Source organism: Cibotium barometz, chromosome 64, assembly GCF_041138505.1.
Source record: "Cibotium barometz isolate CiBa-2024 chromosome 64, ASM4113850v1, whole genome shotgun sequence".
Lineage (NCBI taxonomy): Eukaryota > Viridiplantae > Streptophyta > Polypodiopsida > Cyatheales > Cibotiaceae > Cibotium > Cibotium barometz.
This window is the reverse complement of record NC_141109.1, coordinates 24,183,390-24,255,478: the sequence shown is the minus strand read 5'-3', so window position 1 is coordinate 24,255,478 and position 72,089 is coordinate 24,183,390.

Sequence of the window (72,089 nt, the reverse complement as noted above, 5' to 3'; positions counted from 1 at the left end):
GAGAGAGAGAGAGAGAGAGAGAGAATCTTATTGGCAGAGGTTGGTAGGAAACGTGATTAATAATAGTAATGATTGAAAGAAACAAAATGTGGGGGGAATTTCAAATATGACTATTAAAGTGGAGTAAATAAGAATGAAAGCGTAGATATCAGTGATCTTAGTAGGGGGTTTTAATAGCTAGAAAGAGAATCCTAGAGAGAATCCTAGTTCAAAAATTAGAGAGATCCCCTACTTTAGGCCCAAAAATAAGCGTCATTATGAGCTTTGTCTCCTTAACCCTCAATAAAATTAGTTTTAATTCCTTAAAATTAGGGATCCTTACAGGGCCCTTTTTATTCTCAAATGCCCCCTAATGAAAGGGAACTCCATGCATACTTTTTATTGCACATGGATGTTAAATTAACCACTAATCACTCAGATGGTTGGACCATAAAAAATGCCTAGGTTTTATTGTAACGGCCCTTTGCATGCCCTCACTATCCATCCCCTGCACTCCTTGGCTAATAACCAACCTATTGGGTGGTATACCATTATTGGTACAATTGGGCACCACAACAATGCCTTTTTTACAGCTCCAATGTGAGTAGGTGAGAAATAACCCACCGTATTTGCATGCAACCTAGCTAGCCATGTGTTAGCTTTATCTAGAATTGTCTCCATAATCGTCTCTTGCTATCTTGCTAACTTTGGGTAGAAGAATTTTTAGAAACCACATAGTTAAACGAGCACTATCAGGAAGACTACTCAGATGGGTGCCTCCTAGAAAGTTTCTTTTTGATATAGTTTTGAATTTTTTGGTTCACTCTTAGCTATCCAAAGGTGGAGAAGTGTCTCCCAAGCACTACCACATCTCATATCTTGCCCTAAGACCTGTCAAACTACCCTCATGGTGCATTCACACATGGTGCCCATTGGTGACAATCTAGCCTAAGGCTCGAAATATCTTGGTGGCACTACATGTCTTTGTATACATACATATATATATATATATATATAACTTTTTCACCCAAGCACTACCCCATCTCATATCTTGCCCTACGACCTCTCAAACTACCTACATGGTGCATTCACACACGGTGCCTATTTGGTGACAATCTAGCCTAAGGCTCGAAATGTGTCGGTGCACTACACGTTTTTTTTGGGTTGCTCTTAGCTATCAAAATATGGAGGAGTGTTGCCCAAGAACTACCCCATCTCAAATCTTGCCCTAAGAACTCTCAAACTACCCTCATGGTGTATTCACACACGGTGCCCATTGGTGACAATCTAGCCTAAGGCTTGAAATGTCTCGGTGGCATTACATGTCTTTATATACATACATACATACATACATATATATATATATATATATATATATATATATATATATATATTTCTGTGTGTGTATATATATATGTATGTGTGTGTGTGTGAATATATATATGTATAAATATATATATAATACACATATGTACATATATATATATATATATATACATACATATTGTAAGATTCCTCCCCAGCTCCTCAAGATGTCTAGCTTCTTCCCTTGTAATCAATCCCCTTTTCAGAATAATAAAAGATCTTGTTTCTCCCTGTTTTGGCCTAGAGAGAGAAAATGTTCTAGAGAGAGGTAATTCAGTTTTTAGATATCTTTGGATGAAAAAATATCCCTTCTTATTAAACTAAATTCCCCTGAAACAGAAGTTTAAAAAGAAATTCCTAAGGTGCATTAGAAATAAATTATAATGTGCACAAAAGACCTTAGCCTAAGGGTCAAGATTTTCTGAAAATTTTGGATTATGGTCCAATGAAGGTTCCTATGGACCAATAAGATTAATCCAAATTTAGGGAGGAGATAAATTGAAGAATAAAAGAAAACCCCCCCAAAAATGAGTAAATGCTCACATAAGATGAAGAGTGGACTAAGGACCAAAGAAAAGAATAAAAAAACTAAATTTTGACACCTCAGTGTGGGGATCTCCCCTCATGAAGTAGGCGCCTTTTTCTCATCATTACCCCCAATTTTTAATCAATAAAATGAGATATTTTTATCTCTCCTCTCTCCTATTTCAAAGCTAGATCCAAAAAGTAAACTGAACTAACCCAAAAATGGTCAAAAATTGACCAAACTGATCTGGAAAATTCTAGAATCAGTTTGCTTGGTTAGAGGCTCACTTTTTCCTATAAAAAGAATCATCTCTCTTTGTAAAAGCTTAATAGTGTTTATGCACTGTTACTCTACTCCTGTCGTGAGCCATCTACATTGAATTTTTTAATAATTCAATTGTTTTTGGCCTAATCCTCTCCAAAGTGAATTGGATGACTTGATTATCACAGGTGATCATGGTGCAGATGTGATGCATGTCAAGAAAGCATTGAGTGGGCAATTTGATATAAAAGACCTTGGTGAGTTGAGATACTTTCTTGAAATTGAAGTGATCAAAGACCATGCAGGTACATGGTTAGTGCAGCGCCAATATGCATTGGATATGTTGGCAAAATATGGCATGACAGTGTGTAAGCCTATGAGTACACCTTTGGAGAAAAATGTGAAGTTGCGGGCTGATTTTGGTGAGGAGTTGGATGATCCATCTATGTACAGAAAGATGGTTGGTAGTCTCATTTACATGACTATCACACGCCCGGATTTGAGTTATGCAGCGGGGCTAGTAAGTCAGTTTATGTAGAGCCCCAGAAAACCTCATTTGGATGCAGTGAGATGCATTATGCGATATGTAAAGACCACTGCACATTATGGACTACTTTATGAGAGTGGTAAAGGCTTGGACATACATGGATACACAGATGCTGATTGGGCAGGTAGCTCATATGACAGGAGGTCGACTAGTGGTTATGCTTTTACACTTGGAAGTGCCGTGGTGAGTTGGAGTAGCAAGAAGCAACCTACAGTTGCTTTATCTAGTACAGAGGTTGAATACAGAGGTGCAGCCATTGCTACTTGTGAGGCAATATGGTTAAAGAGTCTCTTGGCAGATTTGGGTGAGCCTATTGATGGCAAAGTTGTCATTCATTGTGACAACATGAGCAGTATACAATTGGCAAAGAATCCAGTATTTCACACGTCTTCTTTGCGTCCCAGCTTCTTGCAATGGTCACATTTTGGCTTATGCTTGAGTTTATATTCACTTTGATAATGTCCCATCCTTCCACAGTGGAAGAATTTATTGGTTCTTTTGTTGAAGAGTGCTTGTTCCATAGTTGTGCTTCCTTGCTTTAGCTCCTTGTCTTCTTCGAGGGAGAAGACAGAAGACACATCCTTCAAAGGTTGGTTCTGGCAAAAATTTTAGTGGTCACCAATGTAGTGTAATCTTTTCACATGATTTTTAAGTGAATGGTTAGTGGAGTTCACTTTAATCCTATGTTTAAATCCCATGAAAATTGGAAAAATGAATAAGTAAATACTCAGTGAAGGAAAATTATACCGTTTTATATTCTCTAGGATGTTGGTGCTGGCAATGGAAGTTGTCATTTAGCTTAAAATTTTTCTTTGTTTTTTTTTCTCACTTCTTTAGTCGCCTAACCTGCTTGGCAAGGCTAGGGAAGTAGTCCCCCCCCCCCTTGGGTGCATGGGCACTAAGTGGAGGGGTACCTCGACCCTGTTTAGGGCTTAAGGTGTCGGCTTTAGTGCTGGGGCAATACAAAGCCCCCCAGGGCCCTAGAGTTTCCCTCCTACCATCATACTAGCAATTTCCCCCTTGGCCCCCAGCAATGGATCAAAACAGAGAGGTGCTGATGAGGCAAGACAAGATGCTTGAAGATTTCATGGACACAAAAGCAGTTGGAGGACTCAAGAGCAAGAATAGAGGAAGTAAACCTTCTTCTGCTCCAAAAACAAATAGAAGGAAAAGACGAGCTCTCCAACCAGGTGCTCCAAAATACTCCCTCTGCTCCATCTTCAGGTAATCCTCTTGCTAATTCCCCTCAGGTTTGCTTGCCCCCAGACATGGTGCTTGCAATGGAAATGGATTACTAAGCCAGGTGCCTAGTTGGTCTCCTGTTTGGCCCTCATCCCCCTATTGGATTTTTAAGGAGCTAGGTAAGGGATAACTGGGTTAGAATCGGGATTGATGTTGAGATCATCCAAGCCCTCCCCAAAGGGTACAACATTTTCCTCTTTAAGGACTCTGAAATAGTTCTCAAGGTCATGGGTTCTGGCTAGTGGGTGTACAGGAACTTCCACTTTTGCTTTTTTAGATGGTCCAAAGAATTTAACCCCAATGGTCCTAAGCCTTCCACTTTCCCGGTTTGGGTGGAACTGCCCAATCTCCCATTTTCCCTTTACCCATGGATTAAAAAGATTGTTTAGGTAAAACCCTCGACCTTGGACCCAAGAACGACTACAATCCAGCCTAGCATCAATGAAATGGAGGCAGTGAAAGAGCTCTAGTGGGCTCCACTGCCCCTCAATTAGCAGCTAAAGGGAGAATTAAGAAGCCCAACTCCCAAAGAAAAAAGTAAATTAAGTCCTCTATCTTGAATGTCAAGGGGTTAACAGATCCTTCCAAGGCTCATATGGTTAGACAATGGCTCAAAAAACAAGGCAAGCTCGATTTTATAGCCCTCACTGAAGTTACAGTCAGTGGTTTGGAGCTGGAAAAAAGGCTACAAGCCATTTCCCAAGACCACATCTAGATATTCACTTCCCACTCTCAAGGTTCTGGGGGGGAGTGGCAGTAGGAATGCACCACGACCACCAAGAAGACCTCAAGGATGTTCAACTGGATGTATATGACCAATGGGAATCATTTAAGATTACTACCTTCTAAAACCATATTAGGGAGTTTGGGAAAATCCAAAATCCCATTTTGCAAGATAAACAATTGGGGGCATGGTGAACCCTTTTAAGATTCTGTCAAAACCCCCTCATGTGACATATCGTTTGGAAGAGCAGTTTCTAAATCCTTACTCTAACAACTTTGGAGTTTTTATGCTCAAGCTATACTAAAAAGTAGATTGAAAAGAAAATTTCCAAAGTAATGGGATTTTTCCAAATTCCCTAATATGGTCTTTTCTCCTTCATAGGCATTTATGCTGCAGGTTTGCAAGCCAGTAGGGTCAGAACTTGGAGGACCTTGAGAATGGTTCTAGATCCTATCATCCTAATGGGGGACTTTAGCTAGAGAGGACATGTTTAGAGGTGTTGGACAGGTTCTCAAAGGTGCTGAGTTGCAATCCTGGCATAGTACCTCAGATTTCTTTGAACTATATGTGACCTAGGGAGCTTGGGCGCTTGGCCAATAAGATAGATCCCTCAGTGTGTAGGAGGAGGTGTGTAGAACTAGATCTTAGATCAAAAGGGAGGAAGAGATGTCCCTACATCATGCCAATCTCTTCTATAAAGATTGGTGGGCAGGCAAAAGTGATCTCCCCACCCCTGAAATGTTCAACATGCTGAAGGTAAAACAAAGCAAGGATAAACTTCACCTCCTCAAAGACAACTATGAAATTAGCTGTGGTTCTGAGGAAGCCAATAGAAAGGTGGTCTTCCAACACTTCAACAATATATTCAATAAGGGGGGTGAGCTCACAAAGGATCACATAGCAATGATAGGTGAAGCCAGAAAACCCACATCCTAGAAGGCATCTCAAAAACTATGGAATACAATCTATCAAAGCAAGAAATTAGCAGGGCAATAGACAACCTTAATGGGTCTAGCAGGAGGCTCTGTCATATGGATCCCTCCCCCTCTCAATCAATAAAGGATGGATCAAAGTTATTCACAAGAAGGGGGAGAAAGATGACCTGGGCAATTGGAGACCCATCACTATGCTCACAAGTGCTTATAAAATCTATGCTCACAAGTGCTTATAAAATCTATGCAAAAACCCTTGCTATGAGGCTCTCCTACCACATGTAACGTTGGATTAGATAGGAACATAAGGGATTCATAAAGGGTCATTACATCCTAGATGCTACTATTGCCCTCTAGGAGGGTATGGAATTTGCTGAAGAAACCAATCAGGATTATATCTTTTTCAAAATAGATTTTTACAAAGCGTATGATAGACTAAGCTGGCACTATGTTTTGGAGTCTCTCAGACACATGGGGGCAAGCAAGCACTTTATTCAGATGGTGGGGACCCTTTTTAGTAATGCCACAGCAAGGGTCAATGTTAATGGGGTACTCTCCGAGGCCCTCCTGCTGAACAAGTCCATTAGGCAAGGCTACCCTTTGGCCCCCCCTGCTCTATGTCATTGCTACAGATGGACTGAACTGGCTAATTAAAGACAGGATAGAGAAAGGGGAGATGCAGGGAATTGCCCTACCTAGCAGCGGCAAACAACTATGTACACAAATGTTTGCAGAGGACACAAATGCAATGGTTTCCAACAATGAGCACAGTATGAGATGCTTTTGGTCATGCCTAGACATATATTGCAGAGCATTAGGATCAATGATAAACCATCATAAAACTGGGATACAAACACTAATTGACAAGCCTCTAGAGACTGAGCCTCTAGACTGGTTGATTCATGGAGGATGCAAAACATTGAAAGATGGGGTGATATTCAGATTGTTGGGTATCCCAATGGGCTTCAAAGTCACTCTGAAATAGAGGTGGCAATGGGTTCTAATCAAAGGAGATGGCAAACTCACTAGGTGGCAAAGAACACAACTCAACCTCGTAGGAAAATGATCATCAACCACTTCATCATTCCCTCTGTTATCTATTTTCTAAGCTACTGGAGACCCCCAAATGAAGACCTAAGCAAATTCAGAAGGTTGTGCAGAAACTTTCTATGGGGGGGGATCCATGCTCAAAGTCATTACCAAAGGTCAAATGGGACTCGTGCTGTCTTGAAACTAGGAAAGGGGGACTTGGTCTCTTAGATATATCCAACATGGCTGATAGAATGCTAGCTAAGTGGGTCCTGAGGAGCATCTTAAACCCTTCAGAAGACTAGGCCTGGCTAATCAATAGGAACACACATCAGTTCAAGCTCAAAAAATTCCCTAAGTGGAAGAACCTACTACCTTTGACAATATTGGTGCGCAAATATCATATGAAACCTGTGGGTAGCCCTCTAGTTATTTCTCTATGGATAGCCTAGAACTCTATCCAGGGGAACCTAATCCTTTTAGATAAACCTAGCCATACTTGGAGGCTCCATGGCAGAGACTCAATCTGGTGGCTTATGTTACCTTCCCCCAATGGACGATGCCAAGGTTGAATTTGCTCTCAGACTACACGTATTAAGCATTAGCTTCTGCTGGTGGGATGTATGGAATAATGCTTGCAACACCTACCTGTCCAGAGTAGACTTGTTAAGGATGTACAATGTATCAAATGAAGAGCTAGAGCTCATTGGTGACAGAATCAACCTATGGTGCCACTCCAACTATTGGTTACTCTCTATTAAAGACCTGCCTCTACCTAAAGCCTTCTAGTGGAGCCCCTAGCCCTACCTCATGCCCATCCCTGCTAAGAAAAGGACCCCCCTATACACTACACACTCAATAGAAGGTGGAGCCTCATGTGGGACAAAAAACACTGGTATTTCCTCTTTGGCAAGCTATGGAACAAATATGCTAAGCCAAAGAAGGCTTGTCTAGCCTGGCTAATTATGTACAGAATCATTTGGACCCAGTAGAAAACACACAGATGCAACATTGGGGATGGAAAATGCCACAGATACCAAGGGATGGAGGATGATTTGCACCTCAAGCCAAAAGATGGTTTGACTCTCTAGCCAATTGCATTAGGACATGGAGTAGCCTGTCTTGGGATGGAAAATTTTGATTTTGGGAGAAAGTATGGGCTGCTCTCTAGAGCTGTGGTGGTCTGTGATGAGGTTTGAAATGCTGTGGATACTGTGGTTAAACAGGCTGGAGTTTGTCTCTAACAGTTCTCTTACTCAGCACATTTGGCTGAAAGATCAATTGTTGATACATGTAGGAGAAAGGTTCATCCAGAGAAGACTAAGGGATTTAGATGCCAAGATTTCTCAGCTGCACAAGAAGGCAAAGAAGAGGAAGGATAACAATGTGATCAGGACAATGCAAGACCTCATGATGTTAAGAGAGATAGTTGTTACCAAGCACAGTGTTTTGGTGAAAGCTTTCTATCTTATGTAACTCTTTTCTAAGTTCTTAATATAAAAAGCCATTTCCTTAGAAAAAAAAAAGAGAGTTCTTTATACATTGAGTTACAAATATCAAGTTTAAACTTGCAAGAATTCCTCATTTGCTGCTGCAAATTGAGGCGAATGTACGTGCAAATTGCATACATGTTCTTTTTTAAAAAAATGTACGTGCACATTGCATACATGTTCTAAAAAAAAATAGCAAAGAGAAAAAAATAAATATTAACATTCAAGCTTATTTATATTGAACTTGCACAGCTTTACTTTGAAGGTTGGGGTAAACAAATAAGCGTTATTGTGCAATGAAAAATTTTATGGACATGAAACTTATTTCCTATGAAATTATTTAAAAAAATAAATAAATGTAACATGCCGATGCCACTGGCCCAATATGAGTTGGAACTTGGGAGTCCTGGTAAGTTAAGAAGTCAATCATGCTAGAGTCGGCGGGACACGGCAAGCCTTCGTTGATAGGTTGGTGGTAGAAAGTTCAAGCTTGCAGATGGAAAAAATGGAAAGGGCAAGCAGGCGGGTCAAGGGCCATGGGCAATGCATAGGCTTAATCAGGATTTAGACTTGAAAATCAGTAGAAATCTTTTAAGTGCTGGGATTTATAAATAAAATATGCAAATTTCAACCTTTCAAATTAAAGGCAGTGTTAAATTTCACCTAGGATTTAAATTTCAACCGGGAAAATTACACTACGAAGCGGGTTATGTGACCACTAGTGGGCTTGACTCTGACCAGGGGGAGTGGCCCAAGTGGGTGAAAACTCAAAAAGCCAACGAGGGGGTGTGTGGCCTCGGCAACATTAAAATTTTAATAAATTTAATGCAAGAATATTTGAAATGATCGTGCGAAGTGGGCAACGTGACTCATGGGGAGTTAAGAGTCAAGTTCACACAATGTGCTAGCACCCATGTTCCACAATGTTATTGGTTGCTTACATAGGATCCATATTCTAAATCTAGAATCCAAAATATGAATAATGATATATATCTTAATAAGTAATTGTTTAATATTATTAATATATAATCCATGATTCCATTAGAATCCATATGTATTACATAATACATAATATATAATACCCATGCCACATGGTCCCATGCATGACTCGTGGGGCCCTCCCACCTTAGTATATAGTATATACTCTTCTATATATATATATATATATATATATATATACTAATAACTATAGTATATACTCTTATCTATATATATATACTAATAACTATAGTCTATAATAACTATATGGCATATGTAACATATAGGTCAGTAGGTAGTCTAGGTACATGTTATGTTATATTAGGTATATGATATTATATATATGTAAATTAAATAAAGAACCTTGCAAATCTAACCTTTAATTTAAAGGTTATCATCACTCTCAACCTTTATTCTAAGGGATATTTTCATATGTGGCTTAAAAATAAAGGCCATCCAATAGAATTCTAGAGAGAGCGACAGGGCGGTGAGTGTTCATTCTTTCGAGTGGGGTTTTGAAGTGCACTCTTTACACGTGTAAGGTGCATGCCTCGGTACGGCGACGTACTGAAGGTTTGCATGCACGGAGGGTATGTGGACGATGGGGTTGCAAGATCAAGAAGGGGGATGGAGAGACTGGGGGGAGGAATGTATCGAGGAAATGAAGCGAGCACGTGACCAGTAGGAGGAGGAGAGGGATTAGAAGAGGGTAGTGCCTGAGTGGTTGGCTAAGAAAGTTGGTGACAGCCTCAGAGACCACATACAAGGGGTACACTACAAGAGAATGAGAACATAGCCGTGCAAACTAGGGAGAGATGGAAGTGAGAGAGGCCATGGGAAAATTTGCGATCTGGCGGGGTTTATTACGTGGCTATATGCATGGATATATGTGCGGCTATATGCGCATCTATATGCACGTCTATATGTGCGGCTATATGTGCGTCTATATGCGCGGCTATATGTGCGTATCTATACGTGCATCTATAAGCGCATCTATACTGATATAGATACACTTGTAGACGTGCATATAGATGCGAGTATAGACGCGCTTATAGACGTTTATACTCGCATATAGATGCGAGTATAAACGCGCTTATAGACGTGCATATAGATGCAAGTATAAACGCGTTCTATTAAATTTTTTTTGAATAATCCCGTGTCGAAGCCGTAACTATTTTTGCTTCCCCTCTGCTCCCTCTACTGTATATAACCCTAGGTTTTTGCAACCCTCTCTTCCTCATGATGGCTCATCTCACCCTTTGTCCTCTCCTCACAAAGTCTCCTCCCCACCCTTTGTCCTCTCCTCGACAAGGTCTCCTCTCAAGTCTCCTCCCAACACAAGGAGGATTCCTTACAAGGTAATCGAAAGTCTCCTCCCAAGGTCAATTCCTCCCAAGGTTGATTCCTCAAAAGGTAATCTCTATCCCACTTGTCTCTCCCACCTCTTCATATATTCATGGTTTTTGAATGGTATGTTTAGAATTAGGGTTTTTGATTGGTATTCTCTTCACTCTCTCTTTATCTATCTCTCATGCATAAGCTTCTTATGTTTAAATTTTTTGAATGGTATTCTCTTCTCTCTCTCTCTCTCTCTCTCTCTCTCTCTTTCTTATGCATAAGCCTCTTATGCATAAGCATAAGAGGCTTATACTTAAACCTCCTTATGCATAAAACTTAAACCTTGTAAGATTCCTCCTCAGTCCTAAAAGATGTATAAGCTCTCACATCAATCCCCTTTAATCATCCCCTATTTCAGAATGCAAGAAAATATTGTTTTCCCTTGGGCCTAGAGAGAGGAAATATTCTAGAGAGAGATAATATAAAATTGAGAGAGGAAATATTCTAGAGAGAGATAATATAAAATTGAGAGGAAATGTTCTAGAGAGAGGTTCTTAGCCTAAGAGTCCACATTTTCAAAAAAAAATTATTAAGATCCAAATAAGGTTCTAAAGGGCCAATAGGATTAATCCAAGTGTTGGGATGACAAAAATGCAAAGAATAAAAGAAAATGCCCCAAAATGAGTAAATGCTCACATAAGATGAAGAGTTGACTGAGTACTGGGTTTATTAGTTAAAAATTAAGGTTTATTACTAAAAACATGTTGACACCTCAGTAAGCAGGGAGAGGCCCCATGAAGTAGGTGCCTTTTTCTCATCATTACTTGGAATTTTTTATTCAAAAAATGAGATATTTTTATCTCTCCTCATGTAAACTGGATCATAAAGTGAGCTGAACTGGTCCACTTGTCCAAAATGAATCAAATTGAAGCTGGAAGCCTCTAGAACTCAGTTGGACTTGGTTAGTGGCCTCCCTCACCTATAAATAGACCCTAATTCCTTTGTATTTTCATCTTTGAGTAATTACATGCCAGTATTATCTTCATTTTAGTGTAACTCTATTATCCCTCTATTTTGCCTCTACTTTTAGGAGCTTTGGAGCTTCTCAATTCTCCATCCTCTCTTGGGGATCACCCTCCCCAACTTGGTGGCCAAACCTTCCTTTGAGGGCTTCACTTCTCTCCAAAAGAATCAAGCCAAAATCAAAGCTAAGCCTTAATTCAATGGTTTTTCTATCTTTCTCAAATGACTTTCTTCTTCCCAACCCCTCTAATGCTTGGAAATCTTCCAATTAAATGGTTTTTTCTTGAAATCAAGTTTTCTTAATGATTCATAATGCTTAAATGTTTAATGCTAATTTTTTTTGCTTGATTATAATGTTTTTTTAATTAATAAATCTCTCTTTTTGGAAAAATTAATCATCATTATGGTTAGATCCTTGTTAGAAGGATGGTTCTTAATGATAAAGTCATTATCTTAAACAAAACTCTAGGCTTGACAAGCTAGAGAAAAAGATTAGGTATTTTTTTAAATTTAATTTAGTTAAAAATGATGATTAAATTCTTTAAGCTTGTTTATGATTTAGAAAAATCCTATAAACTCATTTTAAAGTTGAAAGAGTGTTATGCTAACATTTTATAAGAATTCTTCTATAGAAATGATGAATGGATGTTTTAAATCAAGAGGATTATTCATAATTATGTTTATAATTATGAATCAAGAGGATTATTTATGATTATGTTTTAAATCAAGAGGATTATTTATAATTATGCTAAGTATGCATAATAAAAATTTTATTTTTTAAGAGGAGTTCCTATCACATTTCAATTATGTGTATTCATTTAAGTTAGAAAATTGAACATTCTCAGTAATTGCAGAGCGAAGCTATGGTAAAATTTTCCAAAAAAAAGAAAAATCTTATTTTTATGCATAAAATTAATAATACAAAAAGAGGAATTCCCATAATATTCTAGGCATAGATATTTTTATGCAAAAAGAATGATTTTTATCATATTTATGAAAAATATTTTTATGATATTTATGCATAAGTATTTAAATAGAGAAAAGAAAAAATTTTCATGCATAAATTTAGATGCAAAAAGAGGAATTTCCACGATATTCTAGATATAAATATTTTAAATATTAAAAAAGAATTTTTGGCATATTTCAAAATATGGATATTTTTTATTTATTTAAAAGAGGAATTTTCATCGTACTTTAAGTAGAAAAATGCATAAATTAATTTCGGTATTAGAAGAGAAGTTTTCACCATAATTTTTATTTATTTAAAAGAGGAATTTTCATCGTACTTTAAGAAAAAAAAATACATAAATTAATTTTTATATTAAAAGAGAATTTTTTACCATAATTTCATGTAGAAAATTATGGTATATTAATATTGAGGATCAAAATGAAGAAAAGAATATTTTAAGATATTTTTATGCAAATCAATCAATAAAATGATGAATTCACAATGGATTATTTGGAAAAAAGAGTTATTTTTATAAAATTTCATTATTCTCAAATAGAACTATTTATAATTCTATTGTGGCCAGGAAAGAATAAATTTTCACAATTTTGGATTTTACCCTTACGATTGGAAATCACCGTTAATTTATCAGATAAATAGAAGAAAAATCCCTAGGAACCAAATCTAGGAATAAATCCAAGAAATTCAGGATTAGACCATGACCACGTGAGAATGGTGGGCCAGTAAGATGCTTGCCTATCTCTCGAGTCAAAAATTAAGCAAAACCATGTGACCATTCCCATTTCTTCAGTACGAAGAATGGATTATCCGGCTGATTTAGAGAAGTTTTCCTTAGACACGAAATCATCGAGAAATAAGTTGGAAATGCATTGAAATTGACGGGTGGATTACCCTGATACAAGATTCGTGATTTTCATTAAGAAAGTCTGGTTTTTTATAAAAAAGGGTTTTGTGGAATCAAACTCATATGGGAAATTCTTACTTGCATAGAAACTCTGTTTATGAAAAGGACTGTCTTACGCTGGAGGAAGCGTTTGGCCTATGGTTTAAACTAAGGACAGTTTTGTGTTGCAGAGCTGGCGAGGAGTCATCAAAGGATGTTGCTCCGGCAAAGCCTACCAAGGTCTTGAGTGACCAACCTCAGTATGGTTAAAATGGTGCGCTTCCGGTATTACGATGAGCAAGGGCCGACGAAGCGGTCCTTGAGTGAAGCGCCAGGACACCTAAGGAGGATCTTAGAGAGTTTTGATGAGGAAATGCACGGGCTCGCGGTTTCTTGGACACCCATGCGTAGTCGAGGAAGATATGGATGGACTGACAAGGAATTATCTATGTGAATTAGAACTTGAATTTGGATCTCGTTGGTTGACTAGCTGGTCTTCAAACGGAGAGTCCGAATGGTATTTTGATTGTAAAACAATGGACTGGATATTTTGTAAGATTATGATTCAAAATACTATGGTTTCATTTCAAGTCTGCTTTAAAGACAACTGAATCTATAAAAGGCAATTTCATATTTGGTACGTAAGTGGCATGCCTAAATTGTATTTTGCATGAGTGCTGGCTAGGGGGCCTGGGAACTCTTTTCCCTGGTACCCACGACAAAACTCAACCAAATATTTATATAAAGGGATCCCACCAATATAGTGGTTGGGTGGTTGGCTAACCCATGGGCCAGTTGGGGTTAGGCTAGATCAGTGGATTCTTGCGATAGATACGTTCAAGTTGCGTTGGTTAGAATAAGTCCCAGGAAGATTCTTGTTTTGTGGGAAAGAATTAGTCGGCTGTGCCTCGCTTAAGAAGGGGGAAAAAAGCGATGATTTCTATGAACCAAGTGCAAGTCTCTTCCTTGATCTGGCCATGTGACCTATGTGTTTGGTCAGATTAGAAAGAATAGTTAAGGCCTTGACCCGTTAGATAAATCTTCCCTTAGATGATTTTCCTGGTGGAATCGCTCGTGCCTTCCGAGCGAGGAAAGTTTTTCCAGTCTCGGTTTTGGAGGAACCGCCGGATTAGTCTCTTGTCCGGACATTCATGGGTGAGGCCCCGAGTGGGAATCCCTGCCTTGAGCGAGAGGTTGCTGCTAGCACTTCAGAGGAGGCCGACGGAGGGGGCAGGGGTCTCACAAACCTCCTTGTATATCCATGCTATTCACACTTTTAGGGTTTTGTATTACTAATTCTTTTCTCAACTTTTTGTTTTGTTTTGTAGGTCTTCTATTTCTCTCTTTAAACTTCACCAAAAATAGGTAAATCCTTTTCTCTCTTTCCTCTCTTTTCAATTTTGTACCATGGGCGAGGCCCCGAGTGTGGATCCCTGCCCTGCATGTGAGGTTGACGCTGCTTCTGCCGCCCGCCAGCGCTCTCAGAGGGGGCACCACAGAGGGGGGGGTCTCACACTATGCATGGGGCCTTATGCATAAATCTATACATGACACCTTATGCATGAGGCCTTAAGCATAAGGCCTTATGCATAAAGCTATGCTTGAGGCTTATGCATGAAGTATGCATGAGCGTTATGCATAAAGCTTATTTGCAAACCTACAAAACAAATCCCAAGCACCCAAGGGTGCAATAATAATAGAGGAAAGATAGAAAAGCACTTACCTCTTTTTCGTGATATTGAAAGAGAGGATTAGAGGACCTACAAAACCAACAAAAGGGTGAGGAAAGAATTAGTAGTGCATACATACAAAATCTTATGCAAGCTATGCCGCTATGCAAGCCTTATGCAAACTATACTATGCAAACTATGCTGCTATGCAAGCTATGCTAAAGCTTATGCATAAATCTTTAAGCATAAAGCTATGCATGAGGCCTTATGCATAAAGCTTATTCATAAATCTTTAAGCATAAAGCTATGCATGAGGCCTTACGCATAAAGCTTATTCATAAAGCATTATGTATAAGGCTTATGCATAAAGCATGCATGAGGCCTTATGCATAGCCTAAAGCTATGCATGAGGCCTTATGCATAAAGCTTTTGCATAAAGCATTATGTATAAGGCTTATGCATAAAGCATGCATGAGGCCTTATGCATAAATCTTATACATAAAGCTATGCATGAGGCTTATGCATAAAGCAGTATATGCAAGCCACAACACTGGCCTAAACTAAACCGTACCCCGGCACTATACATTAAGCATGCATGCATAGAGCTTAATGCATGCATAGATTAAGCTCTATGCATGCATTAATCTCTGCGCATAGAGCTTAATCTATGCATAGATCTCTACGCATTATGAGAATGCATGCATAGAGCTCTATGAATAGAGCATCAAGCTCTATGAATAGAGCTTAATACATAGATTAAGCACTATGATTAGAGCTCTATTCATAGATTAAGCTCTATGAATAGAGCTCTACGCATCAAGCTCTTTGAATAGAGCTCTACGCATCAAGCTCTATGAATAGAGCTTAATACATAGATTAAGCACTATGATTAGAGCTCTATTCATAGATTAAGCTCTATGCATAGAGGACCTACAAAACAAAACACCTCTTTTTGGTAGATAAAAATAGAGCAAAGAGAGGATAAAAAGATAGGAAAGAGAGGACAGATAGGAAAGCACTTACCTCTTTTTGATGATGTTGAAAGAGAAGATTAGAAGACCTACAAAACCAAAAAAAGGGTGGAAAAAGATTAGTAATGCATACATACAAAAGCCCTAAGAACCTAATGCATACATACAAGAGACTAGCCTGGTGGTTCCTCCAAAACCGAACGTGGAAAAACTTCCCTCGCTCGGAAGACATGAGTGATTCCACCCGTTCAATTCTCATCTAACATGAGAATTGATCTAACGAGTCAAAGTATTAGCTAACTAGACTAATCCGACCGAACCCGAAAGTCACACGGGCAGATCAAGGAAAAGACTTGCACTTGGTCCATAGAATCATCGCTTTTTTCCCCTTTAGTGAGGTACAACCGGCTGATTCTCTCCTAGGACTTAATCTAATTAACGTAACTTGATCGAAACTCATTGTATCGTAGGAATACCCCGATCTAGCCAACCGCCCAACCACTGTATTGGTGGGATTTCTTTATAAAAATTTGGTTATGTTTTGCCCGGGTACTGAGGAAAAGAGTTCCCAGGCCCCCTAGCCGGTGATTCAAGAAAAATTTAAAGTAGTCATACCACTTACACACCCAATATGAAATTGCCATTTTAACAGATTCGGCTGTTAAAATTACACACCCAATATAAAATTCCCAATATGAAATTGCCATTTTAATAGATTCGGTTGTCTTTAAAACAATCTGTCTTTAACAGATTCAGCTGTCTTTAAAATAATCTTTCAATGAAATCATAGTATTACTGATCATAATCCTCCAAAATATTGAGTCCATTATTTTACAAAGATTTATCATCTGGGACTCTCGGCTGAAGCCCAGTTGGTCAACCAACGAGATCCAATATAAAAATTTACACTACAAGGGATCGGGCTCATACCCGCGCTCCTAGCCGCTAAAATTGACTTGTGGAAAAAAAGTAACGGGCCCATGTATCATCGCGGCCAGAGACATGCGTGTAAAAGCACGTGTATAGAAGCAGTCAGACGCGCTGATACGAGGATGTATACACGCGTTTTGTCAGTTTAGCTGCGCTTAGACGCGCTTATACGAGGGTGTATACACGCGTTTTGTCAGTTTATTTGCACTTATACACGTGCATTTCACAAAGTATCCGCATATATACATGCAACTTTTGCAGAGTTGACGTGTCTATACACGTGAACAGAGAGCAAAAAAAAATCTAGAGAGTGCTATTTGGTACCTGAATGCTGTTCCAGCATTCCAGCACCCAATAGCACTCTCTGGATTTTTTTTTTGGGTGCATTGCACCATCCACGAAGACAAGAACGACATGAATGCATACATTGTCAATACATGATTCAAGACAGACATGAATGCAATACTATCAATTCATGATTCAATATTACTATCAAAATTTTATGTGTACACATATATACAAGAAGGGAGTCCATATGTCGAAGTAGCCCATGGCTTCAGTTACAAAAATATATATACAACCACATCCTCAATATGGAATGTGATACTATAAGTCTGAGTACTACTTAGACCTAGATGATGACTCACTGCTCCCTCCATGATCAAATGAGCTCACATCGGTCGGAATGTCCGATGAGTAGTGCTCATGTCCAGCAGGAGCAGTGGCGACGGGTGGATCATCAGTAGTGCAGCAGCAGCTTGTGCCTGTTCAAGTAATATATAGTATATAAGTATATATATATGTAATTCAATAAACAAAAATCATTCGTTTAGAGTTTTCAAGTACCTGTTGACCTTATGGTCTCATGGCCATCTCAAACTGCGCGTCCGTTATACGTCCCTCGGCTCTGAAGAGAGCCCACGTGTCACGTCTGCTATGCCGACGAGTATACCTAGTATCGTGGGCTGTGGGCTTCCTCCCCATAACCCGTCGCTGTATCATAATCAACACAATTTGTAAGATTAAAACAATCATAGAATCAATGAATTAAGTAAACAATCAAATAAAGTGGCAAGATACTTACGAACTCTGCCTCCCATGACTCGACGCCGCCAGATCCGAAATGTGAAGATCCAATGGTCTCCATCTGGATCCGTCGTGCCTCCACATCTTCACACCACCCTCTGCTCGTTTCTTTACCTCCTTCCACTCGCGTTTGTGCGCAGTGGCAGGTTTCTTGGCAGGATAGCCACCCGCAGCTACATTTAGCCCATCATCGTACGCGAGTTTCTTAAGGTGAGATCTTTTATTACTTAAGATCTCCCTTATTCCCGTCCTTCCCCATACATCCGAGAATGTCGCATGTGGGGGATTGGGGTACCGACTATGTACAGCATCTATCACCTCCCCAACTAATCGGCTATTTTGATCTTTAAATCTAATAAAACAATTTCTATACAAGTTTGAAACTACCCCACGCATGTACTCTATTACCTCTTTCCCCCTCGCATCCATCACTACCCTGCCCCTATCCGTCACATCATAGCAGATCACTCCCTCCACCTCTCTCACCTCCTCCTCATCCTCACTGTCTCCTCTAACTCTTCTCCCTCTATCTCCTCTCTCACTGCGTGCCCTACTACCTCCCCCACCAAAGCGCCCGTCGCATCCTCCAGTCCCACTCTTCCTACTGCGGCGTTTGCTCTCCTCTGTACTGCGGGTGGAGTCATGACTGGGGGATTGTCTACGTGACTGTGGCTGTGAGGGAGTACGTGATGGTGGCTGTGAGGGAGTACATGATGGTGGCTGTGAGCCCTGACGTGACGGTGCCTGGGAGGGTGTGCGTGAGTGTGTCTAGGATGGGGTATGTCTCCTGGGTGGGCGTGGAAGAGGAGAAGCTGCATGCCATCTCGTCGGACTCGCAGGCATAGACGGCAGTGGAGTGACATGGATACTCGAGGGCGGGGTATAGATACCAGGCAATCCAGGAGGGGGATGGGCATACATGTACTCTGTAAGCTCAACTGGACCAGGATGGCACCCAAAATGATTTAGCATCTCCATCATCCAAGTGCCATACGCAAATGGATCGGATGAAGAACCTGGGTCCATGAAGAATCTGTAAAAATAAAAGTATATACATGATTACATCAAAGCACAAATGCAGGCTAGAACATATGATTTTGTGAAGGCAAGCCATATGCAGATGGGATCATCTCTCTGAAGAACCTGGATCGCAAGCATGGGTGAAACACAGTCGCGTGTATACACCCGTCCAAAAATGCGTGTATATGCACGTGAACATCTGTGCAAACAGGATACACACAGACATACACGTGTTCCTACACGCGGCCTGCGCAAATTTTTTTTTGAAAGCGACCGACCTCCGACAAATCATCCTTATAAAATAAATCCCACTGTCACAATCGTTCACAAAAGTACTACCAGAGAAGGACGGAGACAATCGCATAAAGAAAAGAGACAATAGCATAAACAAATGGAAGAAAGAGACAGGACAAAGGACAAACTGACTCACCTCTAAAAAAGTGAGTCTTCTTTTTGGCTGGTTTCCTTCACCCGTGTCTGCTCCTTGTCTGCTCCTCCTTGCACTTAGGTTTAGTGCTCTGTTGGAAGAGGCGACGACGAAGGAGAGGAAATCTTAGTTTGAAAATGTTTATTTGGAGAAGGCGGCGGGTTATTGTAGGTATAGACAGGTCGTCGCATGTAACAGCGCGTGTATTTTTGCGTGTATAATAAATCAACCGCGCGGCTGGACTATAGCAGATAGAAGGCTCGACATGTGTAAACATAAAGTGAGATTAAGTAGCCCAAAGTGGGTGGAGAAATTAAGGTATTATGCACTAGAACTTTTTGTCCAATATCTTATACATTATCAATTGTAAAACTACCAGAACACAATGTGGTAGCAAATATTTTTCCATATTTTCAAATCATTAGGTCCACGTTTTGTTTGTCATGGCATGTGTAAAGTGACAATTTGACCAATTCATAATATCAAATTATGAAGTCTATAGGTTTTGAAACCTTTCAAGGGTCATTGTACAATAAGGATCCTCACTTTGGGACTGTACCCTCTAGATGAAATGGGACAAAGCCAATGTAACTTGATTGAGTTCCAATACAATCATGCCTCAATCATGTCAAGTGGCATTTAAAGCTCAGGGCATAACTCAATCGAGTTACCAAAATGAGTCCTACAGATCGCATAGTCACGATTCACCGCAAGCTATCGATGGTTTGTTCAAGTATTTGTGACATACCATCCTCCATAACCAACAACCCTCAAATCCCTTGCTCCAAAACCATGCTGATCATGTCAATACCCCTCTGTTGACTACCAGCTGACTCTTGTCTAATTCAGTTGACTCAGTTGACTCTTGTCTAATTTAGTTGACTCAGCTGACTTCAAACCTTTCCACCACTTATGTGTCCTCTGACACTTACAAACCCTCAAACACCTTAGATCCCACAATGATTTAGCACTATAGTCCCTTGTTGACCTCTAACTAACCCTGTTTGATATCCTCCATCTCACAAAACACTCTGCTTGATTTTGACAGTCCGATTTGATCGTAACTGGATTCCTCTTAGCTTAAAAAGATCATTGGTACCCTTCTACACCTTCAGCTAACTTATCTTAACACTAACTGACACTAGTTACCCTGTCCCCATTTAACCAAATCTCAACACTAACTTAGACATCACCCATAATAGATCTTCTTAGTAATCTCAATCAAAACATCATAACCACCACAACCAAAACACCATATCACAAAACTTAACCATCCACTCACAATAGGTTCAAACCCAAGCACTTTGTTTTATTCATATTTGAAAAATCAAAACTAGTCTCAACAGCCCTGAGACTTTGGGCTCAAACAAGAAAAAAAAACATAAAAAATAGAGGAAACCTATTCAGGTAACTCCCTGCAGATCTCCAAGTCTTCCTTCATCTTCATCCATAGCTTCAAATCTTTTTGATGGATTCTACAGCTATATTTTGCAAATTTCTCTCTCTCTTTCACTCACTCTCTCTATCTTATTCTTCAAACACATTCTATAATTGAGCATGTCCTAGATAGTACCAAGTTCCAATAGAGATTCAGTCAGAGATCTTGGGCTTTCCTTCTGCAACCCTCAGCTGATCCTCTGACTCACACTCACTCTCTCTCCTCTAGCCCAACCCACACACCTACTCACACTTCTCCCCCTTCTCGTTGGGTCTTTCGTGATATCCAGCCAAAACCTCTTTTTATAAAAACAAAAGAGGACTTTTTCTGCCTTCCTCCTAAAAAGAATTTGCCACCCCCGATGCCTTTGATCTCCCATTCTCTTTCTCCTTTTTTGTAGCCTTCATTCTTCTGGATCTCCCCATATCTTCACAAATAGCTTCCCTTTTTGTAGCCTTCGTTCTTTTGGCTCTCCTCGTATCTTCACAAACAACTTCCCTTTATAGCAAGTGTATGGTCTTTACATTCGTCATTTTGGTTCATCGGGAGCTTATCTCTCTCTTTTTTGGTAGCTAATGAACTCTTTAACATTTGTGGGTTACATTGTATTTATTGAGTCTTAATTGTATATCTAGCTGTATGAAAATGATTGCTAGTCAATTCAAATCCTTAAGGCTCTCACTATGAGTTAATCCTTGATAATAAAAAAATTCTTATATACAAAGCTTAGGATCACTTAATTCCCTAGAATAATCCACTTGTGAAAGCATGATGTGGCATGGATATAGGCCATGAATATAGAAATCCGACATTGAATGACTCCTTTGAAGTGAATATATTATGTAATGGTGTTTTCTTTTATATGTATGGTGTTTTCTTGGTAATTTTAAAAATATTAGAGAAATTGCATATTTTTTTATCTCTAAGAACATTTGGAAAGCTAAAAATATAGATATAGAGTGGGAGAGAGATGTAGAGATACTTTGATTAGATTTTATGATTGAATGGAACTACAGAGATGCCTCCTCATCAAAGGAAACTATTCAACTTGCCTCGGTTTATTAGCAAAATCTACCCTCTAAGCACTCCAAGAAGCAACGGCTTTCTAGAAATGGACTCTTGTATCATGGAGCCAAGAAAGATAAAATATCAGGTGTGGTAGACTTGGATGCACCCGAATTAGAGAAAGATCTAGAGATAGAGCATCGTAGGCAAGATTGGAATGAGGCTTGGACGACCACATTTGAATGGGTATATTTTGACAACCTTGTCAATATTTTAGGTAAATATTACAAAAATGACATTTGCTCAGAAAATGAGTTTGGAAAATGAGGCTCTATCAATGTGCAACACAATGCTCTGATGGAGCATGAAAAAACTAGGGCACATGAAGATGAAAAATACGTATTTGGGGTCAAAAGAGTCTCAATAGAGGATGGGATGAATAGATCTAAGGATGTAGTTGACTAGGCCATCCTTAATCTTTTTGCCTATAGCCTACCATGTGTTGCAAAAGATGTACCTTTTTGCAAGTATTTGTCTCTTTTTTACAACTTTTTATCTCATTGCAAGTGTTCATACATGGCACATGATCTATATCACATGACGAGGCTTATGCAATGTTTGTTAATTGCATAAGTGAGGCTATATTGTAACAAATTTTGCAAAGGATAAAGTCATGTAGTTACTTTAATCTCATGATGGATGACTCGATTGGCTTCACTCTCACTCAACACCTCATTGTGTATGCCTCTTTTATAGAGGACTTTCAGCCCATGACAGTGTTTTTAGGCTTTGGTCTCACTCAACACCTCATTGTGCATGCCTTTTTTATAGAGGACTTTCAGCCTATGATAGTGTCTTTAGGCTTGCTATAAATTCAAGGTGGAACCTTAAGTCACTTATATGAATCTTTCATACTCTTCTCATCACAATTGAGTCTTGATGTGAGCAATGTGGTCTTGATGTGGACAACATGGTCTGTTTGGGTACTGATGACACTTCTTGAAACCATGATTGTACATGTAAAAAGATTAGATGGGCATATGAAACAAGGTAGTTCTTACATGACTTCCATTCATTTCATTTCTCATAGGGTTAGTCTTTGCTTGCTTGATGCAGTCAAGAGGTCAACATATGCACAAGAAATTGCTAGGGTTGTTAATAAGATTGTTGGAATCTTCTCTAGAAGTTCTTTAAAAAGTTATTCATTGAAGAATTTGGAGTTAGATCTTGGTTGTGTTGATTTGCATATGCGTCGTATCCATAAAGTGAGGTGGTTAAGGTCATTCAAATGGTACAATGGTTGAAATTAATTATCACCAATGAGTAAATATGCAAAAGATCTCATCTTGCTAGGTGAATGGAACTTGTGGAAAATCTTCTAGGTTGGGATATTTTGGGGCTTGATTGTAGGAAGATACTTGCTTACTTTATGGAGCTACATCCAAGAAAAGATTCTAGGGACTTTATTAGCATCTAATCATGGACTAGGGACTCATAATGAGGAGAACCTTTGCCTATTTAATTAGAGATGAATAACTCTTATTGCTCATATCATTATATTGTCATTATGATAAGTATAGGTGATTAATACTAATATTTTATTAATTATTTTCATTAATAATGATTAATCATGCTAATCCTTATGTTTAATTTACCATATCTTCTATTAATTGGTATCACAGCATAGGTTTAGTGTAGGTAGTGATCCTAGTTACACTTGCTACTAGGATTAGTGACTAATATTAGCATTATATTATCATTTTGATGATTAATATAATATCTGTTCACACCCCTATCTAATGGAGGATCTACAGCTAATTAATCATGCAATTAATGCCACAAGAAATCACATGGGAGCTTTTCCAACTCATAGGCATGTAGCCTAGTTGCTCCAATTCATCAAACTATCATCGAATGTACGCGGAATTGAGTCTGCATTAGGTTTCTATTTTCAGTGCATAATAAAACAAAATCCGACATATTTACTTCAAATTTAGCTGCAAGGCATTCACCTTGAGGGTTTTCAAGGACATTAAACTCAATTGTAGTGTCCATTTTGCTCAAAATTTCCTCTCTGATTCACCTTAAGATTGTGGCAACAATGCATATATTTTGGTAAATTTAGTTGGTAATTGGGTGTTTTTTCTCACCTTTGACCACTTGAGGCATTCAAATCTACTAAGGGGAAGAGGTTTATGGAGTTATAATCATTGATTTCACCCCTAACTCTTGGCATTGCATTTTTTCCAAATCTATATATTTTTACTAATCCTTAGTTAATTTAGTAATTAACATCACAAATCTCAATACTTGGTTATTTGGAGCTATGTTTCCACACTATAACTCATTGCTACTCAATCTTATAAACTCCTTATAAGCTGAACATAAGCATGCATAACCTTGAAGCTTTTGAGGCTCCATGAAGGACAACTTTTATACAAAGGGAAAGGAGGTGAAAATTAGGGTTTGTTTCAACAATGTCCTCCTCATGTGAGTCAAACAACACTAGCTATCTCAAGGCCAAGAAGAAAATTAAGAAAAAAAATCATAACAACCTCAAAAGCATATTACTATACACATGTTAAGGAGTTTGGATTATCAGATTTTCTATATCATAAATTGTATTTGTTGGTGAAGGTAATATCTAGTGAGTTAAGTCTAGGAAAATTCAATTTGTACAGGGATTAGACACTAACTTATCAAAGGTAAGACCTTCCCTCATGGCCACTCAAATAGAATTAGATAAATTTTAAGGAAATAACTTTCATACATGGTAGACAAAGATAAAATTTTCCTGAATAATGAAGAAAGGTTTATGGAACACTCAATGGAAAGGAAAGGAATCCCTCAACTAGAAATGCTGAAACTACGTGGTTAGGAAAAGATGAGAAGACACTTGTCATCATAGAATTGGAATTTAGTGACAATTATATACATCATATTAATGGGAAAGAGATCTCATTTGAAGCTTGGGAAGAGTTAGCCAAACTCTTTGGTGCTCGAGCAAAGAGCTCTAAAATTAGTCTCCTCATCAAGTTCTTCGAACTCAAAATGAACCATGGAGATTCTCTTCCTGCACATTTGAACTACATGAAAAGCTTCACCAATCAACTTGCAAGTATTAAAGTAGAGATCGAGGAATTCTTAAAAATTTCTCAAAAAATCAAGTTAAGCTCTATATTATGTGAAGATCTAATGTGCAAAGTGGAAATCTCATATGAGTTTATATATGTGTGAAAGATATTAGCATTTTATGGAACCAGTCCAAATTTGGGACAGGGTGTATACATTGACTTTGTACCTAAGAAAATGAGGACTTTTAACTATCTAATGCTTAATTAGATTATGCAACTATATTCACAACTTTTCATGTGACGTTCCAACAAAAGAACTTGAAAGAAAATTCCTTCGTTAGCTAGGAGAGATTGGCCACTAAAGGTAAACAAATGCCTATTTTTTTATTATTTACAAGGTGCCTGAGTGGACAAAATTGGGCACCCTGATCTTGCAACCACCAGACAATAGCAAATTCCACTTTTGTGAAAAACCAGGTCATCATGAGAGATTGCTACGCAAAGAAGAAAATTTCAGCCAATCTTATAGAAGAAAACGAAGAAGAAGAAGAACCCTTGAAAGATGCTGAGGTCTCTCATGAGGCCAACTTTGTTGATGTTGATTCGGCTTTTTCACTTTTTCTCACTCATTTTATGCCACAGTGTTCAACTTATATATCACTATTTTGTAAACCAAATAATCTAAAACTAGAGAGAGTACAAGGACGTGGGCATAGGTGTTGACACTGGGAGGTCAAGCTATGTAGCTTCCCTTTGACTACTACCAGAGATGAGGGTAATCAATTTGAGGGAGGGACTTTTGGACAAATTGACTTTAATGGTTTAGAGAAAAAGCCAAAGGTCATTTAGTAAAAAGGTTGAAATCAGTTCACCAATGAGCAAATATGCAAAATATCTCATTTGTAAGTGTCGTGGAGCACCTTCTAGGTTGAGATATTCTAGGGCTTGATTGTAGAGGAAGATACTTGCTTACTTTATGGAGCTAAATCTAAGGAAAGAGGGGCTTGTTAATCCAGTTCTAGGATTAACAAGAGCTACCACTATTATCTTACATCAAGGAGTCACAGTAGATACACCAAAGGGCCATACATTCAAGATATGAAGCAATACTGTCCAAAGGTACAACTTGGACGGGCGCTCGTAATGGTGTGACAGAGTATTTATGGCAATTCCTGCTTCAAGATCGTGTGGTAGCAAGATAGGATGAAGTCTTAAGTGATGTACTTCATAGATATATTACGAGAGTAGTCATTGTAACAGCATTAGGCCTCTTATGAGCCTAAAGTGCTCGGTCGGCCATAACTAAGTGAGTGTGAACACTTATGGCCATGTATAAAAGGTAATTTCTCTCATAATACAACATACTCTCCCATTGTGCAATTGAGTCTTGCTCTTGCTAACCTCTCTTCCTAATGCATGCTAGTGAGTGTGTGTGAGTGAAGTGAAGTGAGAGGAGGGACGAGGACCCGTAGTGCAACATGGCGGTGTGACAACACTCGCGGGAGATGCGATGGAATTGCTTCTCAAGGAGTTGTAGAGATTGGAGACCTCAAGGGTTATGAGCTTGTCCATTGGAAAGATCCTCACGACAGTTACGGTTCACCAGAGGTAATCTGTTTTTGGATGTGTTTCAAGGAGGGTTAGGGTGAGCCATAACATTCCCTCCTTGAAACACATCCAAAAAGAGATTACCTGGTGAACCACAATTGTCGTAAGAATCTTTCCAATGGCCGAGCTTGTAACCCTTGAGGTCTCCAAGCTCTAGAACACCTTGGGAAGCAATTCCACCGTGTCTCCCCCACCGTGAGCATTATCACATCGCTGCATTGCACTATGGGTCCTCCTCCCTGCTCTCACTTCACTTCACTCACACACACTCACTAGCATGCATTAGGTAGAGAGATTAGTAAGAGGATTAGCAAGAGCAAGACTCAATTGCACAATGGGAGAGTATGTTGTATTATGAGAGAATTTGACTTATATACACGGCCATAAGTGTTCACACTCACTTAAACTATGGCTAGCTAGGCACTTTAGGCTCATAAGAGGTCTAATGCTATTCCAATGACTACTCTCATAATATATCCATGAAGTACATCACTTAGGACTTCATCCTATCTTGCTACCACATGCTCTTGAAGCGGGAATCGCCATAAATACTCTATCGTCACACCATTATAGGCGCCCATCCAAGTTGTACCTTTGGACACTATTGCTTCATATCTTGAATGTATGACCCTTTGCTGTATCTACCGTGACTCATTGATGTAAGATAATGGCGGTAGCTCTTATTAATCCTAGAATTGGATTAACATTCCCCCCTTCCTGATGACAATCGCATCCATGTGATCGCGTTGAAGACCTTTGTGTGGGGAGAATGAACAAGCTTTGTCGATGGCTTTGATGTTGAATGACATTCAATGGTCTTTGTTCCTCCGTTCCTCCGAAAGGAATAAGAAAAGATAGTTAATAAATGAAGAGGTTAGTGGTGTTTTGGAAATTCCTAACGGGGTGGGGAGCGGAGTTTTTTGTGAATGATTTCATTTTTATATTTGTGTGAGCCTCTTTTTTTTTGGCTCAATTTGTTTTTGTCAATCATCGACAATGTTACATGTGATTTTCATTAGTGGGGACACTAAGAGATGTGAATAATGGGAGAGAAGAGAGAGAAGGATCCGGTGGAACGTAGACTTAATCATCAGAACGAGATGGTGATTCTCAATTCCTCATTTGATTCATTGAAGCGACATTCATCATTTGAAGTAATTGCCTTGTGATAATGTCCGTTTGTGTGGTACGATTCTTGTCAAATGTTGTTAAGTAGGACTTGATCCTGTCTTTTTTTGCCCATGTTCTTTTTATGTTTTTATGTATATTTAAGTGCTCTTAGAACCAAATTTTCATGAAGTACAAGAATTGAGTCATATAGACTCTTATTGAACTACTCTGTGTTGAAGTATGTACTTGTTGGTGAGGATTGAAAGAATTATGTTGACTTGTGAGGCTAATATGGATATCTTCACTAAGGATTAAAGATCATTGCTTTGTGAAGATGGTGGCATGGTTTGGAGACGTTTGTAATTTGAAGGAAAATTCTAAGCGATGGGTTGTACCATTGACCACGATTTCACCCACCATAGCCCTCCCATCCATAGATGTACCTGGAAGTTGTCGATGGTGAGGCTTTGGTACAAATGTTCTCCAGTGCATGAGTATGGATATGTACTCATGGAGCAGATGCTACATTAATTTAGCCAAAAGAATAGTAAGCAATAAGCTTAACAAATATATAGTGGCTATATTGTGTGATATGGCTTAATCCGTGATGAGGCTTAAATTATGAAAGTACAGGTGCTTAAGCCTTGAGACTGTGTTTCTTGAGAAACCGAAACTCGTGAGATTACAGAATTTTTGGCCATGAAGGGTTATTTTGTGAGATGGCCTAATTTGGTGAAGTTGCAAGTTTTGACCTTGAGTTTTTTTTTCTTTTTTCTTTTTTCTGTTTTCTTTTATGGGTCATCTAGGTCATGATTTGCAAGCAACAGCTTCTTGTGCGCTCATTTCTCACTTTTAGAGGGGTGATAAGAGCATTGTTATTTTGTTCTTGATGTGCTCCTAAGTCTTAATATTGCTTCTTAAATTTGTTTTGCTGAAATGATATCGAGGCAGTAGGAAAGACTGTTGATTGTTTGCTTGAACACTCAAGCTCTTGTGTTGTGTTGAATGCATGAGAGTGGTTGAGGGATTTGCTTGCTGTTGCTTGGGCCTCCATTCTTGTTGAAGTTGTTGGGGTTGAAGTCGGTGGTGAGGTTTTCTTCACATTGTTCAATTTTGGCAACCATACGATGGAATTACCATCATAGTATCATTGTTGTTGAAGTACATGCATAGGCACCCATCTTTGACGAACATTGTAATTTGGTGGCCGATGTGCTTGGTGTTAAGGATTTTTTCTTTGTATGTGCAAGCTTAGGACTTGGGGACCCAAGCTTTGGTATTTCTTTAGTAGTACCCTTGTGCCTGTAGTAGTGTTTTTGGTACCCACACTTGTTGCATTGGTGGAGTTCTTTGAGGAACTCGCATAGGCTTTGGTGGACTATGTTGTGGAGTACTCTTCTTCTTCCTTGGCCTCTGAGTGCTGCATTGAGGAAGAGGTTTTGACTGTCGAGGCACCCAAATTTAATTGGCACCTTCATAGTAGCCCTTGAGCTACAAGTAGCTACTTCTCCACCCACATTTTGATACTATTAAGATACCTTGATTGTGGTTGTCATGGTGGAGTTTTCTTTTGGGTTGATGTGGAAGATTTGGGACCCTCCTTTACTCTAGTTGCTGCTGAGGCTACGGGTTTGAGACTCATGGGAATTGTTGATGATGATGAGGCTAGAGTCTCTTATGGAGTGGCTGTCGATGAGACGAGATGTGGTTGTCTCCTTTGATGAGGTTTGTTGATGAAGATGCATAGGATCCGAGGCCTTTCCTTTGAGTTCCATGTTAGAGATAGATGGTTGGGCTCTGGGAACTTCTTCAGGAATAGCTCTTGATTGTGAGGTTTTGGCATCAAACTTCATAGGTGAGGATGGAGTTGAAGGAGTTGATGCTTTATCAGAGTTGGTCGTTGACACAAATGGAAAAGGTCATTGTGTAGAGGGGCTTTTGTGGAAAAGGCTTGTATCCTTTTACATTCAGTATCATAGAAACCCATTAAAGTTGGATCCTCTTTCTCACAGTATGGTATTGTCAACTTTTTGTCGTTGACCATCATGAGATGACTCTATTTGCTAGCAAAGCATAGTGGTGCTTGGGCAATAATAGTCCATTTATGCCCCAAGATTAAATATGCTTCCAACACATACTCAACCACAAAAAACTTGCAAGTGAGGGGGTTAGTTTCAATATACATTGTATGTTCAAAGTACCCCAGACATGGCATGTTCAAGTCTTGTGTAAAGGTAATCCTTTCAGGATGTGCCGTGAGTGTTGGTTGACCTAACAAATCCCATAGCTCGAGGGTCATGAGATTGTGTTCGCGTGTTGGATAAAGTTGTGCTTGAGCTGTGGTGATTTGTAATTTCCAATCCAACCAAAATCCTAGGGATCTTTTCAGTAAGATATGTTGGAAGTTCCAACTCTTGCAAGGTTTCTTCCTCCCATTAATAGCAATTGTACATTACTTGCTGCTGCAGGAGTGTTTAAGGTGACTATTTGCATGGATTCATCTAGTGAATACAACGATTCACTTTTCCAAGGTCCACCAAGGATGACATCATACTCAAGGGAATCTAGGGTAACATGGAATGTAAATTTCAAATTGCCATCGATTGTTTGAGTAGTGTATCTTAAGTAACCTAGAACTTCAATGTTTTGTTCATTGGTTCCTTTGGCAAGAGTATTGCTTGTAGGAATGAGTTTAGGTTGTCCTTCCCAATGACACCCGTGTCAATTGTCACTTGCTCGAGGGTGTGCGTTTGCCCTGAACATCATTGCCTATAGGGAAATCCAACCATACCATGATAGAATCTTCCAAAGGAGCCATGGGTGTTTTGGTTATTGTTTCAACTTTAGATCCTGTGTGTGTTTCATACTCCCATTCACTTTCATCCTCTGTTTGGGTCTCAGCTTTTTCAAGAGTACCCAATGCGTACATTGGCACATTTGGCCCTCTGATAATTCTTAATGAGGTATGTTTGGAAACTTTTGAATCCTCACACTCTTGTTTTATGGAGTTCTTTATGTCTTGGTATAAATCAGGTTGAGCCCTTAAAGATGCAAGTGTTGATGTGATGCTGGGTTTATCTTGAGAGAAGTGCCTTCCTCCAAACGAGGTTTTGAGAGATTGTTTTAGTCTTGTAAGGGAATTATCGAATTCCTCACATGCTTTCTCAAGCGTATAGTTTGTAGAGTCTGTTTTAAATGACTCTTTTGTAGAGAGTATGTCTTCCTCTTGAAAGGGAAAGCGGTACTCCTCTAGGCTTTGTATCTTGGCTGCTCTTTTAGGATTGGCATTATGAGGCTCAATCACAATCGGTGACCCTATAAGACATTCAACCAAGCTAAGCATACTCTCCTGAGCTTGTTTTTTGCATTCCACATATATCATGTGATTATTATTATTCATTTGGGGTGGTTGGGTGGGTTCTAGTTTCTTGATTGGTCTATGTGGTGCACTGAGCGAAGAGTAAGAACTTGTTTCATCCTCACTTAGTGATGTACTAGAACTTGTTTCATTCTCTGACTTTCTTTGGTTTGTCAGTTTGCTTTTTATACTTTCTCACAGCCCGTTTACAGCCTCAAGAGGCTTGGCATACTCTTCGTTGGATCAAACAGGTGTCCGTTTGCCCTAATTAGCTTAGGTGCTATACGCACGTGAACGACCTTGAAGATATTTTTTTCCAAAAAAGCATATGCTAGGAAACTTCCCAGATGGAGGAGGAGGTCCTAAAACGTATTTTCCATCACTCTCTCAAGGCAAAAAAAAATTTCTAAGAATTTTTTCCTTGTTTTGCAGCACGTTTTTTAGGGTGTTCCAAAAAGAATTTTGAAAAACTCTATATGAGGGAGTTCTAGTATTTTTGGAGTACTACAACTTTGTTTCCCTGAGTCGTCCGTCATTTTGTTGTTTAGACCCTAAAAAAGAAGCCCGAATATGGCTCGTCTTCGTTTTCGTGCTGTTTTTTACGATTTTTCGTGGTTTTTAGGCTATTTTCTGTCTCGATTTTCAGGTCGAATTTTGAGGCTGTTGATCGGAGGCCAAAATAGTTGATTTTGACTTCGGACAACCAGTCCAAAGTTGAAGAGCTCTATGTCAACGTTTTGATGAGCTCTTGAGCGCCTTCATTGGATATAGGGTTTAATAGATAGGCCTCCAAACAAGGGTGTTTTCCAGAGTTTTTTTTTTCACGGCCAGCACTTTCATGGCTGGACTGTTTCATGGCGTGAAACCATTTTCTGCAATCTGACGTCATATTTTTTCATGGCATGAAACCATTTTTTTGCAATTTCACATCAGACTTTTTCATGGCGTGAAACCATTTTTTGTTGTTTCATGTCAGACGTTTTCATGGCGTGAAACCATTTTCTACAGTTTCATGTTAGACTTTTTCACGACGTGAAATCATTTTCTACAGTTTCACATCGGACCTTTTCACGGCGTGAAACCATTTTCTACAGTTTCACGTCGGACTTTTCCATGGTGTGAAACCATTTTTTACAGTTTCACGTTAGACCTTTTCCCCCGCTGGACTGTTTCATGGCCTGCACTTTCACGGCTGGACCTTTTCATGATGAACCATTTCACGGCTTGCACTTTCACGGCCAGACCTTTTCATGGCGATCCGTTTCACGAACTTCACGAACGGACTTTTTTTCGTTCACGGTTGGATTTCCATTCCACGATCAGATTTTTTTTATTTTTTAAAGTCTAGTGGAAAATATGATTTTTTCTTTTTTTTGGGGAGGGGAATATTTTTTGAATTTAAAATGAAAGGGATATGGGCATTTTCCCAAAAAGGTAAGCGGGAATAAAAAAAGTCAACCTTTTAATAACACACCTTACACCCTTCATAAATGACCCTCAAAATGGACAAATTGACAACTCATAAGCATCTACTCATAGCCTTAATGAGTTATGTAAAAAGTGATTAAGGATTAATTCTTTCACTAATCTTTCTCTCTTTATACTAATCAAGGATTCTAATTAACCATTAATCCCTAATTAATTCACACAATTGAGCACATCATTGGATAGAGCAAGGGAATGCTAATCTTTGTGCATCAACAATTGTGTAAATTAATCAAAATTAGGAGATTAATTAGACTCTTAATTATAGTCTCCTCTTTTAAGACAAAATTAAGTAAAGAGAGTCAAATTTCTCCAATTGATCAAAAATTGATGTGATTAGGTGTTTTGGTGCATCTAGATGCTCTTAAAACACTCAAAAATCCCAATTTCGACTACTCATATGATCAATTTAGACCCCAATTAACACATTTAGACTCCAATTAACACATTTTCTAAAATCTTGGCCTCTTGAACAAGATTAATCACCCTTAATGACAAAAACCAGTCCATTAAAAGAAATTAGTCAAATTCAAGGATTTTTTTATGGTTTTAAGAAATTTTTTAAAAGATTAAGCTACTCCTAATGCTTGCTAACACTCTAATCCAAATAATTTTAACAAAAAACACACAATTAAACTAAAATTAATGATCTTAGTTCTATTTTTGAACTAAAGAGAGCTAACATTCACCCAGAATTGCATTCTATTACATTGTTTGATGCAATGGATGCAAACTAAGCCTAATACAAACTATGTGCAAGCCTTAAGAATATGAAAACCCACAAAAACAGCAAATTAATCTAAAAATTAAGCAAAAAGCATTCTTTTCAAAAATAAAAAAGAGAGCTATTCTATACCAAATCTCACACAAATCCACATCTTTTTCATGGAAAACCATTAATCAAGATAATGGGAAATGGGTTATGCGTAGATTAGAGGAGGAAACACGATGGAAAAAGCCAAGGGATGGCTCCCCGGTAGCAGCGCCAAAAATGTTATGGCTCACCCTAACCCTCCTTGAAACACATCTAAAAAGAGATTACCTAGTGAACCGTAGCTGTCGTGAGAATCTTTCCAATGGACAAGCTTGTAACCCTTGAGGTCTCCAAGCTCTACAACTCCTTGAGAAGCAATTCCACCGCGTCTCCCACGAGCGTTGTTGTCACACCGTCGCGTTGCAGTACGGGTCCTCGTCCCTCCTCTCACCTCAATTCACTCACACACACTCACTAGCATGCATTATGGAGAGAGATTAGCAAGAGGATTAGCAAGAGCAAAACTCAATTGCACAATGGGAGAGTATGTTGTATTATGAGAGAAATTCACTTACCACCGCGTCTCCCGCGAGCGTTGTTGTCACACCGTCGCGTTGCAGTACGGGTCCTCGTCCCTCCTCTCACCTCAAATCACTCACACACACTCACTAGCATGCATTATGGAGAGAGATTAGCAAGAGGATTAGCAAGAGCAAGACTCAATTGCACAATGGGAGAGTATGTTGTATTATGAGAGAAATTCACTTATATACATGGCCATAAGTGTTCACACTCACGTAAACTATGGCTGACCGAGCACTTTAGGCTCATAAGAGGCCTAATGCTATTACAATGACTACTCTCATAATATATATCCATGAAGTACATCACTTAGGACTTCATCATATCTTGCTACCACATGCTCTTGAAGTGGGAATCACCATAAATACTCCATCACACTATTACGGGCGCTCGTCCAAGTTGTACCTTTGGACACTATTACTTCATATCTTGAATGTATGACCCTTTGGTGTATCTACTGTGACTCCTTGATGTAAGATAATGGCGGTAGCTCTTGTTAATCCTAGAATTGGATTGACAGGCTTCTCATCTTGGATTGGGTGGAAGGCCATTTTTCCTTGCTCACTTTGTAAGTATTTGAACCTTTAATGTGATAGGTTTTTCAAAGAATTTAAACTTATATAAATTATTCTTTTCTAATGTGTGTTTAATGTAGGAAAATGTGATAGGTAGATATCCTTCTGGTGAGAGGAGTACAACTATGCTTGTCATAATGGGATCTGAACTATGTTGGAATGGTTGCATCGACAAGGTGTCGCTTTGAACTATGATGCTCTGCTCGCTTATAAGTTACTTGTTTGAACAAGTTTGAAAAGTTCATATTATTTTGGTTTTAGAAGATTTTAGAATTTTATCTGAATTGTATTTTGATATTACTTAATCTTATGTGATATAGGAAGATGAAGAAGAGGTAATAGGCGAGGAGGACGAGGATGAGGATGACGAGGATGATGATGATGAGGATGAGTAGAGACCAACTTACTTTATCATTATGTGTTTTACCTTTGTCTTTGTGTATTCCATGTTATGTAACTCAAGACTCGATGTAGCTTGTCTATCATGATATTTTGGCTTTAATACAAGATGTAACTTGCCTTCTATGGCATTTTGCATTTTCATACTCAATGTAACTTGCCTTCCATGGTATTTTGAATTTAATGCAAACAAGTTTTCATGTTTTAATATATTTCAAGTGTATGTTTCACTTGTTTTAATTACTTATGTGTTTGAGTTATTTTTTACATGTATTTTGATATATTTATGTATAAAAATTAGATCTATCATTTTTTTTACATATTAAATTAAAATGGAACAGATTAGGAATAATACCCCTGGGTGACCGTTTTTGCCACTTATATCACTAGCGTGTTTGATAGGATGCTGACATGATAGATCTTCGCTAGTGATTCTATAGATGACTACACCAGCTACTACTACTAGTCCACCATTGAGTTATGGCATCTTTATCTACCAGCTCACTCACTTAGCATGTTCACATTATGGACTGCATGTATATAGTACTTTAGTACTTATGTTGTATTTCCCTGATCTTTTTTGGTAGAATCCTTTTGTGGAGAAGAAGAAGAACAACAATTTTTAGCCTCTCATCTTATATGTTCTCTTCTAGGGTTTATGTGAGTGCGTGTGTGCTTGCAAGAGCTCAAGCTCTCTTCCTCCCTGCATATATTCATGGTATCAGAGCCAAGTTCATGCTAAGAAGCTAAGCAGCAAGCATGAGAAGCACAGGAAGCGATACGAGGGTAAGAGCTTCACCTACTCTTCTCCCTTTGTGTTGGCTACTACACCCTTGTCGAGAGCTCTTAGGACGCACTGACAAACGAACGCTGATTGAGGAGCTGTCTTCATCACGGGAGCTACAAGGAGACTATACTGTGCTTCGTTTTGGGCACGTATGGACCTTCGTTTTTCAGTTCGCAGGCGTTCACGGGCACTGCGAGTAAGTTTTGATTTGTTCATGTAGAATTTTATTTTTGGAATCACAGGGGAAGAGAATTTGGTTATGCAGACAGTGACACTGTGTGTACTACTATAAAGAGGTCTTAGAGGTGCTATTGGGTTAATGTATATAAGTTGAGGTCACTGGTTGTGACAATTTGGATGTAGCATAGTACCGCTACATCAAAGAATACAATAGTTTGTGCAGGTCAAACAAGAGTGCTATTTTTGGTGAGTTTGTGTTGCTGCAGACAAGATGTTAAATGATGAAATTAACTAGATTGTTGTAAAGAAGCTTGACAAGAACAAATTCCATGCTTAGAGGTCTAGATTGATAAATTTTCTGATGGGAAAAGGCTACATTGAAAGGTGAAGACAAGGAGGCACCAGAGATACCAGAGATTAATCCAACTGTTGTAGATGTAAAAGAATACAAGGATTGGAATAAAGGAGCAAGAATACTAGAGATCAATCCAACTGTTGTAGATGTAAAAGAATACAAGGATTGGAATAAAGAAGCAAGGAAAGTCATATATTATCTTTCTATTAGCATCAAGACACCATGATTGGGCATATACAGGATGCCAAGTCACCTAAGGAGGCATGGGACACCTTGGTGAAGCTATATGAAACTAACACCAAGGCACGACGAAAGATTTAGTTGAAGAATGAGCTTCATATTGTGGAGAAGAAAAACATGTCTGTGAATGATTACGCCTTGAAGATCAAGGGCATTGTGGAATCCCTTGCATCTATTGGTGTTTCTGTTTTGATGATTGATGATATGATGGAAATATGTCTACGTGGTCTTGGGCCACAATACAAGGCATTCAAGACATCTATTAAGACTCGGGAGAACATTCCCAACTTTACAGATTTGGTATCAATGCTGATCATTGAAGAAAAGAGTTTGGGTGAAGACCATTCTTCATAAAACAAAGGCAGTTCGGAGCAACAGGCCTTCTACACAAGTGCAGATAGAGGACGGGTTAGAGGCCAAGGTGCTGGCCGAACAAGTGATCAAAATTATGGTCAGCAAACAACAATCCCATGAATCACAACAATAACACACAAGTAGAAAAGGCCAGTTTAGAGGTAGGGGGAGTCAAAGAGGTCGTGGAAATCAGCAAAGGTAGCTGAATCGGCAAAGGTAGCTAAATGATACACGAGGCTGTTTTTATTGTGACAAGTCTTGGCATGTGTAGGTAGATTGCTATAAGAAGCAAAATGACATGAGAAGTGGGAAAGGGTAGAAAAATAATTATGCATTCTCTAGCTGAAGTAATGAGGACAATGAAAGGTTGTTTGCTATGTGACATGTGCTTAATGCTATGTCAAAAAATGATGTATCCACATGTAATGATGATGTATGGTATGTGGATTCAGGTGCTTCGAACCACATGACCAGTCATATGGCGAGTGGTTCCAGGATATGAAAAATATTGAAAAATCTAGATTTTGTCAAAATAGGGGATGATACTACTCATCCAATTGCCCATGTTGGAAATGTGCCATTATCTATGCATAATGGTAAGGTGAAGTATCTTGGAGATGTACTTCATGTTCCAAATATTACAAATAATCTAGTTTCTGTTGGCCAGATGATTGACCAAGGTTTGCAGGTGTGCTTTAACCCTGATGGGTTGTTATGTCGAAGACTTTAAAGGCAAGTGTAGGTTGGTAAGGCAATAGAGTGGGTAGAATGTTTACACTAGATATAAATATGCCTAAAGTGAAAGCTGCAATGCTTGCACAAGGTTCAGGAATTTTTGCAAATACATACATTTTGGCATAAGAGAATTGGGCATGTAAATGTAAAAATAATGAAGTTTATGCAAACTAAAGAAATTGTGACAGGGCTGCTTAAGTTTAAGGTTGATGGTATGTAGAAAGTATGTGAAGCATGCCAATTTGGAAAGCAGAAAAAGCATGTATTTTCACATGACAAAAATATGACCAGGAATGTACTAGATGTTGTGCATTCATATGTATGGGGTTCTACAAAAAACTATGTCTATGGGTGGCTACAAGTATTATGTAACATTCATTGATAATCACACAAGGAAAGTGCGGGTGTATTTTATGAAAGACAAGAGTGAAGTTTTAACTAATTTTTTGAATTTCAGAGTGATGGGCTGAAAAGCAAAAAAAGCATGTATTTTCATATGGCAAAAATGTGACCAGGAATGTACTAGATGTTGTGCATTCATATGTATGGGGTCCTACAAAAAACTATGTCTATGGGTGGCTACAGGTATTATGTAACATTCATTGATAATCACACAAGGAAAGTGCGGGTGTATTTCATGAAAGAGAAGAGTGAAGTTTTAACTAATTTTTCGAATTTCAGAGTGATGGGCTGAAAAGCATACAAGAAAGCATGTGAAGTGCCTAAGGTCAGATGGAGGGGGATAGTACTTCTCCAATGAGTTCTCTGATTTCTTGAGGAAGAAAGGCATTCAAAGACAATTTACATGTAGATACACTCCATAGCAAAATGCAGTTGCTAAATGTAAAAACAAGCACATTGTAGAGATAGCACGAGCATTTATGACATAGAAGAATATGCCGCATAACTATTGGGATGAAGTTGTTTCTACTATAGCAGTTTATATCATGAACATGACTCCTAGTGTGCAGCCATACATGATGTAACGCTAGAGGAGAAGTTCAATGGCAAGAAACCTGATTTGTCTCACTTGAAAGTTTTTGGATCTATTGCCTATGTGCATGTGCCAGAGGAGTTGCGTACGAAGCTAGATCCAAAGGTACAAGAATGTGTGTTTATTGGATATTCCCTTGAGCAAAAGGGATACAGATGCTATAACCCTATGACATACGAGTTGAGGGTAAGTTGGTAGGGAGCTACTTGTTTGATTAAGCGACAGGCGTGGTCTTTGTTGAGGAGGGGATCTACAGGTAAGCCATTGGCTAAAAAGTGTGCCACCTCCTCGCTCCATTCACGAATCAAACATAGTTGGAATAGGGCAGCATCTGGTAAATCGTCATCTATTCTCCCACTAGCTATTAACCATTGGGGATTCTTGACATGTGGTCTGCAAGGACATGCTAAGATCCCTTCCTCACCATGATGATGAAGTCAAACTCAAGCAGTATAAGAAGCCAAACCGAGTGATTCTGCTTGTTATACAAGACTTATTTACCACGTACAAGAGGACTTGATAGTCCACAAAGAAAACCAACTTAGTCACCCAAACGATAATGGTGGAACTTCTTAACGGTGTAGACCATGGATAATCCCTCTCTCCCAGTCGTAGTGTAGTTCCTCTCAGCTTCATTAAGTTGGTGGCTAGCAAAACTGATGGGGAAATCCATCTTGTGTTCTCTTGGTTGGGCCAGCACACATCCTATATGTAAGGTTCCTCTCTGCCCTAAAATATGCATAAGCTCTCCTCTCAGTCCCCTGTAATCATCCCCTATTTCAAAATGCAAGAAAACATTATTTTCCTTGTTTTTGACAGAGAGAAACTATTCTAGAGAGAGGTAATACAATTTTGAGATATTTTTGGATATAAAGTTATCCCTTATATTTAAGATGAATTCCCTTGAAACAGAAGTTCAAAAAGAATTTTCCAATGTGCATTAGAAATTAATTAAATATGTGTATTAGAGACCTTACCCTAAGGGTCCACATTTTTAGAAATTTTTGATTAAGGTCCAAAGAGTGTTCAAAAGGGCCAATAGGATTAATCCAAGTGTTCCAATAAGAAAAATGCAAAGAATAAAATAAAATCTCCCAAAAATGAGTAAATTCTCACATAAGATGAAGAGTTGACTAAGTACTGGGTTTATTAGTTAAAAAATAAAATTTTGACACCTCTAAGGAGGGAGGGGGCTCATGAAGGAGGCACCTATTTCACATCATTACCTTGCATTTTTAATTCAAAAAAATTGAGATATTTCATCTCTCCTCTCTCCTCCTCTGCAAACTAGATCAAAAAGTGAGCCAAAATGGTCCAAAAATTGGGTCAAACTGAAGCTAGAAGCCTATAGAACCCAGTTAGACTTGGTTAGTGGCCTTCCTCACCTATAAATAGACCCTCATTCCTTTGTATTTTCATCTTTGTTTACATGCCAGTATTATCTTCATTTTAGTGTAATTTTATTATCCCTCTATTTTGCCTCTACTTTGGGAAGCTTTGGAGCTTCACAAATCTCCATCCTCCCTTGGAGATTACCCTCCCCATCTTGGTGGCCAATCTTTCCTTGTGGGCTTCACTTCTTTTTAAAAGAATGAAGCCAAAAACTAAGGGTAAGCCTTAATCCATGGTGTTTTTTCTATCTTTCTCAATGGTTATATCTTCTTCCCAACCTCTCTAATTCTTGGGAATCTTTTTAATCAATGGTTTTTTCTTGAAATCAAGCTTTTTAGTGATTCATAATGTTTTAATTCGATTAATGCTAATCTTTTATGCTTAAATTTAATATTTTTGATTAGTAAATCTCTCTTTTTGAAAGATTAATCATCTCTTTGGATGGATCCTTGTTAGAAGGATGGATCTTAGTGCTAATCTCATTATCTTAATCAAAACTCTAGGCTTGACAAGCTAGAGAAGAAGATTAAGTATTTTTATGATTTTAATCTAGATAAAAACGATGATTAATTCTTTTAAACTTGTTTAAGATTACAAAAAATCATATAAATTTATTTTATGATTGAAAAAGAGTTATGCTAACATTTTTGTAAGTATTCTCATCTAGGAATAATAAATGGATATTTTTAAGATTAATCAAGAGGTTTAATTATAATGATGCTTTTAATTATGTTATTTCAAAGTAGAATGTTTAGAATTCTCAGAGGATGCAGTGAAGCTATGGCAAAAAATGTCATTAAAAAAATGATTTTAATTTTATGAATAATTTTTTTACTATAAAAAGAGGAATTCCCATCGTATTCTAGGCATAAACATTTTTATGCTAAAAGAATGATTTTTGTTACGTTTATGAAAAATAATTTTATAGTATTTATGCATAATTGTTTAAATAGAGAAAAGAAGAATTTTTGTTATATTTATCTTTACATATGTACATGCATAAAAATTTAGATACAAAAAGAGAAATTTTCACGATATATTATGTACAAACATTTTAAATATTAAAAGAGGAATTCTAGTCATAATTTAAAATAGGAAAATTCATATACATGGATATTGTTTTAGAGGAATTTTCATCATACTTTAATTAGAAAAATAGGTATATTCATATACATGGATATTGTTTTAGAGGAATTTTCATCGTACTTTAATTAGAAAAATACCTAAAGTAATTTCGATGTTAAAAGAGAAGGTTTCACCATAATTCTACATAGAAATTTAGGGCATGTTGATGTCGAGTTTCAATTGGAGAAAATAATAATTTAAAATAATTCAATAAAATGATGTATGCATATTCACAAATAGATCATTGGAAAAAGAATTATCTTTATAAAATTCCATTATTCACGATTAGAATTATTTATAATTCTATTATGTCTAAGAAAGAATGAGTTCTCATAATTTTGGATTTTCCCTTATGAATGGAAATCACAGTTAATTTATCAGAAAAAAAAAGAATTATGTTTAGAAAATATCTATAGGATTAAATTCGAGTAATTTACAGTTAGACTACGACCGCGTGAGAAAGGTGGGCCAGTAAGATGCTTACCCATCTCTCGAATCAAAAATTAAGCAAAACCTTGTAACCATTTCCATTTCTTCAGTACACGAAGAATGGATTACCAGTGATTAGAGAAGTTTTCCTTAGACCCGGAATCATCGAGAAATAAGTCAAAAATTCATTGTAATTGGTGGGTGGGTTACCGAGATTGTGAGGTCCCCGCCCACTCCAAGGCTCCTGTCGGCGGCGGCGGATCGGCATCGCCCTTCCGCGCGGGGTGAGGGTCTTGCACACTCGGGGCCTTGCCCGTGGATGTCCGGTACGAGAGGCTAGCCCGGGCGGTCCCTCCAAGACCAGGCCCGGAAGACTCCCCTCGCCCGGAAGGCACGAGCGATTCCGCCAGAAAGGGGAAAAATCTTCTAACTAGGAGATTACTCTAACGAGTCAAGTCTTGACTAAATTAAACTGATCAGACCAAACCTGAAGTCACATGGTCAGATCAAGAAGAGACTTGTACTTAGTCCATGGAATAGCTGCTTTTTTTCCCATTTTCGAGGTACAGCCGATGATCCCCTCCCACAGAACAAGGTCTTCTCAGGATTTAAACTGATTAAGGTAACTAATCGTATCTAGTTGTTTCTCATGAATCCTCTGATCTAGCCTATCTGACCCATGGGTTAGCCAACCACCCAACCACTGAATTGGTGGGATTCCTTTATAAAGATTTGATTGGGTTTTTACTCGGGTACTGAGGAAAAGAGTTCCCAGGTCCCCTAGCCGGTGATTCATGCAAAAATCAAATAGGCATACCACGTACATACCCAATATGAAATTGCCATTTATAACAGATTCCACTGGCTTTAAGACAATCCTTGAATAAAATCATAATATTTTCGATCATCATTTTCTGAAATTCCATGTCCATTGTATTACAAAAATGCATCCTCTGAACTCTCCGTTGAAGACCAGCTGGCCAACCAACGAGATCTAGTATCAAATTTTTTGTTCCCAAAAACCTTTCCTTTTTGTCCATCAGATATCTTCCTTGACATATGCTTGGGTGTCCTAGCAGCCGCGAGCCCGTGCATCGCCTGGTCAAAACCCTCTAGGATTTTCCTTAGGTGTCCTAGCACTTCACTCAGGGACCGGCGGCCCTCGCGCCCATCGTACTGGAAGCGCACCGTTTTAATACCGAGGCTGGTCAAGACCTCAGCAGGCTTTGTCGTGGGCGACATCCCTTGACGACTCCCCGCCATCTGTTCCAACGAACCTCCTTTTAGAAAAACATAAGCCAAATGCTTCCTCCAACATTCTGGCGTAAAATAGTCCTTTGAATGAAAAACAATTTCCAATGCAAGTGAGATTCTAGTTTGAGATCGGTTCCAAAGACCCTTTTTCTAATAATTCCCAGTTTCATTAATGAGGATCCGTGATCTCTCATGAGGATAATCTACCCATCATTTTATCCATTTATCCAACTAGATTCTTGGTGAGATTGGTGAGGGAAAAACTAGAGTAGTTTCGGTAGTCTATTCTTTGGATTTAGTAACTGAAATTGGTCACGAAGTTTTTTTCTGATTGAGTTCGAGAGAAGGACAATCAGGTTTACTGTCCGACCTCATGTAGTCTAACTAAATTCACTCAGTTTAGTTCTACCAGGATTCCTTTCAACGAAACATCTAGTTTTTGGATAAATATCCATTTAGTGATTTTACCAATTCAAATATCCAATATATTCTTTTTCCCACTTAAATTCTCAACCTTAATTCATTAGGTAGAAATATGATGGAAATTCATCTTTTGACATTAGAATTTAATTCAAATCCATCTTTTCTCAAATATCATGGAAATTCATCTTTTAACTAAAATATCAATACCTATTTTTTGAATAAACTTGAAATCCTTCTTTTTCTCAATTCAATGAGTGCAATCCAATTATCATGGGAATTCCTCTTTTCCATAAATTAAATCTATTAAAATTATTCTTAAAATTACATAAAAATAACCATTAATTCCTTTAAACAAAAAATTTCACTTTTCTCATCTAAACATTTGAATTCCAATATAGTGGGAATTTCTCTTTTATCATTTAAACTTATCTATGCAAAAAGATAAATTTAACTAAATTTTTCTCTTAAAATTTAAATAAAAATATTCATTAATTCCTTTGCACTAGGAATTATACTTTCCTTATTTAAATATTTGAATTTCAATATGGTGGGAATTCCTCTTTCATCATAAAAATTTATCTATACAAAAAGATAAATTTAACTAAAGTCTTTCATAAAATATACATTATTTTAGCATTCTAATTTTTTTCTCTAAATCATTGGAATACATGGATTTCTAATGTCATGGGGATTACTCTTTTAACCGAAAAATAAATTACTAGAAATTCCTCTTTTTTCTAATTTACTAATTATGCATAAACATAAAAATCAATTTCTCCATGTTTACAATGAGAATCATTCAATTAATCTAGGATGATAATTCCTAGAATATGGTAGGATGTCCTCTTTTCGTATTATGAATGAAAATTTTTTATATGTTTATTTTATAGAAATTTTACCATAACTCCGCTGCTATTACTGATAATTCTCAATTTAATTGAAAGAATGAAGTTTAATATTATTGATATGATTAGAATGACCACTAATTGGATCATTATCCCTAATTATGGATTAATTCATAATTTCTCTATGAAATAAATATCATAAAAGTATTAAAAGCCATTATTTTGGCCTCCAATTAGACAAGCATAGAAATTACTTTTGGATTAGAGAAATGATTCATGAGAAGCTTCATTTGGATTGGGAATAGGTCATAAGAATGACATTTCTTTGAGAAATGCTTAAAAACCATAAAAATTAAGCATAAATGGAAATTTTGTGTTTCTTTATTACAATTCATAAAAGAACTTCAATAGTAATCAAAAGCCATTCAAATTAAAGCTTCTCAAGCTTGAGAGGGGTTGAGAAGAGAAGCATTTGGAGTTTTAGTAAGAAAAAGACAATAATCCACACTTTACCTTCTAATTTACTTGATTCTTTGATCACAGTAGAGGCCCCCAACCAATCAATTGGTTTGGTATGTTGTAGGAGTCACCAAGGAAGATTGAAGAGAGAGAGAAGCTCTAATCTCTTCAATTTTGTAGAGGTTTTTAGAGGATAATAGAAATTAAGCTTAGTTTAGAGTAATACCAGCATAGTTTAGTTCACAGATAAAAATACAAAGGAATGAGGGTCTATTTATAGGAGAGAGAGGCCACTAATTGAGTCCAACTGAGTTCTAGAATTTTCCAGGTTCAGTTTAGCTGAATTCGGACAAGTTTTGGACCAATTTGGCTCCCTTTTTTATTTGGTTTGATTTAGGAGAGAGGAGAGATAAAAATATCCTATTATTTTTGAGTTTTAAACTCATCCAAGCATGTGAAGTAGGTGCCTTCTTGAAGTTCTCCCTTTTCCTTACACATGTGTCAAAAATGAATGATTACTCCAAAATATCTCAATTTTTTTTATTAATACTTCATAATTTTTAACTAATAAACCTAGTACTTGGTCAACTCTTCATCTTATGTGGGCATTTACTCAATTTTTGGGTATTTTCTTTTATTCTTTGGATTTATCTTGTCCCAACACTTGGATTCATCTTATTGGTCCATAGGAACCTTAATTGGACCATAAAAAAAAAAATCAAAAATCTGGACCCTTAGGCTAAGGTCTTCTTCTGAATAAAATTTAATTAATTCCAATTGCACCTTGAAAAATCTATTTTGATTTTTTGTTTCAGGGAAATATTTTTTTGATATTTGTAGAATTTATTTATCCAAAAATATCCCAATTTTGATTTACCACTCTCTAGAAATTTTTATCTCACTAGGCAAAACAAGGAAAAATGATATTTTCTTGTATTCAGAATTATAGAATGATTACAAGGGATTGAAGTAGAGGCTTATTCAATATTCAGCCTGAGGAGGAATCTTACATCCTCTCCCACTTGAAAAACGCGAGATGTCCTCATCTTGCAAAGTGGAGGTAATCCTTTGCCAACTTTTCTTCTTTCTCCCAGGTGGCGTCTTCTAGAGGGAAGAACTTCCCCTTTACTAAGAATTCTCTAAGGACTCTGCTCTTGAGAATCTTCTCTCGAACGTCAAGGATTTCCTCAATTTGGAGTACCATCTGGCCTTGCGTTGGAGAGATCAATTGCTCATCATCAAGCATGTGATTCGGGCTAGGTACATACTTCTTAAGCAAACTGACATGGAATACATCATGTACCTTGAGACGGGGAGGCAGAAGAAGTTTGTAGGCTAGATCGCCTACTTTCTTTATGATAGCATACGGCCCAGAGTATCTGGGAGAGAGCTTCTTGTACTTCCCTAAGGAAGGATAAGGAACTTCTTTTTGGTCGTACTTCCCTAAGGATAAGGAACTTCTTTTTGGTCGTACTCGAATGAAGACTATATGTGATTCTTCAAACTCTCTCTCTCATCTCTTTTTATCTGCATACTGCTTTTGCCTATCTTGGGGTGCCTTTATATCTTTACGGATTGATTGCATCTACTGGTCCATGTCATCAAGCATTTGTCTGGACATTTCGACTCTAATCAATGGGTCAAACCAAGTCAATGGTGTAAGGCAATCTTGTCCATACAAAGCTTTGAAAGGACTCATCCCAATGCTCCGATGATAAGAAGCATTATAAGCATGCAAAAATGACTTAACCACTTCTTGGGTTCCCTGCTGCTGCAACATGACCGAAGGATATCTTCTATTTTTGATTCATCCTTTCCATCTGGCCATCTGTTTCGGGGTGATAGGCTTTGCTGAGATCCAAGAAAGTTCCTACTGCTTCAAAGAATGCAGTCCAAAATTTCGATGTGAATTTGGGATCTCTGTCACTTACTATCCTCTTGGGTAAACCATGCAATCTGAAGATCTCCTTTAGGAAAACTCTCGCAACATCCACTGCAGAGTATGTTTCTTTCACTGGAATCAGATGGGCAACTTTGGTTAGCCTGTCAACTACCACAAAAACGGAGTTGTAACTTGATTGCACTGAAGGTAATCTAGTGACAAAGTCCATACTGATGCATCCCCACTTCATCTATGGAATGTCTAGAGGCTGCAGTTTCCCTCTTGACTCTCTCTGCCGCCTTGACTCTTTGGCACATCAAGAATTTCCTTACATTATCAAGTACATCCTTTTTGAGTCCTGGCCAGAAGAAGCTTTTCTTCACAGACATATAGGTTTTATAAACCCTGGATGTCCAGCTATCAGGCTATCATGGGCTTCTCTCAGAATTCTTCCCTTTATTCCCTCATCATTGGGGATACATAGCCGATTATTATAATACATGCATCCTTCATCCAGTTTGTAACCAAGAACTTGATTCATTTCCTGAGGAGTCTTGCTTTCCTGCATCAGAAGGGTAGCAATAGGGGCAAAGAATTTGTCCTACAAGATTTTCTCCTTTGCTTCATTGATCAATGGATTTGACACCACTGTTATTGCAAGCAAGGAGGCTTTTCTGTTGAGCGCATCTGCAACCACATTTTCTTTCCTCAGCTGATACTTTATTTCAAAATCAAATTCCTACAGGGTCTGCATCCATATCCTTTAACGCATTTGAGATCCCTTTGGGTGAAGATCCACTTCAGACTTTGATATGATCTGTCACATCAAGGTTCACCTTGATGATCTGTCATCAAGGCGAACCTTTGTCCCAAAAGATAATGTCTCCACAACTTCAGAGCATACACTACTGAGAGTAACTCTCCAAGTCATGGACAGCATAATTCCTCTCATGTGTTCTGAGTATTTTGGATTCATAGGCCACTGCATGACCTTCCTGCATTAGAGCACCGCCTAAGGCAAATCCACTAGCATCAGTAACTACCTCAAAGGGTTTGGTAAAATCTGGCAATTTAAGGACAGGGTTGGTTACTAAGGCTTTCTTCAGCTTGTCAAAGGCACTCCGACACATTGCAGTACACTAAAAAAGTGTACTTTTCTTTAGAAGGTTAGTTAAAGGGGATGCTATCTGAGCATACCTAGGTATAAAGATCCTATACCATCCGGTTAACCCTAGGAATCCTCTGACTTCCTTTACAACTTGGGTTTTGGCCATTCAACTAGTGCTTGGATCTTTGCGGGGTTAGGAGAAGTCCCATCCTTTGACACTGAATCCTAAGTATTCCACGTGGTCAACAGAGAAGAAACACTTGCCCTTCTTTGTTTGCAACAAAGAGTTGGTGTTTCCTTAGGATTCCAGGACTTTGCACACATGATCTTCATGATCTGCAGCATTCTTTGAGTATACTAAGATATCATCAAAGAAGACAAGAACAAAATTATCCAAGTATTCTCTGAGAACATCCTGCATAAGATGATTGAATGTCACCGGGGTTTTAGTCAATCCAAACGGCATGACTGTGAACTCATAATGCCCATAGCAAGTATTGAATGCTGTCTTTGGGATGTCCTGCTCCTTGATTCTGATCTGGTAGTACCCGGATTTGAGATCTATCTTTGTAAACATTTGGGTACCACTTAACTGATCTAGAAGTTCATCAATCCTAGGAATAGGATACTTATTCTTAATTGTTAATTGATTCAGTCCTTTGTAGTCAATACAGAATCTTAACATTCCATCTTTCTTGTTTTGAAAGAGAACGGGCGCACCCCAAGGTGAGACAGTGGGTCTGACGAATCCCTGCTCTAACAGTTGTCTTAAATGTTCCTTAAGTTCTATGGCTTCAGGGACTGGCATTTTATATGCATGCTGGGCTACTGGCTGAGCTTCGGGGGTTAATTCGATCTCATGATCTACTTCACGAGACGGAGGCATCTCAGTCAGCTCTTCAGGAAATACATTGGCATACTCACTTAACCACTCTGGTTCTTTAGCCTTACATTTTATGTCTATTGAATTCATTTTAACGACATACACAGTTTGCCTCTTTCTGAGCCCTTTTAATAATTTGGAAGCCTTGACTAATTGTAACACACTGGGGATCTAGAAATTCCAATTCCTTGAACTTTATTCTCGTGAAGGTCTAGGAAAGAGATGGTTCCTTTGTGACAATGAATGTCAACTTGATTCTTTTGGAGCCAATCCATTCGAAGGATTCCATCATATATTCCTAGGGGTAGGACTCTGAACTGGCACTCTGTTACGTTCCCATCTAAGCTAAACTGAATAAGGTCAGTCTCAAGGTGAGTGAAAAGAGGCTTCCCACTGGCTAATTCCACTTGCATAGGTTTCCCTGATTTTTGATTTAGGACTAATTTACGCAGACATCTTGGGGAAATAAAAGAATGAGTACTGCTTGAATCAATCAAAAGCTTGAATTTCTTACCCTGGTACTTTGCTGGAGTCTAGAGGACTGAGAATTGATGATTATTCCCCTGTTGCTCAATTGCTGCATAGATCTGTCCTTTCTCTTCCTCCACTTCCTCAGCTATGGTGACTGCTCTGGCTGCTTTAGTCTGAGGTGGAACTTTCTCTCTTTGGTTATTCCAATTCTGGGAGGGAGTTTGGAGACTGCTTTGCATGGAGGTTGCAAATTGCTGAGCTGGCACTCTTGTTGGGTTACCCTGATTTTGGCGCTGGGGACCCTGATTGGACTGATAAGAAGGAGTCTGTCTCGGAACTCTGGGACCCTGGCTTCCTTGTCCCACAGAAGGAGATGGGCAATCCTTGAGCTGGTGCCCAAGTCCTTGACATCCGCGAAGCATCTGTTCTGGCTTCAAAGGTCTTTTCTTTACATTCTGGAGAGAGCCGAAGTTCTTGAGAATGTACTTCGGGGGAGGAAAGGTCTTCCTTCATTTCTGAAGCTTCCCGTCTCCACATTCTGGTTAGGACCTTGGTGTCTCTTTGGAGGCGGAAAGTTGGAAGAACTTCCCGGAGTCTAAAATCTCTTGAAGGATGAGGGAGCTAGCTTTGGCAGCAGGACTTTTACGATGAAGGCTTTGGCAAAGTCCTTTGCCATTCTGACAGCTTCAGCCATGGACACTGGCTTGGCATTCTTGACCAATGTGTCCAAGGGTTCGTTCATTCCCCGAATGAACCTGATGAGTTGCTCTTCATCTAGAGGTGTTGAATATTTGAGTAGAAGAGCGAAGGCCTGGTGATATTCCTCGATGGTTTTGCTCCCCTGCTTTAGCTCTAAGAATTCATTCATTTTAATTTCCAAAAATCCACGGGGGACAAAATCTCTTTCTCAAATAGGTTTTAAGGTCGTTCTAGGACTGAGTATTTTTGTCCAGACTGTTGGTGTCACAGTGGTTCCTCCATGCCACCCTGGCTATATCCACTATTTTCAGCCTGGCAAGAGCCATTTTGCTCCGCTCATTGTAGCTTGTGACGTCAAAATATTCTTCCATGGCTTCCACCCATTTCTCCACAGCCTCGCCCAGGTTCTCCCCTTCTCCTTTGAAGGGTCCTAGCTGAGTCCTATGAAGAGCCTTGCGAATATGAGGGTCAAGCTCACTCGAAATCGGATCTCTTGGTTCTGGTCTTCAAGAGAGTCTAGATGACATTTTGATTGTTGGACTAGAATTTTGAGGATTATGATGGAAACATTATGGTTTCATTCCAATTCTATTTTAAAGATAGTTGAATCTGTGAAAAAGGTAATTTAATATTGGGTGTGTAAGTTGTGTGTCTATTTTGTATTTTGCTTGAGTGCCCGCTAGGGGGCTTGGGAACTCTTTTCCCTAGTACCCGAAACAAAACACAACCAAGGGATCCCACCAATTTAGTGGTTGGGGGCGGTTGGCTAACTCATGGGCCGGTTGGGAGTTAGGTTGGATCGGTAGATTCCTACAATAAATTTAGATACGTTCGAGTTACACTAGTTAGAGTAAGTCCCAAGAAGATTCTTGTTCTATGGGAAAGAATCAACGGTTGTGCCTCTCTTAAGGAGAAAAAAGCGATCATTTCTATGAACCAAGTGCAAGTCCCTTCCTTGATCTGGCCATGTGACCTACGGGTTCGGTCAGAATTGAAAGGATAGTTAAGGCCTTGACCCGTTAGATAAAATTTTCTATGAACCAAGTGCAAGTCCCTTCCTTGATCTGGCCATGTGACCTACGGGTTCGGTCAGAATTGAAAGGATAGTTAAGGCCTTGACCCGTTAGATAAAATTTTCGTTAGAAGATTTTTCCTAGTGGAATAGCCTGAGTTTTCTAGGCAAGGGAAGTTTTTCCAGTATCGGCTTTGAAGAAACTGCCGGATTAGTCTCTTGTCCGGACATTCATGGACAAGGCCCCGAGTGAGAAATCCTACCCTGCACAAGAGGTTGCTACTTCTACTGCTAGGTCCGTGGATTACGTGCACGGAGGGGGCAGGGGTCTCACACTATAGCAAAGGCTGAGGCATCAATGTGGACATGTAAGATGATGTACCAATTTGGGGATCTAAAAATTGGAGCGTTTGTCAAAGATTTTTTGAGTGTAGTGTAAGCCCATTGGCATTCATCAGTTCACTCGAAGGACAATGAGGAGTCCGTATAGAGATCAAGCAATATCAACCTAATATAAATGAATCACTGATAGTAGCCGACGTGTCCCATAAAGCGCTGGACTCCTTTGAAGTTTATGGAAGGCGGCAGCTCCAGGATGAGCCAGACTTTGCTCTTATTAGTAGAGATTCCCTGCTTGGAGACAATGTGTCCTAGGATCACTCCGTGCGGAACCCAAAATTGGAATTTCAGTGGGTTCAACGAGATATGGTATAGCCTGCACTTTTCTAGCACTTTACACAAACATGCAAGGTTCTCCTTCCAAGAGGAATTGACACAAAGGTCATCCATTAAGACCTCAAGGAATTTTTGAAGATACTCCTTGTAAGCTATACACATGAGGCATTGGAAGGTTCCGGGGGCATTGGTTAGCCCAAAGGGCATGACTCTATATGCGTATGTGCCCCATTCGATGGCAAAGGTTGTATCCAGAGAATCCGTCAAGGAAGCTGTAGGCTTCCTTTCTGAAAACCACTCCTTCTAGCACATGTTTGTTTCGTAAAAGGTAAGGGATAGTAGTCTCTTATGGTAGTGGTATTGACCTTTTTGAGGTCTGGGTATACTCTGACTTTTCCATTTTTCTTGGGCACTATCACAATAGGTGATACCCACTCCGTATACTCGATTTCATAGATGAATCCAGCATCAATAAGTCTCTCGATCCCTTTTCAAACCATCTTGGAGTATTTAGGGTTCATACGATACGCCCGTTGTTTGATCGGCTTGGATCTAACAACCATTGGAATGGTGTGCGTCCCACTTGTGGAGCTACACCTTTCATGTCTGTGTACTTCCAAGCGAAGCAGTCCTGGAATTCTATTAGTAGAGCGATAAGATTGGTCTCTTCCTTTGTAGAGAGGTCTTCACAATATACACTGGGGCCTCGGGTCTTCCTCGGGGCTACCAAGTTTATCTCCTCCACTTTAGCTGAACCATCATAAGAGGTCCCTGGTTGCCCACTATCAGACCTTTATGCCAAACCATATTGGACAAATTGGTCGGCCATCTGGAAGGTCTTGAAATGTTTAGGCATTTTTCTAGTCTCTTCAACTTTAGCACTTTCTTCATCTACTAGCCTTTTGACTTCTTTTTCTGCAAGTGCTAACTTTTTGTTGCATGATTTGCGCACCGAGTGGCAAAGCTTTTTTGAGTTTGGTTTGGGTGCAGTGGGTTCTGGTTGACTGTGGAATGGTAGAGTGAATTAATAGAGAACTATTAATTAACAAACTGCTTTTGCCACATTTCATTGAAGTGGTCATGCGCTTCCACGGCATCCACATATTTCAACCAATGGGTATCTGAATCGTCTAGGAAGATGTATTGTTCTAGCCTAGGTAGTACCTTAGGCTTGTGTGTTCTATATGAGCGTGTACCCCCTGATGGCTTTTCTCTAATATCCTGTTCAAGTTCTTGAGCGGCGACATTGGGCAAGTATGCTGAATTGAGCATGTATAGTGATGTAATCTCTTGGCCGTCTGTCATAGCAAACCTTGTGCTAGTGCTTCTCAGCAAAATGTCTAGGGTAGCAAGGATATGCATCCATTTCTCAGAGTCTTCAGGCTTTGGAAGCGGTGCACACCCCTCACTCTCCCTTTCATCTTCAAGTGTCTTATGGCATGTTTGGGACAAAATGGACCGCGGTGGATCATGTCGTTTGTGACAGAGTCCTCTGCGAATGGTATGCCACTCATGGGGTGGACCTTCCATGCTCATAGATTGATCTTGAATGTCAGATCTTTTTGTCGAATGTATATGTCGTTGTTGGTATCCAAATCATGAATCATTTTTTAATCTCTCATGAATGGTCTACCAAGGATGCAATCGTAAGAGACTGGCTGACGTCCAAAATTTATCACCATGAAAGTATGGTGGTAAGTGGTTCCCAGTAGCCCAATGGGTCTAGCGGTGGCTCCATCAGTAAGTTTAACTAGTAAAGTGGTGTTATCCAAGGCAGGGGCTCCCCATTTTTCCCAGCATTGTTTTGTAACAATTCTCACTCGTGCTCCTCCATCCAAGATTTCTATAGCTTGGTGGCCATCGAAGGTTATTGGCAAGGCTGCATTGAGTTCATCACCTTCGAAGTACTGTCTGAGCTTGTTCACTTGAACCGTAGGGGTTCCAATTACCTTATGGGGTATGCAAAATTCTTCTTCCTCAGATTTACTAGAGATGTCAAGCTCCATGGTTTCATGCACGCTAGCCTTGGGGCGTCCTTCCATCCAATCCTTCAAATCATTCCATAGGTTTGGGCTACTTTGGAGCAAAGTGCCGATAGGGATTTGGACTTGAGATGAGAGGAAGGAAGAGCGACCTGCAATGTCTCTTGGAATGGGGGCTTTTTGCAAGGAAGGTTGGATTGGCTTAGTCGTAAGCTCTTTTGTGTGTAAGGGACGGGAACATGGATTTTAGTGTTCATTCCCCTAAGGTGTTCATCTCTCATGTTTTTAAGATATTCGACTACCCTGTTTCCCCTGCTGGGGAGTAGCAGCAGTGGAAGCTGTTGCTTCTATTAACCTTTGTGGGTGTGGTTGGTCTAGAAGCTCTCCAGGATATACTTGAGCTTCTTCACGGGTCTCAGGTTTGAGACATATGGGCATGGCTCAAGGTAGGCAGTAGGAGGCTCATCTTCCAATTGCGCTTGGCATTCCCTGACCAAGTCTTGGGCTGCCAAAAGTATCTCCTTTTCCTCAATGGGGTTAGGATACTCGGTGAAGTTTTTTGGTAGTTGGTGCATGTCAATAGGTTCCCTCGCTTGGGAAGCAGCGCATAACAAATCTTCCTCTTCAGGTGAAGAAGTCGATGTGTGAGTTCTAGTGATGTCTTCCGACCCACTTTTGATAGCTACCCAGATCTCACCCTTGCCAATCTTTGTGGCCTTCTTTCTTGAGTGCTTTGTCACTTGTTCTTGTTTAGGGGCTCTTTCTTGACCCTGGTTTTGCGAGTTTGATGCCTCTGCACAGCAGTATGTGCTACAGCTCTCTACCAGTTTTGTAGTCTTGTTACAACATTGAGAGGGACTGCTCGGATGAAGCCATCTCTAATACTCAGCAAGTTAAGGCTGAAGGTGGGATTAACTTCATGAGCCTTTTCTGTCATTCCCGGTCTTCGCAGACAATCCTTAAGGCAAGAGCACTTGTAGAGGTACTCTCGCCATCCCTTTCCTGTTGGGACAATCAGCTACTCGGTGAGGCCCTTCATAATCATAGCACTCACTATAGGGGTGATGGTGTAATATCCCCGTCCCCACTGCGCAACGGATTCGGGGTGCTAGCAGCGGAAGTAGCACATCTTGCACGGGGCAGGGTCCCACACTTGAGGCCTCGCCCACGGATATCCGGACAGGTGACTAATTCCTCAGTTCTTCCAAAACCGAACTCGGAAAAAACTTCCCTTGCCCGGAAAGCACAGGCGATTTCTCCAGGATAAAAATTTTTCTCTAGCGTAGTCAAGGTCATTACTGACCAAACTGATCTGATCGAACCTAAAGTCACTTGGTCAGATCAAGGAAGAAATTTGTACTTGGATCATAGAGATCAACGCTTTTTTCCCCATCGAGAGGCACAGCCGAGAACAATTTCTAACCGGGATTTACTTCATCTATCGAATTAACAGAATTGAGTCTCATTTTACGAATCCATCAGTCCAGCCTATACCCCATCTAGTCCCATAGGTTAGCCAACCGTCCAACCACTGCAGTGATGGGATCCAATTTAGAATTTGGTTAGGTTTTTTCCGGGGTACCAAGGAAAAGAGTTCCTAGGCCCCCTAGCCAAATATTCATGCAAATTTAACACCAGTCATGCCACTTACACACCCACTATGAAATTGTCCTTTTCTCAGATTCAAACATCATTGAAAAAATCATTTGATGAAACCATAGTATCACTAATCACAATCCTCCAAAATATTCGGTTGAGTCTTAATTTCCAATCATCCCTTCACTGGAGTATCTATGGCATCATGGGCAACCAGAACGCTCACCACCTGTTCACTCAGGGGCCTTTTCGATAGTTCCTAGCTCATAGTACCCAGTAAATATTCACTTATAAAAATCAAGATGGAATCCTCATTGAAGATCAGCAAGATCAACCAACAGATCCATATATAAGAGAGCTATGGACTCATCAGTTGAGGACCAGCAAGGTCAATCAACCAGATCCATACTAGATTTTAGAAAACAACTCTTACTCCTTGTTCCAATAACTTCCACGATCAGCAAGATCAACCAACAGATCCATATATAAGAGAGCTATGGACTCATCAGTTACCAGCAAGGTCAATCAACCAGATCCATACTAGATTTCAGAAAACAACTCTTACTCCTTGTTCCAATATCTTCCACGACGCACGTGTGGGTATCTTCGGTGACCACCCTCTAGGATCCTTCGCAGGTCACCTAGCGCTTCACTCATAGGCCGCTTCCTTGGTCCCTCATCCACTGTACCGGAAGCTCACCATTTAAATCAAACCGAGGCTGGTCAAGACCTCGGTCGACCTTGCTACGCGAGACGTCCTCGGTTGACTCTCCGTCAGCTGTTGCAACTTTATCAGTTAGGTCTCCATGACCTTAATCATAAGACGATCAAAATGCTTCCCCAGCATTCTTGACATAAAACAATCATTTACAAACAGGTCACAAATACAGTTTCTATAATGAACACTTGTCTTTCCACATTATCCCTCATCAGTCCACATTATTTATTCCACATTTCATTCATATGTGTACTCATTCTCATCCAATCACATCATTTTCCATCTCATCACATCAGATTCATTCATATCACATCATTTATTCACATCCCAATTCACATGTCATCACATCTCATCCATTCACTCATATCGACGTCTCATCATTCACATACACATTCGCATTCATTATTCCACATACACATCCACATTCATACATCCACATCCATACATCCAATTCCACATCCGCATTCATACATACACATCCATATCCACATCCATACATCCACATCCACATTCGTACATCCATATCCACATCCACATCCATACATCCATTTCCACATCCACATCCACATCCATACATCCATTTCCACATCCACATTCATACATCCATATCCACATCCACATCCACATCCACATTCCATATCTACATCCATATCCACATCTACATTCATACATCCATACATCCATTTTTCACATCAATCTACATCATTCACACATCAAACCACATCATCCATTCATCTATTTACATCAATCCACATCATTCACACATCAAACCACATCATCTATACATCCATCCACATTCATCTACATCATTCACTTATCAAACCACATCATCCATTCATCCATTTACATCAATCCACATCATTCACACATCAAACCACATCATCCATTCACACATCAATCCACATCATTCACACATCAATCCACATCATTCACACATCAATCCACATCCATTCATCCATTTACATCAATCCACATCATTCACACATCAATCCACATCATTCACACATCAAACCACATCATCCATTCATCCATCTACATTTATCTGATTCATATCACTTCCATCCATCCATTTACATCTATCTGATTCCTATCACATCTCATCACATCTATTTATAGAATGTAAGAGAATTCTAATTTTTTGATATAAAGATTCTTTACGTATCTAATTAGGCATAAAGACAACTTTAGTAGGAATAACACTTTTATAAAAATCCTTTTATGCATCTATTTATGCAAAAATTAAATTTTAAGGAAAATAACACTTTTGAACTAAAAATAAACCTCTTATGCATTTTACTATGCATAAATTCCATTTTAATGAGAATAACACTTTCAAAATAAAATTAAATCTTTTATGCATCTATCTATGCATAAATTAAATTTCAATGAAAATAATACTTTCAAAATAAAAATAAATCTTTTATGCATCTTTCTATGCATAAAATCAAAATTGATAAGAATAACTCTTTTGGATTAAAAGTAAAATTCTTTATGCATCTATTTATGCATAAAATCAAAATTGATGAAAATAACTCTTTTGAATTAAAAATAAAATTCTTTATGCATCTTTCTATGCATAAAATCAAAATTGATGAAAATAACTCTTTTGAATTAAAAATAAAATTCCTTATGCATCTTTCTATGCATAAAATCAAAATTGATAAGAATAACTCTTTTGGATTAAAAGTAAAATTCTTTTTGCATCTATTTATGCATAAAATCAAAATTGATGAAAATAACTCTTTTGAATTAAAAATAAAATTCTTTATGCATCTTTCTATGCATAAAATCAAAATTGATAAGAATAACTGTTTTGGAATAAAAATAAAATTCTTCATGCATCTATTTATGCATAAAAATCATTTATGATGAAAATCACACTTTTAATATATAAAAAAATCTTTTATGCATATTTTTATGCATACAAATCATTTATGATGAAAATCACACTTTTCATTTATGATGAAAATCACACTTTTCATATTAAAAAAATCTTTTATGCATATGTTTATGCATACAAATCATTTATGATGAAAATCACACTTTTAATATAAAAAAATATCTTTTATGCATATATTTATGCATACAAATTATTTATGATAAAAATCACACTTTTAATATAAAAAAATATCATTTATGCATATATTTATGCATACAAATCATTTGTGATGAAAATCACTCTTTTAATATAAAAGAATTTCTTTTATGCATACAAATCATTTATGATAAAAAACACTATTTTAATATAAAAAAATATCTTTTATGCATATATTTATGCATACAAATCATTTATGATGAAAATCACTCTTTTATTGATCAAAATAAAAATTTCAATATGCTTCCTTCTATGCATAGAATTTAACTCTAAATAAAGTAACACTTTTTTAATAAAATATTTTTAGTAAGCATTTTTCTATACCTAGGATGAAAAATAACACTTTAAGAATACATATATGATGGGAATTACTCTTTTTGAATAAAGAAAAGTAAAACTTGTTTTACACAATTTTAGAAAATTTGGCCATAACCTCCTTTGTATGGCTGACCATTTTTTAAATTTTAACTCTCTAAAATTAATTAGAATTTCAACAGGAGAGAGGAGAGATAAAAATATCTCATTATTTGGGAGTTTAAAACTCTCCCACACATGTGAATAAGGTGCCTCCTTCATGAGGGGAATTCTCCCATACTGAGGTGTCAAAAATACATCATATCTTCTAAATATCTCTCTTTTTTAACTATTAACCTTGTCCTTAGTCAACTCTTCATCTTATGTGAGTATTTACTCATTTCTGGGGGATTTCCCTTTTATTCTTCCATTTATCTCCTCCCTACATTTGGATGAACCTTATTGGTCCATAGGAACCTTAATTTGGATGAATCTTAGGCGGAGGAAGGTTTGAATCACCTTCTGGGAATAAAAACCTTTTGAAAGGTGATGGTGTTGGCTTTGGCAGCAGGACTTTGACATCAAAGGCTTTGGCAAAATCCTTCGCCATTCTTACTGCTTCGGCCATTGAGGTAGGTTTGGCATTCTTGACTAAAGTATCCAATGGCTCGTTCATTCCCCGAATGAACCTGGCCATCAGTTGCTCTTCATCCAATAGAGGGGAATATTTCAGGAGAAGGGCAAAAGCCTGATGGTACTCTTCAATTGTCCAGTTTTCCTGCTTTAGTTCCAAGAACTCATTCATCTTAGTTTCAAGAAAGCCTGGGAGACAAAACCTCTTTCTTCTGAGATAAGGCTTGAGATCGGTCCAAGTTTGGGTATCTCGATCAAGATGGTTTGTCTTGCAGTGATTCCTCTATGCAACCCTGGCCATTTCCACAATCTTTAACCTGGTGAGAGCCATCTTGCTTCTCTCATTATAGCCAGTTACATCAAAATATTCCTCCATGGCTTCAATCCACTTTTCTACAACTTCACCTAACTATTCTCCTTCACCCTTGAAGGGACCAGGCTACAAACTATGAAGAGTTTTATGAGCATCCAGGTCGAACTCTTCTTCATGGAGTTGGGGGTTAACATTTCTACCATGACGACCTCGATCCTATCAATACGAAAATTCTTATTAAGTTTCATTATTTATGATTCAATCCGATTTTTGATTCAACTGATTCTGGGGTTCTTTAAATAGGTCGGCTCCCCCACATAATCTTGGGGTAAAGATACTCATATAGAACGCATTATCAAATAACAATTCATTCAAAATATCTCATTCATATCTTTAACACAATAATGGTCCATCAGACTGAATTTTTCCATCTCCTCCATGGGGATTTTAATTTTTCAGATTTTTAATTTATCAACCCTTAACTTGATCTACTGATCAAAAGTGAACAGAAGTAGTCTGCCAGCACAATCCACTAATCTCATAGTGATTTGCTTAAGTTATTAACGTCATTCCAGTTATGAACATCATCATAGGGACTCGTCCCATTCATCCTCATTGTGGTTTTGCTCGGCTTATTACATTTCAACCAAATTTCAGGAATCATCATTTTTCAATCGGAATCCAAATCAACTCATCAGTTCACATCCAGAATTAAAAATCATATCAACCACATTCAAATTCATCATCTGGATAGCATTAATGCTTATAATTTCAAGTCTTAGATTTACTCCTATATACTTTGGCAGTATATAGGAGTAAATCTAAGACTTGAAATTATACAGAGCTGCAGTTATACCCTCATCTCACGGTCCTTGGAATTATAAGGTAAAGACCATCATGTCTAGCCCTCAAGCAAGTCAGGGATTCCATGCAATTGTGGTACTTCCATCTGAAGACCCAATTACTAATTTATGAATTTCAGTTCAAATAACAATTTGTACGAATTTCATCACACAATTCTGATCTTATACTACTACTTCATAAATTTTTGACATTTTTGACTTTTTGGTTGATCCTTATTAGTCAATTCGCTCTGATACCAGCTGTAAGATCCCCGTCCCCATCGCGCAACGGATTCGGGGTGTTAGCAACGGAAGTAGCACATCTTGTGCGGGGCAGGGTCCCACACTCGGGGCCTCACCCATGGATATCCGGACAGGTGACTAATTCCTCACAGTTCTTCCAAAACCGAACTTGGAAAAAACTTCCCTTGCCCGAAAAGCATTCCTCCAGGATAAAATTTTTTCTCTAACGTAGTCAAGGTCATTACTGACCAAACTGATCTGACCGAACCTAAAGTCACTTGGTTAGATTAAGGAAGAAACTTGTACTTGGATCATAGAGATCAACGCTTTTTTTCCCATCGAGAGGCACAGCCGTTGATGCATCTATCTATGCATAAATTCAATTTCAATGACAAGAATACTTTCGAAATAAAAATAAATCTTTCTACGCATAAAATCAAAATTGATAAGAATAACTCTTTTGGATTAAAAGTAAAATTCTTTATGCATCTATTTATGCATAAAATCAAAGTTGATGAAAATAACTCTTTTGAATTAAAAATAAAATTCTTTATGCATCTTTCTATGCATAAAATGAAAATTGATAAAAATAACTCTTTTGAATTAAAAATAAAATTCCTTATGCATCTTTCTATGCATAAAATCAAAATTGATAAGAATAACTCTTTTGGATTAAAAGTAAAATTCTTTATGCATCTATTTATGTATAAAATCAAAATTGATGAAAATAACTCTTTTAAATTAAAAATAAAATTCTTTATGCATCTTTCTATGCATAAAATCAAAATTAATAAGAATAACTCTTTTAAAATAAAAATAAAATTCTTTATGCATCTATTTATGCATAAAAATCATTTATGATGAAAATTACACTTTTAATATATAAAAAATCTTTTATGCATATGTTTATGCATACAAATCATTTATGATGAAAATCACACTTTTCATATAAAAAAAATCTTTTATGCATACAAATCATTTATGATGAAAATCACACTTTTATTATAAAAAATTATCTTTTATGCATATATTTATGCATACAAATCATTTATGATGAAAATCACACTTTTAATATAAAAAAATATTTTTTATGCATATATTTATGCATACAAATCATTTGTGTTATGATGAAAATCACTCTTTTAATATAAAAGAATTTCTTTTATGCATACAAATCATTTATGATAAAAATCACACTTTTAATATATATAAAATATCTTTTATGCATATATTTATGCATACAAATCATTTATGATGAAAATCACTCTTTTATGATCAAAATAAATTCTATGCATAGAATTTAATTTTAAAGAAAGTAACACTCTCTTAATAAAATATTTTTAGTAAGCATTTTTCTATACCTAGGATGAAAAATAACACTTTAAGAATACATATACGATGGGAATTACTCTTTTTGAATAAAAAAAAGTAAAACTTATTTTACACAATTTTAGAAAATTTTGCGATAACCTCCTTTGTATGGCTGACCATTTTTCAAATTTTAACTCTCTAAAATTAATTAGAATTTCACCAAGAGTATTTAAATCATTCTAATGTAAACATTTTCTACTTATTTAAGAGAAACTTTATGAAAAACTTGATTTTATCCAATAATCATCTAGGATAAAGAATGGTTGGATTTACTAAAGAAGAGAGGGGAATGTCTTTTTTTCAATGAGGCATAACATCATAATCATTTTAGAGAAGACAAAAATCATAAAGAACCATAAAATGAATAGAAAATAGAATAATCTCTAACTTACAAGGAGAATTTGAGAGCTTTCCTTTGGCTTGATGGTTTGAGGAATCTACTCTTGTTTGAAACAAGAGTGGCCATCAATCTTTAGAAGAGGGAAGGTCAAAAACTAATGAATTATGAGTAAATTCACAGTTTTTGGCTCTTGGGAGAAGTAGGGTAACAGTGCAAAAACACTATTAAGCTTCAACAAAGGGGAAGGCTTCTATTTATAGGAAAAAGTGAGCCTCTAACCAAGCAAACTGATTCTAGAATTTTCCAGATCAGTTTGGTCAATTTTTGACCATTTTTAGGTCACTTTAGCTCACTTTTTGGATCTAATTGAAACAAGAGAGAGGAGAGATAAAAATATCTCATTATTTGGGAGTTTAAAACTCTCCCACACATGTGAATTAGGTGCCTCCTTCATGAGGGGAATTCCCCCATACTGAGGTGTCAAAAATGCATCGTTTCTTCTAAATATCTCTCTTTTTTAACTATTAACCTTGTCCTTAGTCAACTCTTCATCTTATGTGAGTATTTACTCATTTTTGGGAGATTTTCCTTTTATTCTTCCATTTATCTCCTCCCTACATTTGGATTAATCTTATTGGTCCATAGGAACCTTAATTTAAAATTTTAAAAAAATCTTGATCCCTAGGATAAGGCCTCTTGACAGATTATACTTGATTTCTAATGCACCTTCTGAAAATCTTTTTGAACTTCTGTTTCAGGGGAACTTATTTTAATAAGAAGAGATATTTTTTCCATCCAAAAATATTTAAAAATTGAATTACCACTCTCTAGAAGATTTTCTCTCTCTAGGCCAAAACTGGTTGAAACAAGATCTTTTATATTTTTGAAGAGGGAATTGACTACAGTGGAAGATACCGGACATTCTGAGAGAATGGGAAGGAATCTTACATTCTACCCCACTTAAAAAATGTGAGATGTCCTCATCTCGCAGGTGGAGTATGATCTCTTTCATCTTCTTCTTCTTCTTCTTCTTCAATCACTTCCAGCGTTATTGCCTTGGGCAATTTGGGAACAACTCTTTTTGACTTTTCCTATTCTGAGGTGGAGGTCTTGCATTACTTTGGATTGAAACTGCAGGTTGGATAGAGGGACTACCTCTGGGATTTCCTTGATTTTCGTCGATAGAACCCTGATTACTCTGGAAGGAAGGGGCTGGAGTCTAGAATCTTGATCCCTCATTTCCCTGCCATGAAAACCTTGATCCAAAAGGAGTTGGGCAATCCGTACTGCGATGTCCAAATCCTTGACAGTTATAGCATTTCACTCTCTTGTTCAAGGGTTGAACTTTTGAAGTTGAAATCCAGGGGATTGAGTTTCGAAAAAAGGACATTTCTTCCATTCTGGAACTTCCCATATCCTGGGATTGACCCTGATATCTCTTTGGTGGAGGAAGGTTGGAATCACCTTCTGGGAATAAAAACCTTTTGAAAGGTGATGGTGCTAGCTTTGCGCGGGACTTTGCCATCAAAGGCTTTGGCAAAATCCTTCGCCCTTCTTACTACTTCGGCCATTGAGATAGGTTTGGCATTCTTGACTAAAGTATCCAATGGCTCGTTCATTCCCTGAATGAACCTGGCCATCAGTTGCTCTTCATCCAATTGAGTATTTAAGGAGAAGGGCAAAAGCCTGATGGTACTTTTCAATTGTCCGGTTTTCCTGCTTTAGTTCCAAGAACTCATTCATCTTAGTTTCAAGAAAGCCTGGGGGACAAAACCTCTTTCTGAGGTAAGCCTTGAGATCGGTCCAAGTTTGGGTATTTCGGTCGAGATGGTTTGTCTCGCAGTGATTCCTCTATGCAACCCTAGTCGTTTCCACAATCTTTAACCTAGGGAGAGCCATCTTGCTTCTCTCATTATAGCCAGTTACATCAAAATATTTCTCCATGGCTTCAATCCACTTTTCTACAACTTCACCTAATTGTTCCCCTTCACCCTTGAAGGGACCAGGCTACGAACTATGAAGAGTTTTACGAACATCCAGGTTGAGCTCTTCTTCATGGAGTTGGGGGTTAACATTTCTACCATGATTGACGACCTCGATCCATGTTCCTATCAATACGAAAATTCTTGTTAAGTTTCATTATTTATGATTCAATCTGATTTTTGATTCAACTGATTCTGGGGTTCTTTAAATAGGTCGGCTCCCCACATAATCATGGGGTAAAGATACTCATATAGAATGCATTATCAAATAACAATTCATTCAGAATATCTCATTCATATCTTTAACACAATAATGGTCCATCAGATTGAATTTTTCCATCTCCTCCATGGGGATTTCAATTTTTCAAATTTTTAATTTATCAACCCTTAACTTGATCTACTGATCAAAAGTGAACAGTAGTAATCTGCCAGCACAATCCACTAATCTCATAGTGATTTGCTTAAGTTATTAACGTCATTCCAGTTATGAACATCATCTCACAGGGACTCGTCCCATTCATCCTCATTGTGGTTTTGCTCGGCTTATTACATTTCAACCTAATTTCAGGAATCATCATTTTTCAATCAGAATCCAAATCAACTCATCAGTTCACATCCAGAATTTTAAAATCATATCAACCACATTTGAATTCATCATGTGGATAGCATTAATGCTTATAATTTCAAGTTTTAGATTTACTCGTATATACTGCCTATAAAGAGCTGTAGTTATACCCTCGGTATATACGGGTAGTCACGGTCCTTGGAATTATAAGGTAAAGACCATCATGTCTAGGCCTCAAGCAAGTCGGGGATTCCATGCAATTGTGGTACTTCCATCTGAAGACCCAATTACTAATTTATGAATTTCAGTTCAAATAACAATTTGTACGAATTTCATCACACAATTCTGATCTTATACTGCTACTTCATAAATTTTTGACAATTTTGGCTTTTTGGTTGATCCTTATTAGTCAATTCGCTCTGATACCAGCTGTAAGATCCCCGTCCCCACCGCGCAATGGATTCGGGGTGCTAGCAGCGGAAGTAGCACATCTTGCACAGGGCACGGTCCCACACTCGGGGCCTCGCCCACGGATATCCGAACAGGTGACTAATTCCTCACAGTTCTTCCAAAACCGAACTCGGAAAAAACTTCCCTTGCCCGGAAAGCACAGACGATTCCTCCAGGATAAAAATTTTTCTCTAACGTAGTCAAGGTCATTACTGACCAAACTGATCCGACTGAACCTAAAGTCACATGGTTAGATCAAGGAAGAAACTTGTACTTGGATCAAGGAAGAAACTTGTACTTGGATCATAGAGATGAACGCTTTTTTCCCCATCGAGAGGCACAGCCGTTGATTCTTATCCATAGAACAATTTCTAACCGGGATTTACTTCATCTATCGAATTAAGAGAATTGAGTCTCATTTTACGGATCCATTAGTCTAGCCATCCAGTCCCATGGGTTAGCCAACCATGGTAGTGATGGGATCCAATTTAGAATTTGGCTAGGTTTTGTCTCGAGTACTAGGGAAAAGAGTTCCCAGGCCCCCTAGCTGGATATTCATTAACACCAGTCATGCCACTTACACACCCACTATGAAATTGCCTTTTCTCAGATTCAACCATCATCATTAAAAAAATCATTTGATGAAATCATAGTATCACTGATCACAATCCTCCAAAATATTCGGTTGAGTCTTAATTTCCAACCATTCCTTCACCCAAGTATCTATGGCATCATGGGCAACCAGAACGCTCACCACCTGTTCACTCAAGGGCCTTTTCAATATATCCTAGCTCATAGTACCCGGTAAATATTCACTTATAAAAATCAAGATGGAATCCTTGTTGAAGATCAGCAAGATCAACCAATAGATCCATATAAGAGAGCTATGGACTCATCAGTTGAGGACCAGCAAGGTCAATCAACCAGATCCATACTCGGTTTTAGAAAACAGCTCTTACTCCTTGTTCCAATATCTTCCGCGACGCACATGTGTCGTATAGTCAGCACCCTCTAGGATCCTTCACAGGTCACCTAGCGCTTCACTCATAGGTCGCTTCCTTGGTCCCTCATCCACTGGACCGGAAGCTCACCATTTAAATCAAACTGAGGCTGGTCAAGATCTCGATCGACCTTGCTACGCGAGACGTCCTCCGTTGACTCTCTGTCAGCTGTTGCAACTTTATCAGTTAGGTCTCCACGACCTTAATCACAAGATGATCAAAATGCTTCCCCAGCATTCTTAACATAAAACAGTCATTTACAACAAACAGGTCACAAATACAGTTTCTATAATGAATGCTCGTCTTTCCACATTATCCCTCATCAGTCCACATTTCTTATTCCACATTTAATTCATATGTGTACTCATTCTCATCCAATCACATCATTTTCCATCTCATCACATCAGATTCATTCATACCACATATCATTTATTCACATCCCAATTCACACATCACATCTCATCCATTCACTCATATCGACGTCTCATCATTTCACATACACATTCGCATTCATTATTCCACATACACATCCACATTCGTACATCCACATCCATACATCCAATTCCACATCCGCATTCATACATACACATCCATATCCACATCTATACATCCATTTTCACATCCACATCCACATCCATACATCCATTTCCACATCCACATTCATACATCCACATCCACATCCACATTCATACATCCACATCCACATCCACATTCCATATCTACATCCATCCACATTCCATATCTACATCCATACATCCACATCCATATCCACATCTACATTCATACATCCATACATCCATTTTTCACATCAATCTACATCATTCACACATCAAACCACATCATCCATTCATCCATTTACATCAATCCACATCATTCACACATCAAACCACATCATCTATACATCCATCCACATTAATCTACATCATTCACACATCAAACCACATCATTCATCCATTTACATCAATCCACATCATTCACACATCAAACCACATCATCAATTCATCCATCTACATTTATCTAGTTCATATCACTTCTATCCATCCATTTACATCTATCTGATTCCTATCACATCTCATCACATCTATTTATAGAATATAAGAGAATTCTAATTTTTTGATATAAAGATTCTTTACGCATCTAATTAGGCAAAAAGACAACTTTAGTAGGAATAACACTTTTATAAAAATCCTTTTATGCATCTATTTATGCATAAATTCAATTTTAAGAAAAATAACACTTTCGAATTAAAAATAAACCTTTATGCATTTTACTATGCATAAATTCCATTTTAATGAGAATAACACTTTCAAAATAAAATTAAATCTTTTATGCATCTATCTAAGCATAAATCCAACTTCAATGAAAATAATACTTTCAAAAAAAAAGATTTCTTTGCATAAAATCAAAATTGATAAGAATAACTCTTTTGGATTAAAAGTAAAATTCTTTATGCATCTATTTATGCATAAGATTAAAATTGATGAAAATAACTCTTTTGAATTAAAAATAAAATTCTTTATGCATCTTTCTATGCATAAAATGAAAATTGATGAAAATAACTCTTTTGAATTAAATTAAAATTCTTTATGCATCTTTCTATGCATAAAATCAAAATTGATAAGAATAACTCTTTTGGATTAAAAGTAAAATTCTTTATGCATCTATTTATGCATAAAATCAAAATTGATGAAAATAACTCTTTTGAATTAAAAATAAAATTTTTTATGCATCTTTCTTTGCATAAAATCAAAATTGATAAGAATAACTCTTTTAGAATAAAAATAAAATTCTTTATGCATCTATTTATGCATAAAAATCTTTTATCATGAAAATTACACTTTTAATATATAAAAAATCTTTTATGCATATGTTTATGCATACAAATCATTTATGATGAAAATCACACTTTTCATATAAAAAAATCTTTTATGCATACAAATCATTTATGATAAAAATCACACTTTTATTATAAAAAATTATCTTTTATACATATATTTATGCATACAAATCATTTATGATGAAAATCACACTTTTAATATAAAAAAATATTTTTTATGCATATATTTATGCATACAAATCATTTGTGTTATGATGAAAATCACTCTTTTAATATAGAAGAATTTCTTTTATGCATACAAATCATTTATGATGAAAATCACACTTTTAATATATAAAAAATATCTTTTATGCATATATTTATGCATACAAATCATTTATGATGAAAATCACTCTTTTATGATCAAAATAAAAATTTTAATATGCTTCCTTCTATGCATAGAATTTAATTCTAAAGAAAGTAACACTCTCTTAATAAAATATTTTTAGTAAGCATTTTTCTATACCTAGGATGAAAAATAACACTTTAAGAATACATATACGATGGGAATTACTCTTTTTGAATAAAAAAAAGTAAAAATTATTTTACACAATTTTAGAAAATTTTGCCATAACCTCCTTTGTATGGCTGACCATTTTTCAAATTTTAACTCTCTAAAATTAATTAGAATTTCACCAAGAGTATTTAAATCATTCTAATGTAAACATTTTCTACTTACTTAAGAGAAACTTTATGAAAAACTTGATTTTATCCAATAATCATTCATCTAGGATAAAGAATGGTTGGATTTACTAAAGAAGAGAGGGGAATGCCTTTTTTTCAATGAGGCATAACATCATAATCAATTTAGAGAAGATAAAAATCATAAAGAACCATAAAATGAATAGAAAATAGAATAATCTCCAACTTACAAGGAGAATTTGAGAGCTTTCCTTTGTCTTGATGGTTTGAGGGATCTACTCTTGTTTGAAACAAGAGTGGCCACCAATCTTTAGAAGAGGGAAGGTCAAAAACTAATGAATTATGAGTAAATTCACAGTTTTTGGCTCTTGGGAGAAGTAGGGTAACAGTGCAAAAACACTATTAAGCTTCAACAAAGGGGAAGGCTTCTATTTATAGGAAAAAGTGAGCCTCTAACCAAGCAAACTGATTCTAGAATTTTCCAGATCAGTTTGGTCAATTTTTGACCATTTTTAGGTCACTTTAGCTCACTTTTTGGATCTAGTTGAAACAGGAGAGAGGAGAGATAAAAATATCTCATTATTTGGGAGTTTAAAACTCTCCCACACATGTGAATTAGGTGCCTCCTTCATGAGGGGAATTCCCCCATACTGAGGTGTCAAAAATGCATCGTTTCTTCTAAATATCTCTCTTTTTTAACTATTAACCTTGTCCTTAGTCAACTCTTCATCTTATGTGAGTATTTACTCATTTTTGGGAGATTTTCCTTTTATTCTTCCATTTATCTCCTCCCTACATTTGGATTAATCTTATTGGTCCATAGGAACCTTAATTTAAAATTTCAAAAAAATCTTGATCCCTAGGATAAGGCCTCTTGACAGATTATACTTGATTTCTAATGCACCTTCTGAAAATCTTTTTGAACTTCTGTTTCAGGGGAACTTATTTTAATAAGAAGAGATATTTTTTCCATCCAAAGATATTTAAAAATTGAATTACCACTCTCTAGAAGATTTTCTCTCTCTAGGCCAAAACTCGTTGAAACAAGATCTTTTATATTTTTGAAGAGGGAATTGACTACAGTGGAAGATATTGGACATTCTGAGAGAATGGGGAGGAATCTTACATTCTACCCCACTTAAAAAACACGAGATGTCCTCATCTCGGAGGTGGAGTATGATCTCTTTCATCTTCATCTTCTTCTTCTTCTTCAATCACTTCCAGCGTTATTGCCTTGGGCGATTTGGGAACAACTCTTTTTGACTTTCCCTATTCTGAGGTGGAGGTCTTGCATTACTTTGGATTGAAACTGCAGGCTGGATAGAGGAACTACCTCTGGGATTTCCCTTATTTTGGCGGGGATAGAACCCTGATTACTCTGGAAGGAAGGGGTTGGAGTCTGGAATCTTGATCCCTCATTTCCGTGCCATGAAAACCTTGATCCAAAAGGAGTTGGGCAATCCATACTGCGATGTCCAAATCCTTGACAGTTATAGCATTTCACTCTCTCGTTCAAGGGTAGAACTTTTGAAGTTGAAATCCAAGGGATTGAGTTTTGGGAAAAGGACATTTGTTCCATTCTGGAACTTCCCATATCCTGGATTTGACCCTGATATCTCTTAGGCGGAGGAAGGTTGGAATCACCTTCTGGGAATAAAAACCTTTTGAAAGGTGATGGTGCTGGCTTTGGCGGGACTTTGACATCAAAGGCTTTGGCGAAATCCTTCGCCAATCTTACTGCTTCAGCCATTGAGATAGGTTTGGCATTCTTGACTAAAGTATCCAATGGCTCGTTCATTCCCCGAATGAACCTGGCCATCAGTTGCTCTTCATCCAATTGAGGGGAATATTTAAGGAGAAGGGCAAAAGCCTGATGGTACTCTTCAATTGTCCGGTTTTCCTGCTTTAGTTCCAAGAACTCATTCATCTTACTTTCAAGAAAGCCTGGGGACAAAACCTCTTTTTGAGGTAAGCCTTGAGATCAGTCCAGGTTTGGGTATTTTGGTCGAGATGGTTTATCTTGCAGTGATTCCTCTATGCAACCCTGGCCGTTTCCACAATCTTTAACCTGGTGAGAGCCATCTTGCTTCTCTCTCATTGTAGCCATCTTGCTTTTCTCTCATTGTAGCCAGTTATATCAAAATATTCCTCCATGGCTTCAATCCACTTTTCTACAACTTCACCTAATTGTTCCCCTTCACCCTTGAAGGGACCAGGCTGCGAACTATGAAGAGTTTTACGAACATCCAGGTCGAGCTCTAGAATTTTCCAGATTTAGTTTGGTTGAATTTGGACTAGATTTGGACCTAGTTTGGTTCCTTTTTTATTCGGTTTTGATTTAGTTTGATCCAAGAGAGAGGAGAGATAAAAATATCACATTATTTTTTATTTGGTTTGATCCAAGAGAGAGGAGAGATTTGGACCTAGTTTGGTTCCTTTTTTATTCGGTTTTGATTTGGGTTGATCCAAGAGAGAGGAGAGATAAAAATATCACATTATTTTTGAGTTTAAAACTCATTTGAGCATGTGAAGTAGGCGCCTCCTTGAAGGGACTCCCCTTCCTTACACATGTGTCAAAATGGAATCATTATACCCAAAATATCTCATTTTTTTAGTAATACTCGTAGTTTTTTACTAATAACCCTTGTACATAGTCAACTCTTCATCTTATGTGGGCATTTACTCATTTTTGGTTATTTTCTTTTACAAATTGGATTTATCTCCTCCCCACACATGGATTGATCCTATTGGCCTATATGAACCTTAATTTAAAATTTTGAAAAAATCTTGACCCTCAGGATAAGGCCTCTTGAACAGATTATACTTGATTTCTAATGCACCTTCTGAAAATCTTTTTGAACTTCTGTTTCAGGGAAACTTATTTTAATAAGATGAGAAAATTTTCTATCCAAAAATATTCAAAATCTGAATAACCTCTCTCTAGAATATTTTCTCTCTCTAGGCCAAAACATGCAGAAATAAGATCTTTTATATTTCTGAAGAGGGATTTGACTACAGGGGGAGATATTGGACATCCTGAGAGGCTGGGGAGGAATCTTACATTCTACCCCACTTAAAAAACACGAGATGTCCTCATCTCGCAAAACTAGAGGAGAATTCTTTTTCTTAAGATCCAACTGATTATGGGTTTATTGTATTTTGGTGAACCCAAACAGAATCTTGGGATAAAGCATAAAATATTATTAAATAACAATTCACTCAGATTATAACATTCAACTGCTTATCACAATAAGGGTCCATTAGACCGAAATTTCTATCTGAACAGTCCTTCATGGAAATTTTTCATTTATGCAGATTTTTAATTTGTCCTCCTTTAATTTGATCCACTGGGTCAAGTGTTAACAGCAGTAATCTGCCACCAGCACAATCCACTAATCTCATAGTGATTTGTTGGAGTCATTAACGTCATTCTAACTACGAACATTATCACAGGGACTCGTTCCATTCATCCTCATTGGGGTTTTGCTTAGTTATTACAATTCAGCCAAAATTCAAAAATCTTCAGTTTTCAATCAGAATCCAAATCAACTCATCATTTCAATCAGAATTTAAAATCATATCAACCACATTCGAATTCATCATCTAGATAGTATTAATACTTATAATTTCAAGTCTTAGATTTACTCGTATATACTGCCAATAAAAGAGCTACAGTTATACCCTCGGTATATACGCGGGTAGTCACGGTTCTTGGAAGTATAAGGTAAATACCATCATGTCTAGGCCTCAAGCAAGTCAGGGATTCCATACAATTGCGGTACTTCCATCTGAAGACCCAATTACCAATTTACGAATTTCAGTTTGAATATCAAATTGTATGAATTTTATCACACAATTACAACTTTTTAGTGCTTCTTGATAAATTTTTGACATATTTGGCTTCTCGGTTGATCCTTATTAGCCAAATAGCTCTGATACCAATTGTAAGATCCCTATCCCCACTTCGCAACCGATTCTAGGTGCTAGCAGCGGAAGTAGCACATCTTGTGCGGGGCAGGGTTCTACACTCGGGGCCTCACCCACCACGGATATCCGGACAGGTGACTA